The 72,089-nt window shown below is 42.3% G+C and overlaps 1 protein-coding gene across 4 annotated transcripts; it reads right to left on the bottom strand.

The window, feature by feature from the left end:
* Positions 1 to 15,941: 15,941 nt before the first annotated feature.
* On the bottom strand, positions 15,942 to 64,605 carry SMAP2 (small ArfGAP2). 4 transcript variants are annotated; one of them, XM_032160409.2, is made up of 10 exons: positions 64,085 to 64,605; positions 32,398 to 32,531; positions 30,518 to 30,603; positions 29,419 to 29,497; positions 26,144 to 26,230; positions 25,015 to 25,096; positions 23,878 to 23,987; positions 22,916 to 23,081; positions 22,161 to 22,477; positions 15,942 to 17,299 (listed from the first exon to the last, which is right to left on the bottom strand). In XM_032160409.2, the coding sequence occupies exons 1-10, from the start codon at positions 64,185 to 64,187 to the stop codon at positions 17,174 to 17,176; spliced, it is 1,290 nt and encodes a 429-aa protein (XP_032016300.1). In that variant the 5' UTR covers positions 64,188 to 64,605; the 3' UTR covers positions 15,942 to 17,173. The 4 variants fall into 4 exon arrangements, with proteins under 4 accessions (XP_032016300.1, XP_058299165.1, XP_032016302.1 ...); XM_058443182.1 differs by lacking the exon at positions 64,085 to 64,605 and adding an exon at positions 62,500 to 62,520; XM_032160411.2 differs by lacking the exon at positions 64,085 to 64,605 and adding an exon at positions 52,657 to 54,807.
* Between the last annotated feature and the right edge of the window lie 7,484 nt (positions 64,606 to 72,089).

Below are 72,089 nucleotides of genomic sequence, written 5' to 3'. Positions count from 1 at the left end.
TGTTGGGATTACAGGCGTGAGCCACCATGCCCAGCCCAATGAAGACATTTTATCAAGTCATTTAAGTGTCTCATCATAATCTTCAAAAATACAGTTTCAGGGAGTTAATAACCATATCATTTCAGTTCGGATGAGTTAATAATCATATCATTCAAGCAAAAGGAACCTGACTCACCATTATAAAGAGGCATGCCCCACAACTCCAGTTACACAACACTGTAATTTAAGGCAGTTGATCTCTCAAGTGGAAAACTGGTTTAAACCTCGCCTTGCAGGACTGAATTTAGATTGTTCACGTGATATAGCCAGTGCCAGTTAGGCATGCGCTGTTACAAAGGGTATGTAATTCGGAAAGATGAAGATGTTTTAGCGTCTTGAAGAGATAAATAGGGATTCTTCTGAGGGAAAACCAACGAGCTTCTGAACAAAATGAGAAGCTGCTTGAAATCACTGCCCATCTCTTCATAGAACTGAGAAACAGAGAATTCAGTGACCCACTCTTATATGATTGGCAATTTTAACAGCTTTGTTAGGTATTTGTCTTAAACCTTCATGCCCAGTTTCTTCCTGTGCGTAATCAGTAAACTTTATTCAAATCACCACCACTGTTCACATTTCCATTGCAATCTCCAGCCCTATCGTTTAGAAATACCATTTTCATCACTGATTCATGATAGAATCAAAAGGAAATTAACATTATCAATACTGACAGTGAGGTCCAGTTCCAATTTGCAATTATATATCCTCCTACATATTTTCCATAACTAATGATTGTCAACTTCCGGCAGAAAAATGCTGAAAACAACGCAGGAGGGATTCACACTAGCACTCGGCATCATCTATACTATCCATACTTCTGAGCATGTATCATGGAAGGTTTAGTTAGAGTAGCCAATGCTGTTTCTGTCCTGTGCATGTCCTTGAGACCTTCCAGTGCCTCCAGCAAATGCCAGAGGCCAGTATCTGCATCTCTCTGCCAGAAGCTGGGCTGCCCCAAATATCTGAGAATTATTACTGACCATTCCACCGTAGTCTCACCAACAGCCCTCAACCAATGACATTTGGTACTTGGTATGAGAATGCCTGGTCTGCTCACCACTAGGTGGCATAATTCTGAATATTGTATTTTGCAGTTTCCCAGTTTCACTGAGATTAAGCTCCAGTCTCCTGAGACGGTAGCTAACTTCAAAGTGTGTCCTTTATTGGTTATCTTCCTTTTCCTATCTCATTTCCCCCTCTCCCTATTGGTATTTCCTGTGTTTCCTAAATAAACTATTTGCACTGCAATCCTTGTCTTAGGGTCTGCTTCTGAGATAACATAAACCAGGCAGTCACTGAATGCATGAACAATAAGCCTGTAAGTTATGGGGTTCTTGTAAGGTGAGTTATCGTGTCTTACCAGCCTACACTACCCTCATCCCAAGGAATGACATCCTCGAAATTTCATCTTTAATGTGCCAGTTACATTTCTCTCAGTACACATTAAAAATGAATAAACAGACAATTCATCAAAGTATGCATTTATAATTTCTATACTTTCCTATATGTAGAATACACTTCAATTACAAGTTAAAGACATAAATGCACAATAACTGAAATCATCTTTCAGAGTCACAGTCTCCTCTGGTTCTGAGCTTCTGCTTGCAGTGAGTTCATTCAGTTTATCGATCATCTTGCCACCCCACTTTATCTAGAATTTTGCTGGAATCTTTTCTCTTCAAAGAACAACCTTCACTAACACATGAGGGTAAACAGAAAGTGATTGCTCTTCTCTTGTCCTCGTCTCTGGAACAATCCTCCAGGATCTTGGGTCACTTTTCAGCTACTGGTTTCGCTTGGAATGGGCACTCAAAGCTAATACCCCTTCTCTCTCCTGGGAGACAATGGGACAGATCAAGGCCACACTCATCTTTCTTGCCTTAAGCTCCCACAAAATTAATAAACCAGACTGCAGTTTTTATGCTAATTTTAGGAGAGAATCAGGGAAATTCAGAATTAAAGCTGAGTTAACTTGGACTTTCCTAAAGCGAAAGTACGCAACGATGTAGGGCTTCACAAGGATGACAGTCCCCACCCTCATCCCACAGGTGCCCTTTTCTTTGAGAGACTTTCAGTCTACAATTCCCTTCCCTGGAAAACTGAATTCCTTGGCAAAAGAAGGGCCTCCTTCCCTGGACTTTATTCCTCCCTAGTCTCTGTCTTAAATTCTATTTAAAGGGAGTAGTTGGAACATATGCATTTAGCTCCCTCATCAAAAATCATTACAATAGAAAGAGAGATTTAAAGCCAGAGGCATGAACCCACAGGGACACATCGAATGGAAGAGAAGAAAAATAACAAAAACTTTTGGAAACTGGAAAACAGGTGAATGGTGATGGACTTATGAGTCCTGAAAAGGCTGAATCCTAAGTGGGCAGAGGGGAAGGCCAAGAGGAACCCAACTTCCCTTACAGAATCCTGAAAAGCAGAGAAATAGGCTGCCTGGAGTACCCCCTAAAAATGCGGGGTGAAAGCAATGCTAAAAATAGAATACAGGCCAGGCGCCCCCAGTGGCTCATGCCTGTAATCCTAGCACTTTGGGAGGCTGAGGCGGGCAGATTGCCTGAGCTCAGGAGTTTGAGACCAGCCTGGGCAACATGGCAAAACCCCATCTCAACCAAAAACACAAAAAATGGCTGGGCGCGGTGGCTCACGCCTGTAATCCCAGAACTTTGGGAGGCCGAGGCAGGCGGATCACGAGGTCAGGAGATCAAGACCATCCTGGCTAACATGGTAAAACCCCATCTCTACTAAAAACACACAAAAAATTAGCCGGGCGTGGTGGCGGGCACCTGTAGTCCCAGCTACTCGGGAGGCTGAGGCAGGAGAATCGCTTGAACCCGGGAGGCGGAGGCTGCAGTGAGCCAAGATCGTGCCACTGCACTCCAGCATGGGCGACAGAGCGACACTCTGTCTCCAAATAAATGAATAAACAAAATAAAATAAAATAAAAATTGAATGCTGGTGGCAAATCTGCTGAAGAAGCAGTTATATTCCCAGCGTCCCTCCACTACTCTGTAGGTAACTGTTGTTCTTTTACCTCTGCAGAAGACTGAACCAGTAGTTCCAGGAGACGATAACACAGAGGAATCTCTGAACAGCAGGACACCAGGCACAGCTGAGGACAGGTTACTATGCTGAAAATGGCGGATGGGATGGGGTGAGGATAAATGAAAATTTACACACTTAAGACTCCCAACCTCCTTTCCAGAACTCCCACTCAGGTCTACACTCTCTGGGCAGCAAATTTGAAGAAACATCTCCAGTGACTCCAGGTGGCCCAAGAGAAAAGACCTAAGCACACTGACACTGGGGTTTCCCCAGGAACGTGCAGATCACCACCCAATTCCTATGGGCAGCTCTGGTCCCAGGGCACCAAGAGTGTCATGATCTGCAGTTCAATCTCCCCAGGGCCAGATGGGGAAGTAGTTACTTGCCAAAGAGGGCATAATTTCAGAAAACATAGTTGCCTCCTTTGTGATTCTTTCTTTGGGGCTTGTAAGAGTCTCTACAGCGTCCAAATCTGCAACTAACTTACTGAATCATAAGGGCTGGGGCACAGCTGCCTGTTGCCTAAATAAGAAGAGACTTCCACTATTCTGTGCTCCACTTGAAGTAGGCCAGTTGTCCAAAAAAATTGTTTGAGTCAACACACTCGAATATGACACATGTACTTCACACACAAAAAAGACTCACCACGTACTGTACTTCTTTTTTAACGGAGAGGGATAAAAATTCAGCAACTTGTCCCTCACTGTAAAGGAGTTATCCTAACATGCCTAAAATCAGTCATTGATGTGACAGGACTCCTTATAGATTACGATATGTCATAGATTGCCCATTACTTCCTGCTTAAAATAATAATCATTTATTATCTCTCCCAGTTTCCATGAGTCAGGAATTAGACAGGGTACAGTGCAGACAGCTTGTCTTTGCTCCGTGATGTTGGAAGCCTAGCTGGAAGACTCGAAGGCAAAGAGCTGGAATAATCTGAAAGCTTATTCATTACCATCTTGGCCTTACTAGAGCTGTTGGCCAGAACACCCACACATGACCTCTCCCTGTGGTCTGGGCTCTCTTAGAATCTGGTGGCTGGGTTCAAAGGCAAGAGTCAGGCTGGGTGCGGTGGCTCACGCTGTAATTCCAGCACTTTGGGAGGCGCAGGTGAGTGGATCACCTGAGGTCAGGAGTTCGAGACCAGCCTGGTGAAACCTCATCTCTGCTAAAAAATAAAAAAAGAAAAAGAAAAAATCAGCTGGGTGTGGTGGCAGGTGCCTGTAGTCCCAGCTACTTAGGAGGCTGAGGCAGGAGAATGGCTTGAAGTCTGGAGGCAGAGGTTGCAGTGAGCTGAGATTGTGCCATTGCAGTTCAGCCTGGGCGACAAGAGCGAAACTCTGTCTCAAAAAAAAAAGAAAAAAGAAAAAGGCAAGAGTCCCGGGACAGAGAGAGGCAGGAAGAAGCCATACTGCCCTTTTATAGCCTAGCCTCAGAAGTCATGCAGTGTCATAGTTGCTGCATTCTATTGACCAAGGCAGTTACAAAGGTCTACTCACCCTTGGGGGAGAGAAAATAGACCCCACGTTTCAGTGGAAGAATGCCAATGTCACATTATGAGTATGAAGGATGGGACATATATTGATGTGGCCATCTATGGAAAATACAGTGTACCATAGTGAGACAACCAGAGCCTCCATAGACTGAATTATGGCATAGATCCAAGAGCTGACATATTCCCCAGAGGGGATGGAAATCACACTGCTTTTCTACCAAGTGGAAGCAAAGCTTCTGATATTTTTATCAGGATAGACTGTCCCCCACCCAAACTGTCATGTTAATCGCTGTATAGCAGGTGTCCCACACTATCCTGATTTGATTAAATAGGAAATGACTTCTGGAACAGCAATGGCAATGGGTATCTTCTCTTCATGAAGTTAAGGATAATTTACTGTTATTCTCCCAAACCCCCCCATCTTCTGCACCAGCTAGACTGACAAGTTAAAAGGCCATGTGATAGCAATCACCACTACATCTGTGAAGTCTTTTAATCCCTGCAATTCCCCTAGAGATGCAGTACCAGATCCATTTACTGTTTTGATGTGGAAGAGCTCCAGGAGCTTCCTCATCTCCATTGCTTTCTTTTTTTATTTTTTCTTTCTACCAACTATAGAAGACTCACTGAACCCATTCCTTTCTTAACAGGCTTTACTTCACAGGTGAGCAAGCCAATGTGGCGATTCTGTCACGTGCTAAGAACATCTTTTCCAACTAGATGTTCAGGAATTTGGGGAACTATGTTAGGAGAGGTTTAGGTTTCCACTGGACCAATGGTGCAGCTGACTTAGGTAAAAACTCCATCACGGCCAGGTGCAGAGGCTAATACCTGTAATCCCGGCACTTCGGGAGGCCAAGGCAGGTGGGTCACCTAAGGTCAGGGGTTCGATACCAACCTGGCCAACATGGCAAAACCTGTTCTCTACTAAAACTATAAAAATCAGCCAGGCGTGGTGGCACACACCTGTAATCCTAGCTACTGGGGAGGTTGAGGCAGGAGAATCACTTGAACCTGGGAGGCAGAGACTGCAGTGAGCCGAGAATGCACCACTGCACTCTAGCTTGGGCGACAGTGCGAGACTCCGTCTCAAACAAACAAACAGACAGACAAACAAAACAAAACTCCATCATTACCTGGTCCCCATATGAACTCTGAGAAGGGGACAATGACACCGTGGGTATCTGGGAATTAGTAATAGCTAACAGCTAGTGTCCACTTGTTGCCCAAGTGTTTGTGTAGTTTCCCTAGTGTACAGTTATCCAGACAAAATGGTAATACACATTTATCCATAAAACGGTAATGATACACATTCTGTACTGGCAGCACTTTTACAAGCTCCCTCCTCAGGATACATGGCCTCTCCATTATTGAATAGGCTCTGAATCTGTAAACTAGCTTAAGTCTAGCAAGAGAATCCGGAGCTGCATTTCTGTCTTGATATCTGCCTCCAAACCTGGAGAAATTTTTGGCTATACAGATCAAGTAGGGCTTCAGTGATCTGCCATTTATCTAGGACCCTATCTCCAATTAACCACCTCCAAAGATCTCCGTATCCATTTTGAATACCATAAATTCCATGGGGGGTCATCATTAAAGGCTACTGTTGGAATCATTACAATTACACTGAAAATAGGAAATACATGGGCATGGGCGTGTAGTCCCACACCTGTAGTCCCAGCTACTTGGGAGACTGAGGTGGGAGGATCCCTTAAGCCTCAGGAGTTGGAGGGTGCAGTGAGTTACTGCACTTCAGTCTGGGTGACAGACTGAGACAGAGTGAGGCTCCGTCTCAAAAAAAAAAAGAAGAAAATACACTTCACCAACATTTTATGAACTCCTACTAAATCATGTTGTAATGATCCCAGTACTCTTGTGAACAGAGTATGCTTCAAGACTTTGGTAAAGGGAATGTCTTCAGCCGGGTGCGGTGGCTCACACTTGTAATCCCAGCACTTTGGGAGGCCGAGGCGGGCGGATCACGAGGTCAGGAGATCGAGACCACGGTGAAACCCTGTCTCTACTAAAAATACAAAAAATTAGCCGGGCGTGGTGGCGGGCGCCTGTAGTCCCAGCTACTCGGAGAGGCTGAGGCAGGAGAATGGCATGAACCCAGGAGGCGGAGCTTGCAGTGAGCCGAGATCGCGCCACTGCACTCCAGCCTGGGTGACAGAGCGAGACTCCGTCTCAAAAAAAAAAAAAAAAAAAAAGGGAATGTCTTCAGGATCCTGCCAGGCAGGGATAGGTTGGGAAAAGGGATAACATATTTGGTAATTTGTTCCAGAATTCTTCTTAAATTCCTTTCTCCACATTATACAAAGGCATTTCTGTCATCTCAGCTTTTAGGATAGGCCAATATTATGTTCAGCTTCCTCTATGAAAAACATGCCCAGCTGCTAAACATAGGACATGAAATCCAAAATCTGTGGTAGGTGCATTAGTATCAATAAATACAGCCAGACCTTAAATGACACCTTTCTCTTCTTGATTGAACACTCAGTATTTTCCTAAGAATTCCTCATGTTTTTTCTGATGACTGTATAAGTCTCCTCCTCTGTGTGCTTCCTGTTTGCTTCCTAGTGTGATATGATGTACCCAAAATAAACTGATACATTCTTGAGAAAAATATTTAACTTCAACCTAATCAAGTTTCTAGACCTAACTTCCAGCTTCTAGGAAGACTAAAAAACATAGAACTTTCTACCAACTAATTGGCTTGAGCCCTTCAAAAAGTCATTCTCATGAGGAAAAAAAAAAAAAAAAAAGTGAGAGGCACTGTTCCAAACTAAAGGAAACCAAATAGACATAATAACCAAATGCAATGCATAAAGCTAGACTGTATCTTGGTTTAAAAAGAAAAGCATCAAAAGACATTCTTGGGATAAATGGCAAAATTGAAAATGGACAGATTTTAGGTGATATAAAATTTAAGGATGCAGGCTGGGTGCGGTGGCTTGTGCCTGTAATCCCAGCACTTTGGAAGGCTGAAGTGGGCGGACTGCTTGAGGTCAGGAGTTTGAGACCAGCCTGGCCAACATGGTGAAACCTGGTCTCTACTAAAAATACAAAAATTAGCTAGGTGTGGTGGCGCAAGCCTGTAATGCCATCTACTCAGGAGGCTGAGGCAGGAGAATTGCTTGAACCCGGGAGGCAGAGGTTGCAATGAACTGAGATCATCCCACTGCACTCCAGCCTGGGCCACAGAGCAAGGCTCTGTCTAAAAAGAAAAAAAGAAAAATGTTTTTTAATCTTCCTAGAAGCTGGAAGCTACGTCTAGAAACTTGATTAGGTTGAGGTTAAATATTTTTGTTAAGAATGTCTCCGTTTATTTTGGGTATAACATATCACACTAGGAAGCACACAGGAAGCACACAGAGGAGGAGACTTAAACAGTCATCGGAAAAAACATGAGGAATTCTTAGGAAAATATTGAGTGTTCATTCAAGAAGGGAAAGATGTCACTTAAGGTCTGGTGGTATTTACTGATATGAATGCACCTACCACAGATTTTGGATTTAATGTCCTATGTTTAGCCACCGCACTCGGCCAACTGTAGTTTGATCATTCCCATTGCTGTATAGTATTCTATTGTAGGAATATACTATAATCTATCCATTTTCCTGCAGATGGGCGTTTGGATTGTTTCCAGTTTGGAGCTATTATGAATGCTTCCAGAACATTCTTGTGCATGTCTTTTAATGCTCAAATACATATATTTCCATTTGGTATATACCTAGGAGTAGAATTGTTGGGTCCTAGGTTTGTCTATCTAGCAAATGATACTATTAAACCATTCTCCAAGTAGTCATGTCAATTTACACTCCTACTAGTTTCTGTTGCTCCACATTCTTGTCAACACTTAGAATGATCTTTTATTTTAGCCATTCTGGTAGGTATTTCATGATGTCTCGTGTTTTGTTTTGTTTTGTTTTAATTTCCCCAACTACTAATGAGATTCAGCATTTCTTCAATGTTAGTCATTCTTCAAAGTTAGTCTTCATTGTTAGTCTTCTCGAAGTGCCTATTCTGGTCTCCATTGCATATTTTTCTAATATGTCTTTTTCTTATTTTGCTGGCATTCTTCATATATTCTGGATACAATGCCTTTATCATATGCATTTCAAATATCTTATCTTACTCTGTGGCAAGCCTTTCTGCTCTCTTAATGGAATCATAAATAGTTCTTAATTTTAATCTAATCAACTTTATCAATCTTTCTTTTATGATTAGTGCTTTTTAACTCCTAAGGCTTCTTCACACGGACATGAAGATATTCTCTACTATTATCTTTTAGGAGCTTAATTTTTTTAAGCTTCACACTAGATCTTCAATCTATGTAGAATTTATTTATTTATGTATTTTATTGATTTACTGAGATGGAGTCTCGCTCTCTTGCCCAGGCTGGAGTGCAGTGGCATGATCTCAGCTCACTGCAACCTCTGCTTCCTGGGTACAAACGATCCTCTCGCCTCAGCTTCCTGAGTAGCCGGGATAACAGGCGCATGCCACAACTCCTGGCTAATTTTTGTATTTTTAGTAGAGACGTGGGTTCACCATGTTGGCCAGGCTGGTCTCAAATTCCTGGCTTCAACTGATCCACCCTCCTTGGACTCCCAAAGTGCTGGGATTACAGGCGTGAGCCACTGTGCCTGGCCTAGAATTAATTTATTGTAATGGTATGAGGTAGGGGTCAACTTTCACTTTTTCTCTATGCTTATCTAATGTCCTAGTGTCCATTCTTTAAAAGACTATCCTTAATCCACTGCATTGCATTGCCACCTTCATAAATCAATATGTGCCTGGGTCTGTTTCTGGGTCCTGTATTATATTCCAGTGGTTTATATGTCTATCCTGCACTGATTCCACACTGTCTTAATTACTGTAGTTTCATAAGAAATCTTAAAATCTGGTAGTATAATCCCTTCACATTTATTCTTTTTTTTTTTTTGAGACGGAGTTTCGCTGTTGTTGCCCAGGCTGGAATGCAACGGCACCATCTTGGCTCACCACAACCTCCACCTCCTGGGTTCAAGCGAATCTCCTGCCTCAGCCTCCCGAGTAGCTGGGATTACAGGCATGTACCACCACGCCCAGCTAATTTTGTATTTTTAGTAGAGACGGGGTTTCTCCATGTTGGTCAGGCTGGTCTTGAACTCCCAACCTCAGGTGATCCACCCGCCTCAGCCTCCCAAAGTGCTGGGATTACAGGTGTGAGCCACCATGCCCGGCCCAAATTTTTTCTTTCTTTTTCCAAGATTTTCATGGCTAGTCTAGATCCTTTGCATTTCCATATACATTTTAGAATCAGCTTTTCTTTTCTCTTTTTCTTTTTTTTTTGAGACAGAGTCTCGTTCTGTTGTCCAGGCTGGAGTGCAGTGGCACTATCTCAGCTCACTGCAACCTCCACCTCCCTGGTTCACGCAATTCTCCTGCCTCAGCCTCCCGAGTAGCTGGGATTACAGGCACACACCACCACACCTGGCTAATTTTTTGTATTTTTAGTAGAGATGGGGTTTCACTATGTTGGCCAGACTGGTCTCGAACTCCTGACCTCACGATCTGCCCGCCTCGGCCTCCCAAAGTGCTGGGATTACAGGTGTGAGCCACCGCGCCCGGCAAGGAATCAGCTTTTCAATTTCCATGCACACACACACACACACACACAAACTGGTGCAGAATTTTCACACACTGATGATGGATTCTTTTTCCATGAAGTTCTATAAATTTGTACTTTGAGGCTTTAAGAATGCATACTGGTTTAGAACTGTAATATTTTCCTTGTGAATTGAACCTTTTATTACTACATAGAGTTCTTTTCTCTTTCTAATACAGGATGAGTACCCCTTATCCAAAATGCTTGGAACCAGAAGTGTTTCAGATTTTGGATTTTTTCATATTTAGGAATATTTACATATACATAATGAGATATCTTGGGAACAGGACTCAAGTCTAAATATAAAATTCATTTGATATCTTGGGAACAGGACTCAAGTCTAAATATAAAATTCATTTGTTTCATATACACCCTATACTAATAGACTGAAGGTAATTTTATACAATGTTTTAAATAATTTTGTGCCTGAAACAAAACTTTGACTGTGACCCCACCACATGAGGTCAATTGTGGTATTTTTCACTTGTGGTGTCGTGTCAGTGCTGATATTTTGAGCATTTCAGATTTTGCGTTTTCAGGCTAGGATGCTCAACTGTAATGCTTTTTGTCTGAAAGTCTATTTTGAAAATATAAATATAAATGATATAAACGATCCCCATTTACTTTTGGTTAGCATTTGCCTGATCTTGCTTGTTATATTCCTTTATTTTAAACATTTTCCTATCCTTATGCTTCAGGAATGACTCAAAGAGACCTTCACTAAAGAAACCTCCAAAGGATATACTTCAGGTGAAGGAAAGTGATCTTAAGGAAAGGTCTGAGATGCCAGAAGGAATGGATTCTATTCCTATTCTATTCTATTCTATTCTTTCTATTCTAGAGATAGGGTCTCACTCTGCCACTCAGGCTGGAATGCAGTGGGGAGATCTCGGCTCACTGCAGCCTCGACCTCTGGGCTCAAGCAATCCTCCCACCTTAGCCTCCCAAGGAGCTGGGACCACAGGCACACGCTACCACACTCAACTAATTTTCTGTGGAGAATGGTTTTCGCCACGATGCCCAGGCTGGTCTCATACTCCTAAGACTGAAGTGATCGGCCTGCCTCAGCCCCCCAAAGTCCTGGGATTACAGGTGTGAACCACTGCACCTGGCTAGGAATGGATTTTGTTTTATTTTATTTTATTATTGTATTTTATTTTGAGACAGAGTCTTGCTCTGTCACCTAGGCTGGAGTGCAGTGGTGAGATCTTGGCTCACTGCAACCTCTGCTTCCCAGATTCAAGCGATTCTCCTGCCTCAGCCTCCCGAGTAACTGGGACTACAGGCACACGCCACCCCGCCCAGCTAATTTTTGTGTTTTTATTAGAGACAGGGTTTCACCATGCTGGCCAGCATGGTCTGGATCTCTTGACCTCATGATCTGCCCGCCTCTGCCTCCCAAAGTTCTGGGATTACGGGTATCAGCCACCGTGCCCGGCTTTTTTTTTTTCACCAGGCCGGAGTGCAGTGGGGTGATATCGGCTCACTGCAAGCTCCGCCTCCCAGGTTCAAGCTATTCTCCTGCTTCAGCATCCTGAGTAGCTGGGACTACAGGCACGCACCATCGTGCCCAGCTAATTTTCGTAATTTTAGTAGAGATGGGGTTTCACCATGTTGGCCATAGCCAGGGTGTTCTCCATCTCTTGACCTCGTGATCTGCCCGCCTCGGCCTCCCAAAGTGCTGGGATTACAGACCCGGCCTTTTTTATCTGTTTACATTTATTTATTTATTTATTTAAGACGGAGTTTTGCTCTTGTTGCCCAGGCTGGAGTGCAATGGCGCGATCTCGGCTCACTGCAACCTCTGTCTCCTGGGTTCCAGCGATTCTCCTGTCTCAGCCTCCCGAGTAGCTGGGACGACAGGTACTTGCCACCACGCCCGGCTAATTTTTGTATTTTTAGTAGAGACGAGGTTTCACCATCTTGGCCAGGATGGTCTCAAACCTCTGACTTCATGATCACCCGCCTTGGTCTCCCAAAATGCTGCGATTACAGACATGACCACCGCACACGGCAATCTGACAATGTCAGTAATCCGACTGTATTTATTCCATCTACATTGTAGTTTTTGTATTTAGACTTGTTTCAATCATCTTACTTTTCAGTTCAGTTTGGTCCACTTTTCTGAGCTTTTTAAAAAAAAAAAAAAAAATTCTTACCCTGGCTTTTTCTTGGCGGATAGGAGGATGGTTGATATTTTTGCTTATTTGCATTTTCTTATTCTCATTTTTCCCTCTTTATTGGCTTGGAATTTACATACTCTATTTCTACTCTTTTTTTAAAATTTTTATTTATTTATTTTTTGAGACAGAGTCTCGCTGTCTCCTTAGCTTCTATTAAAAATAAATATTTCCCCACAAATTGTCCCAGCCCACTGCTGTTATTTTACAAATCCACCGTATGTGATTCCCGTCCATCTCCTGTGGTATCAATTACCACCCCATGGGCTAACTCACAAATTAATTTCTCCAGCCTGACCTCTTCCTTGAACTTCAGATTCTTAAATCCAATTTCCAGCTGGTCAACCAGACCTGGATATAGCACAGGCAATCCAATTTCAACAAGCCTAAAACCAAACTCCTAATTATCTACTTCTCCCCTCCTAGAGAGAAAAGCCAGCTTCTCTTCCTTCTGTAAATTCTTTCACATAATCTAGAAACAGGGGAGATTAGACTGCTTCCTCCCTCTCCATCCCACATCTTGTCCAATACTGACATCTCCCAACTCTACCTCCTAAAGCACCTTGTCTAGCCCTCGGTCACAGTCCACATTCGGCCCAGGATGGCTTTGAATGAGGACCAACACAAATTCGTAAAACATTATGAGGGCCAGGCGCGGTGGCTCACACCTGTAATCCTAGCACTTTGGGAGGCTGAGGTGGGCGGATTGCCTGAGCTCAGGAGTTCAAGATCAGCCTGGGCAACATGGTGAAACCCCGTCTCTACTAAAATACAAAAGAAATTAGCCGGGTGTGGCGGTGTGCACCTGTAGTCTCAGCTACTCAGGAGGCTGAGGCAGAAGAATTGCTTGAACCCGGGAGGCAGAGGTTGCAGTGAGCCGAGAGCCAGCCTGGGTGACAGAGCGAGACTCCATCTCTACAAAACAGACAAACGAAACGAACAACAACAAAAATTATGATTTTTTTTTTTTTTAGCTCATCAGATATCACATTTTATCAGTATTTTACATGTGGCCCAAGACACTTCTTCTTCCAATGTGGCCGAGGGAAGCCAAAAGATAGGACACTCCTGTCCTAAAGTATTCTTCTGGTTTCTTTTCCCACAAATAGTATTCTATGGTTATTAGATATACCAGAAAAATTGACTCCATGGTAACATAAGTGTGGGTAAGTGCTAGAAAACTACGAACAAAGTCTACTACAAGACTTTTCAAAGAGATTACTCTGTAGATATTATAGATATGAGGTGATATAACAGTCTTTTCCACGCTTATTTTAGCATTTCTGTGGAACACCTTTTAGCATCTCACATGCCTCATGATCAATCATTAACTGCTATTCTAAGCCCCTCCATTCTCCCCTACCCCCGCCACCACGGCCCTAGGTCAGCTCTTCCCATCTGGTTCCCTAGCTCCGGTCTTGCTTCCTCAAACGTGCTGTTCACAGTGATGCAAGAGTGAGCAACCTAAAACTCAAACCTCCTAAGTCTCTCCACCACTCACACGTCAGGCTAAACCCCTTCATAGGGTGTGGAAAGGCCCCCGACCTGGTCCAGCTCCACCTCTCCCACAGCACACCACACTCACATCATACCCTAGAAATAGGTTTGTGCCTCCCAAAATGTTCCATGCTCTTGTAGGGTTCTGTATCTTTAGTCACATGACACTATGTGTCTGCAATATTCTTCTCCACACCAATTCACTGGTTAACTGCTACTTCTCCCTTTGAGACTCAGCTCTAGTGCCACTCTCTTCAGGAAGTTTTCCTGACTGGGCTAAGTCCCCCCTCACCTCAGCTCCCATAATCCACCTGTATAGGAAATTACAGGCCCGGCACAGTGGCTCACGCCTGTAATCCCAGCACTATGGGAGGACAATGTGGGAGGATCACTTGAGCCCCAGAGCTTGAGACCAGCTTGGGCAACATAGAGAGACCGTGTCTCTCCAAAAAAAATAAAATTAGCCCAGTGTGGTGGTGCACGCCTTTGGCCCCAGCTACTTGGGGAGGCTGAAGTTGGAGGACTGCTTAAGCCCAGGAGGTCAAGGCTGCAGTGAGCCGTGATCGCACCACCGCACTCCAGCTTGGGCGACAGAGCGAGTCCCTGTCTCAAAAACAAAAACGAAAAAAAGAAATTATAAATTTGCTGCCCCATGAGACCATGAGCTTCTTAAAAGCAGAAACTATCTCAGATTCATCTATTTACCCTTCCCAAACTCTAAATGCTGATGGGTTCCAAGACTCAGTTCTCTTCTACTTTCTCAAGTGACTTCAACCGGTCTCATGGCTTTACATAACACCCGTAACCTCATGACTCCCAAACTGATGTCCCCAAACTATTTCCAACTCTTTCCAGATCTCTACGGACTGGCTGCTTATTCAGGTCTCAGTCCAAATGTAACTTTCTCCTGACCACTCCATCCAAATGGCCCCGTACCCACTCTCTCCCTTTGTCTTATACTGTCTGAATTAAATCTATTTATTATGCACTTCTCCTACCACACTATCCGATGAGATTGGAGAGTTTTTATTCACTGCTTTGCCTCCAGAGCCCAAAACAGTGTTTGGCACATTACTGACACTTATTAAATGTTTGTCAAATGAGCTACTGCCTAACACAGATCTGGCACGTAATACCTGCTAATATCTGAGTGCTCACTCAGTGCCCAATAGTGTGCTAAATATACCACAGGAACTGCTGCTTCTTCTCCTGAGTATTACCATTGTCCCCGTTTTACCTGGACACTGGAGTTTAGTAGTTTGCTCAGCTCCCAGCATAGGAAGGGATAGGAACACTGGCAGCCTGACCCAGAGCCAACTTTCCTAGACACTGTGCTGTCCTCCACTTACATCTGCAAGGACTCAAAAAGGTGTACTCAAAGGAAGGAAGGGAGGAAGGGTCCAATGATCACATTTGTTGAGAGCAGAAAAGGAGTCAAAGGGAGAAGGAAACAGACTAAAGACGGTCTTCTGCCTTTTGAATTTCGTACTGCCCCCAGGATTGAGTGGCCTGTTTCTAATTCCTGACACTGATACGGAAGGTCCAGTTCTGATAGCTCAGAGAGGGGTGAGTTACCTTTACCAGCCAAAGCTACTGCTTTCTTGGCAGAGATGAATTTCAACTCACTACTTAATTGCCACGGTATAGGGAAAGAACAAGGGGCTGGAAATCCAGACACTTGGAGGCTACTGCTGGCTCTGCCCAGGGTTCTCTAGTGGACATTTGCCAACCATGTCCCTTCTCCATGTCTCAGTTTCTCCACCGGTGGGGGGAAAGCATGCCGCTCTGATGTTCTGTGGCTCTAGCAGGTGCTGATCTCCGGAGTTCCCTCAGCTCACAGCTCTAGATGCCAGGGGAGAGAGGCCCCCTTTCTGAATGCTGGAGCCTGGGCCTCACCCTTGGGTATGAGAAGTACAGAATTTTCTACAATACAGGAAGTGAAAGAATTGCCTTTGGAAAACAGAAAACCTAAGTGTAACGCACCCTCCTCCAAGAGTGACGCACAGTAATGGCCAAGCAAACAGTCCTTCCCTGCAATATTTATTAAGGAATTTACACATACACAGGAGAAAGGCAGCCAGGAACTGTGGTTCCCACACATGAAATCTTTTAAGCAAAGTTTTCTTGTCTGAATTTTCAAGTGGGGTGAACAATGACTGAGAGGAAAGCTGTCCCGGCCCTCTGCCTCGTACACCTGGGAACGGTGGGGAAACAGAGCACCCTGGATACACAGGCATGAAAGAGTGATCAGCAGACTGGGAGAAGGGAAGGGAGAAAGGGAGTTATCAATGACATGGCGTTTTTTAAACCATAAGAAAAACACAAGAGTTTTAGGCTGCTGATAAATTAACTCCTCTCTGTTGTAAACCTAAAACTAAACAAAAACAAAAATACCCAGAGCAGATGGGGAGAGGGTGGGAGGCGGAACACACACCCATACACACACACACACACACTCACGCGAACACACAAGCAGTACACGTTAAGCTCTGCATTCCCACTATAGGGGTTGGTCCTCCAGCCATGGAGCCAGATCCTACTGAAGGCAGGTGGGAGGCGGGAAGGGATGTGTGTCTGTGTGTGGGATCTTCATAAAGTCTTTGGTGCTAATAAAAGCTGACCCAAGCAGCAAGTCCTGAAGCCCCAGACCCGGAAAGCAACTCAGGGCAAAGAGAGTAGTATTTTTGCTCATCCTCATAGGAGGGGGCTTGCCTCACCCCAAGGCTAGGGTCAAACTGACCCAGGACCCAGGGAGTATTTAATTTGATTTCAGTACTTGCTTCATTCCCATAAATCATGAGAACATGATGCTTCCTCTTAAAATTTAAACACTTAGAAACAGCTTATTAACACATATAGAAGGACCTCTAAGCTTTCCCCTGCTGCCTAATACACAACACCTACAGACCTTTCTGAGAGTCTCACAGGAGCTTTAACCTTGAGGGAAGGGACTGAAGGGTGTGCACATTTCTCCCACAGTCTAAGTGCCTTCTGCCAACAACTTCTAAGGTGCTGGTGCCAAGAGAGGACTGGGGAGGACATTGGGATGGCTATGGGGCATGTACAACATAAAGCAACAGAGAGGTCTTCATGTTTGGGAAGTGGCTGGGCAGGATGCCAAATCCCAAATGACTTATTGAGCAATTTCTAAACCAAACAGAGAGGTAGGAAAAGAGGATGGGGGTCAGGGGTGGAGGCTGTGGAAAGGGGAGAGCCAGGGCTGAAGAGAATGGCAGCCATACAGGTGTTTTGTTTTTATTTCCACATCTGAGGACTGAGAGTCTGATTTGCTGCCTGTCCATTGCCGCCGCTCATTGACTGTCCATAGTTCATCATGCCATTGGCTCCATAGAAGTTCATCCCAGCCATCTGCTGGGTCATCTGAAAGGGAGAGAGGAGACTTTCAGACCAGGCTGTGGGCATTCTGCCAATTAGTGCAAAAGGCAGGGTGGAAGTCCCTTTTTCTGCCAGGATGGGGAGAATGAGACAAAGGGAAACTCTGTTATGGATAGTAAACCCTGGACCTTAGCAGTCAGATCATTTCAAGGCCATGTACATGAATGACTTTTTGGCAGTGCAATGCTGACAGAGACTAAAACTCAGGGAGGGAAAGAAGGCATCCTGGCATCTGGATCTAGTCGACAGAAAGTCAGCATGAGTTCCTCTCTTTTTCCTTTCCAGTCCCTCATCCTAAATAGAAGGGGCCTATTGTTAACTTGCCTGGCCAATCCTAAAAGCTGAAAGGAAAGCCCCTCCCCAGTGCTCCTGCCTCATCTCCAGCACAGCTATTACTGTCAGTGTCAGGGACAGCAGGCTTGCTCGTTTGCAGAAGGGGGGAGAAAAGGAACTGGACTGTTCAGAATGAACAAAGGCGGGGGGGAAAAAGACTAATGTGTCTTCAGTGTTTGAGAAGGGAAGGAGCTGGGAGAAAACAGTCAGTGGAGAGAAAACAGTGGAATAAGGCCTGGGGCAGGATGGGGCGGGGGTCCTTCATGAACCTGATGGAAAGACTGGCCCCTAACAGTAAACAGAAAAATACCTTATGGAGAAAAATGCCTTGAATTTCCTGAGCCTAGTACATTTTCTATATAAGTTCTTTTTCTTTAGGAGAAAGTATTATTTTCTTGTACCAACTTTTAAAGTAAATTTCAAACTTACATAAAAGTTGAAAGAATAGTACAATAAAACCTATATATCTTCTTCCTTAAATTTACCAACTGTTAACATTTGCCATATTTTCTCTCCCTCCCTATAAAAAAACTTACATTTTTTTGATGAGCATCAAAAGTTGCAGATTAAAAAAAAAAAAAGCTGCAGCTATCACAACATTTCACTCCTAAGTTAGGAGGCACCTCATAAGAATGAACACTTTAACAGAACCACAAAACAATGAACACGCTCAAGAATTTTAACATTAACACAATATTCTAATGTACATGGCATTTCATTTTCAGATCTCTGTAGTCTCCTTTAATCCAGAACAGTTTCCCTAACACTTCCTTCCATTTCTTCCTGACACTGACATTTTTAAGAACCCAGGACAGTTATTTTGTAGCATATCCCTCAATTTGGATTCATCTCATGTTTTCTCATAATTGGATCCAGGTTCAATATTTTTGGCAAGATTCTATGGAGGTGATACATGTCTTTCTTAGTACAAAATATCAGGAAGCACATGATATTACTTTGTTCCACTGTCAGTAATTTTATGTTTGATCACTTGGCTGAGGTAGTGGCTATATTTCTTTCATTATAATTAATAAATAATCTGAAGGGCATTTCTTTGCAAATGTGTCAATCCTTTGCCCTTTTTACAATTACTATCATTCTTCTGTAAAGAAGGCTTTTCCTCCCTCCATTCCACACCTAATTTTTTAAAAATATCACCATGGACTCATGGTTTTCTTTTTTTTTTTTTCATTCAATGTGTCATAATCCATTACTGTTGTTACTCTTTTTGATGTTCAAATTGTCTCACATTTGGCCAGTCAGAGCCACTGTAAGTTGGCTCATGTGTCCCTCTGACATATTCCCATCAGACTTATAGCATTCCATTACTTATATAAATAAAAATGAAACAATGAAAATAAGTGAATTAAAATGTCTACTATGAAAGCTAGAAAATAACAAAGTAAACCCATAGAAAGCATGTGGAAATTGAGGTAGAAAACAGAAAAATGTAGCACCAATAAATCGAAATCCTGGTTCTTTGAAAAAAATTAATGAGACTGCTTGGCATAACTTTTGATAAATTTGAAAACCTTGGTGAAATGGAAAATCTAGGTAAATACAGTTTTCCAAAATTGACTTCCATAGAAGAAACAGAGAAAAGTACCAAAGATTTGCTACAAAAGAAAACAACAGGGCCCACAAACTTCACATGGGAATTCCACAAAACCTTCAAAGACCAGTACTACATAAATTATTCCGGACCACAGAGAAACAAAAACATAAAAATACTTTTTATAAATAAGTATAACCCTGATAAAGATAGCATACACATGCACCATACCACCTCTCTGGGATTCTTTTGCCTGTCTCTTGGTTTTCACATTAAATCACTTTGTATTTCTTTGTACCTAGTACAAAACTAGTGTTGCTTTGTGAGCCAATTTGAACATCATTTTCTTTTGATAGAAGAGTTGCCTACTGATATGACTGGTATGTTTGGTCTCAATTCCATCATATTAGATTTTTACTGTGTTTATTGTATTTGCTGCACTTTGTAGTCTGTTTTTAAAAATTCTCAGCTGGGCGCAGTGGCTCATGCCTGTAATCCCAGCACTTTGGGAGGCCAAGGTGGGTGGGTCACCTGAGGTCAGGAGTTTGAGACTAGCCTGGCCAACATGGTGAAACCCCGTCTCTACTAAAAAATACAAAAAAAATTAACCAGGTGTGGTGGTGGGTGCCTGTAATCCCAGCTACTCGGGAGGCTGAGGCAGGAGAATCACTTGAACTCAGGAGGTGGAGGTTGCAGTGAGCCGAGATTGTGCCACTGTACTCCAGCCTGGGCGACAGAGTGAGACTCTGTCTCAAAAAAAAAAAAAAGAAAGGAAGAAAATTATCTTGGTATTCAGAACATTTCACATGTTTGTTCTAGTGATTACCTTTATAGTAATACTTTTTAGCAATGTCCTTGGTCTCCTTTTCCCTTATTCAAGCTTCCATGATTTGGTTTGTCAGCTTATTACATCCTTTGATTTCTACTTATTTCCCATACAATATTTATTATTCAACTTTTCTCCCTCCTCCTTCCATTTTTAGTTGTATTTGTTTGTCAGAATATAACGTATATTTTGCAACCCTTGTCACCACCTTTGTTTTAGTTTAGATTTCTCAATTAAACATTCAATTCTCACCATCAGTTCTTTTGCCAAAAATGAAAAGGACCCCAGTCATCTCTTGGGTGGATGAAGCTTATCTTCTGTTAGATTCCCCAGGAAAGTCTTGTAAGTGTGATATTCCCTGAGTTCTTGCTTATTTATTTTTTACAGCCTTGATACTGAAGTATAGCTTGGCTGGCGTGGCTGTAAAATGCTTGTCTTGTCTTGCACACACTTGAGTGTCTTTAAGATACTACTCTCCTTGTTATTCTTTTTGTATTTTGCTATTAGGAAGTCTGATGTCAACCTGGGTATTTTGTGTTTGTTCTAAGTGACAGATTTTTGCGGGCAGGAGGTATGGAAAAGGTTGGAGCCCTAAACATTTTGAATGTTCTTTAAAGTCTGTAGGTTTGCTGGGATATGTTTTAGAGTTGACTGTTCTGGGTCAATTTTCCCAGACACACAGTGGGCTCTTTCCATATTATATCCAAGTCTTTTATTTCTAGAATGTTTTCTGGTGTTATAGTTTTAAACACATTAATCCTGTCCCATATTTTATTTATTTTGTCTTTATTTCTTTGGGCATCTCCAAATATATGTAAGTTTTCTTTGCCTAACTTCCATATTAATTTCCATCTGATTCTTTTTACTCCTTTCTATATTTAGTTTTCATTCTCTCAGCTGTTTCATGCCTTTCCTCAATGCTGAATATATTTTCAGCTCAATCTACTGTTCTTTAGCTAACTTGTAGTTGAGTCTTTATACGAAAATTTTGGCTTTTTCTTCAATTTCTTTTCTGAGTTTTGTAAACTTTCATTTCACAACATTCAGTTTTTCATCCATTTTGGCTTTAAGTCTTTGAATTTCTGATTTAAGGTGTTTTGTCTCATCTACAAATGTTTGTTTTAGGACATTTAATTCAGATTGTTGGTAGATTGTGTAACAATTTTCTTCTGCTTCATGACTGTTTTTTGAGGGAGAATATTCATTACATGAAATGTTTTGATTTTCATTTTCCATTTTCTTCTTGTAGTAGTTTGGTACAAATGTCAGCTGCCATGTTGGTTTATTTTGTAAGGTCTCATTTTTTTCTCAGTCAGCAATAATAGGTGTGAAGGTCTGGGGAGGCTTACTAAATTTCTTAGATTAAGAGCACCATCTTTTATTAGTGAAGTGGTTATTTTGGAAGAGGGAAGAAGGTGTGTATTTGATTTTGTGATTCTCATTTCCATTTCTTGCGTCTTTCTTTCCCTTCACCAACAGTCCTCCAAAGGGTACCTCCTCCTTTTAGGCCATGCCCATCTCCCCGAGAAGCAATGCTTTCCCAAGGTTACTACCTATACTCCTATATATCTCAAGTCTCTGATTTTTGATCCTCCAAGTCAACAGAGTTCTAATCTACCATATCTCAGACCTGTTCTCAGTACGTCTTTGATGAGGGTAGGTCCTTCTCCTTCTGGGGGGTTACTTTATCTGTGGTGTTATTGCTAGGCCCCTGCTCCATCTTCTCTTTTTACAGTCTCCTCTGTGATGCTGGCTCTGCTAGATTTGGTGTTTATATGCCCATTGCCATGCCATTTGAACCTTGTAGTATTCTGTCTACCAAATGAGATTGTTGTGAGAATATCTGCATTAATTGTTTGTATAGGGTTTTTTTGTGTGTGTCTGTTTTTGCTTTAGAGAATGTGTGGAGAGATTCAGATTTAGGCAGTTGGGCTTATTCTACAGGAGCCCAGAACTCTTCAGAAAGTCTGACTTTAGACAGACCTCCTAGGAAAAAAAAAAAAGCAAACCTAACAATGTCTCTGGCATTACCTCATCTACATGGAAAGGATTCAAAGGATAGTGGAGAGGTACAAAGTGAGAAAAACTTGAGGAAGGCTCAAAACTCTTGCTGCAAGTAAAATGGGGTAGCTTACCTGAGTAAGGTTCCACTGCAGCTGCTGAGCTGGCTGGACCCCATACACAGTCTGGGGCATAGCTGCCATGCCTGCCATGTAGCCAGCCTGCTGGGTGGTCATCATTCCATTCGGCACACCCATCATTGATGCCTGCATGCTACCCATATAGCCTGCAGGCATGGCCATGGGGGCAACCATCCCAGAAGCTCCTGGCTGAGCAACCATGCCTACTGGTGGAGGCATCATGCTCCCCATTATGCTGTTAGGAGGTGTAACCCCGGGGAAACTGGGGTAGGCTGTGGGATATGCCATCTGAGCGGGAGCCATGAACATTGCTGCCAAGAAAACACACATACAGGTCTGTTAAAGAGGGAAAACCATAAAGTCAGCCCAAACTCTCCCTGGCTACCCCTATCCAGCTGGAATTTCTCAGGATTACTCTACTCACAATGCTCTTTACACAGCAAAGTAGTTAGAGTCCCTACAAGGCCTGCTATGGCTTACCAATGGGCTGCTGACCGAGCCATTTTCCCTTTAGGGTCCAGATCCAGACCTTGAGCTAGACTTCACCAAAGTGTGAAGTATGACTCCACAGAAGTTTGACTCTGAGTTATATTAATTTCAAACTGCTGATACGTTGGTCATGTTCAGATTTGTTTGGTGTATGACATCCTGGCCCCCAAAGCAACTGTCCTCTGTCACAATAAATAATTCCTGCACGGAAGCCCTCATGTCTCTATCTGGCACACGGCCATGACACCCAGGAACTCTACCTTGAGTAGGCATTTGAGGCGTCTGGGATCCATACAGTGAAAGAATGGAGTCTTTAGAGAGCTGTTTCTTGCCTATGTCTTCTGATTTGCTCCCTGGCTCTGGAAACAGGTTCAGGTTTTCAGGAACAGAGCCGGCACTCCCTGCAGTTGGCATGGAACCTACAACCTTAGGACAAAGAGGGCAGGGGGAGAATTGAAATGGTTCTCATGGGAGTCTCTTTAAGGGTCTCCCTTCCCTCTCTGCTGCTCCTAACACCTGCAATAAGAATTCATGGCTCAAGTTAATAGCTTCCTGACATTTTTACCATTCAAATATCTGAACACACCTGATAATTAAACTCTGTTACAATTCTTTCCTTTCATCAAAACATGTGATTTGGTAGGAAGAAACAAACAAAACAGCCCACAACAAATGATGCAGCAGAGGGAACTAAGTTTAGATTCCAGTGTAGCCATTTACTAGTATAACCAGAGGCTAGTCACATAACTTTTACGAACTAATGTCTCCACATCTGTAAAATTTCCACTTTGTAGGTTTGTGGTGAAGGAGTGAAATTATTAATGAAATATACAAAATGATATACAAAAACCACCTCGCACTGTGCCTGAGACACAGCAGCCATTTCACGAACGGTAGCCATAAAGGTTTCAAGTCTTTCCTACCTACAATTTTCTGGCAGTAACTCAGGCCGAGGAGCTAGCCTCAAGTATCAGCCTTCACAGTATCACACACTTTCCAGTGAGGCAACTCAAAGGGCCCACCCTTTTTGAGCAGGAGAAAAAATGGCATGAACAGCAATCTTAGACTGTGACACAAATGACACAATGTTAAGGGAAGAATGAAGAATCAAGAAAACCAAAGTCCAACTCCACCAAGGAAGCATGACGTGGTACCATGATTAAGATATCAAAATCACCCATTTCAGAATGTTCTTTAATCCCGAGGAGCCCACAAGACTCACCTTTCTGGATCCTGAAGGAGAAGGGGATGGAACAGAGGCCAACAGATCTAAATCCTTCTCTAGGGTATTGCTGGTCTTACTGTTTGCAATGGAGCAGGCCACAGGAGCATCTAGAAAGAGAGATCGAAGTTAAGATGCAGCACTGCTTATTAAGCCCATGCCTTCCTTCTATTCTAGACAAAAAGCAAACGTGGCCCATAAGCTCATGGACCTAGAAATCTAGACTTCTGGAACCATCTAGCATGGACAGGGCTTCTCAAAGAGCCTTCACCCCACATTCCCAGAGTGCTCTGGGGAAGCCTGTAGCCCAGCTATCAGGCACAGGGCAGCAGACGCCCAGGCCTGAAGGGTATTTCAGCACCACAGTTGGGAGCTGGCTGGCTCCCTTCTGGCTATTTGAAGGGCAAGGTATGGAGGGTTCATTTTCAGAGAGCAAGGAAAGGTACAGAAATTAGAAGCCTAAGTAGCCAATAACCTCAATCAGCAGAAGCGGATGGAAACAAAGTGCAACCATCAGTGCTGTGAAAGGCAGACAATAGGCTTTCTTTCTGAAAGGGCAGAATCACTAGTTCAGGATTTCAAAGGTTTGGAGAAAAATGACCACAGGCCATCTCAGAAACAGGTTGCATCTGAAAAATGAAAGGAATGGGGGCAGGGAGTGGAGTACAGGGAAGTGACATGAGGCTCAAAGGTGCTGTTTCGCAAAACTGCTAACATTTATGGAGGGCTCAGTATGTGCCAGGCACGGGGCTAAGACCTTTAGAGGCATTATCTCATTTAATCCTTCCAACAACACCTTTGAAGTAGAGACTCATTCTCACTGCACAGATTAGGAAAGCAACATTCAGAGGTTAAGTAAACTACCCAAGGTCACACAGACAGTAAGTAACACAGAGGGACACTGGCTCCAAAGGCCATGCTCTTAACCACTACATCACACTGTCGCTCTGAAAAGTGTCACAGTAAACACTTCCTTAGAGCAACTGCTCAGATGTAAAACAGATCAGGAAGAATGTGAGAGAACAGTCTTAGCAATGAAGACAAAACTGGAGAATCCCATCTCTACCTATCTTCCAGGGTCACTGAGAATTTATCAAAATTTCTAAGAACATGGAAGCTGAAAAGTCCAACTCTTACCAAGGCCCAACAAATCCATGACAGGCGCTGTGGATTTCGGGGAGCTTTTCCGAGGTAGCTGTGGGTCTTCTTTTTTCTGTGGCTAAGGTGAAAATATGTTACAGAAAGAAATAAGCAGGTGGTTTTGAACTCTTTTCCCATCTCCACTGTAAAGCCACGGTGTTCTTGTGGGTAGGGCTGCTGTTATTCAAAGACAGTTACCAAAGAAACGAAACTCAGGAAGTATTAGGTGAAAGAATCAAGTCAGGAGGCAGAAGTGCATAAACCAAACCTAAAATGAAAAACAAAGATATTGCCTGTGATTGTCTGGCGTCCTAAAGAGACAGATCTTTCTGAAACCAAGACAATCACAGAACAGGGGATCCAACAGAAGCAGCAGTTTTTGGTCCCAGGAAAAGCCAAGAATAAAGGTAGGTATCTGATGGTACAAGAGCCAGCAAATCTCCCAGTGGTTAGAAAACCTTTTACTTTAACACCAAAAGGGAGGTCGGTTTAAAGATTACCTAATTCACTCTGCCAATATCACTAGTGATTGTGTCCACAGACAATGTGATTCAGAACGATGATAAAAGACTCTTCCTTAAGCAATAGTAAGTAAAGTCCTCTCTCCCAAGATTCCAAGCTTTTATATTAGAGATTCTACTACTACAGCCACAATATGTCCTGTGGAAAAAGAAGGGTGTCTGTTTCAACATGACAAAGCAAGAATATAAGAAGGGATCATTTAAAATGGACTAGTATGGCCTCACTTCTGGACTGTTCCTCATTGAAATCGGAAAGTGGGGCACAGAAGGTCTAACAAGGGAAGGACTAATGTGGAAATAGCATCTGCTCAGAAGGTGTCCCCCAGCCTCGGCATTCTGGCTTGGAATGTGCCTCTTGCTTAGATGGAACAGAAGCATTTCTTGAGTTCTCATCTGGCCCCAAAGAGAAGCTCTTACAGAGCAGATTTAGGCAGCAACTGGTAATAAGAGCAGAAATGATAGCAGGCAATCCACGCCAGATGCAGAACCCTTTAGCCCCAGCTGTGATGGTGCAATGGTACTCACCATGAGGCCTCCTACTCTCCCTTTCACAAATATACACATACCTGAGGCTGTCCATACAGTGCAAATACTTCCCAACTTACCATTTTCACCTTCTCGAAAACAACAGGTTCCAATTTTTTTTCTGGAACTGGTTCGCTTCCCCTTTTCCACTTGTCATCTTTTTCTTTCTATAATGATTTAACGAGACAAAGAACACAGGGCCCAAGGTGACTAATAGTTCGATAAATCCTAATTCCAAGTGTCTGAAAAGGACACCTCCAATCCCCATTGATTCTGACATAAGTGACTGACAAGCTTGGGGGGCGGTGTCTTGGTGTGCAGCATGAGAGGTGACCTCTTCCACATTAGCCTCAATGCTGTACGAGGCGTCTTCCAAACACCTTAGGCGCCCGCCCTCCTAACCCACTCATGACTGTTGACATTTGCAGTCGAGGCTATGTACAGACGCTAAAACATTTTACCAGTATGCTGCCCATCTGTGCCCCAAATTTAATTTGCGCATGCTTTGAGAGGTCTCCCCTCATGTTGGTATACTAGTGAATAAGTTCATCTTACTCAGCTTACGTCCTTTGTGATATCATAAATTCAATCATAGGTCCTGCCAATATTCATTTTTTTAATAGTCAGAAAATAAACCTTAATTTCAAGTTTATAGATTAGAAGAACAAAAATTAAGTTTTAAAATCAAATAAACATCTAAATGTAAAACAAAACCACAAAGTAACCTTAAGAATACAGAGTATAGCATATATATGAAAAACATGTTTGGTCTTGCCAGTGATAAAAAATGCAATTTAAAATGCACTTTATGCAGGGAGAAAGATCTTTCTATAATGGTGGGAGGGATGAAGTGAAACCAGTACTCTTATACAATGCTGAGAAGAGACAGTAAAATGGTACAAATTCTGGAAAGTATATTGGCAAAACTAGGAAGAGACAAATGTTGAAATCCTTTGACCTAGATAATACCATATCTTGTAATGTATCTTACGAAAATAGTCCAAAATATGAAAAAGGTTAAATGCACCAAGTTCACCCCAGAATTATTTGTGCTAAAAAAAATTAAATAACATTTATGCCACATAAGGGGAATGGTAAAATAAATGATTACTTTTAGTGATTTAGCTACTCACTGGAGGATGATGCAACAATTAAAAATTATAAACACTACATAAGCAACATAGAAATGTATGTTAAGTGGAATGAAGGCAGAAGTCTACATAACTGTATTATAATTATGCCTCCAAAAAGAAACTATACAGAAAAAAAGGGGAACACACCAAGAAGATAATTATTAGCAAAGATGGTGAGAGTATGCATGGATATTTCACTTTAATTTTCATTTTCTCTAAAATAATTTTATAATCAATACATGCAGCTGTCTTTTTCATACAGAGTGTATGTATTTAACACAGACATTTCATTTAAGTTAAAAATGTTTTATCTGTCCATTATAAAAAGAAGTTTTTAACAAAGCCAGTTTCTTTTCATTTGATACTAAACGTCTTCACTTAGCAAATACTAATTATTGGCATAAAGATCTTCACAAAATATGAAAAAAATCTAAGTACATTAAATAACAAATTCTGAAATAGCTTTTTGGTAAATGGGAGGTTATTTCCTTCCTAAGAAAAACATCCAGTAACCAGGCTTGCTTTCATGGGTACAGTATACCAGCAACGTAATCATGAATACCCTGAGGGCAGAGCTGCTGCTTCTACAATAGCTGTGTACAAATAGCAACTCTACTCCTTCATCATCTGAATTATCTCAGATACCCTTTGCTGACCTCATCTGAGTTCATATCCTTAGGCACAATGAACAGAGCTGGGCAGACAGACCACGGTTTTCTACAAATAAAAGGAAATGTGTATGCTTGGGTTCTAAACTGTTATTGATGATGCCATCCAAGCTGTAGCTGCACACTGGATTCTTTCTTGGCACAGATATGATACTGACAAGTCCCTTTTCTGGATGACTGCAAGGTAAGAGTCCTTCATACACAGTTGAGAAGGAATCATTTTTACCTAACTACATGTATTACCTTACACTTACTTGCCTGTGTTGAAATTCACCTACCAGTTAATACTCCTTTCACACAGCTTCATAAGATCAGTCTGAAGTGGATTCCAATTAGCTTAACTTTTAATTACCCAGAAGGGCTTGGAGCTCGGTGCAAGCAGTGATTTCACTGGCTATTATATCATGATTACATAACTAGAATAGATGATAGATAGGTAGGACCTGCGCGGGAAGTAGAGAATCCCTTACTCTCAATACTTCTGTGACTAGATAAATAGCCAATTATTCCCAAGAGAATTTTCTGTAGAATCTTGTCAAAGGTTATTTAAAGGTCTAAATAGTCATATCTATTGGTTCTCCATTAGTTGTCATTAGTTAGGCATATTTTCCTCTTTCAGAAACCATGCTGTCTGTCCCCCTGTGTTACATTTGTCCTAGTTATCATACACTGTATTGCAGATTCTAAACATGCCTAGGAAGGAATGTGTTCTTGGCAACTGGTAGTCAGTCTGCCTCTGAAACCCTTCTCAGAAACAAGGGTCCCATTGGCAATCAGTCCACCAACACACTGGTTATCAGCAGGTAATGCTGGAAATATACATTGGTCAAACTGAAGGAAACTCTGGTGATTTAATTACACCTACTTTTGCTGATTTCATTTACAGGAAAAACAGTATATATGTGTGTATATATCTATGTAGATAGATATATCTGCAGTACATATACACATATACTGTTTTATTTGATCTAGTATATGCAACATGTCCATCCCAAGAACTAATGCAAAATTGGGAATCATCACTAACACCTTCTAACGACAGATTAAGGCAAGAATTCACTGATAGGCAGAAGTTTGTTTCATGATATCTCATGGTCTTGACTCAGTAACTGGCACTTTTTACTTTTGCTTAAAAATTTATTTTGAGACAGGGTCAAACTCCGTTGCCTAGGCTGGAGTGAAGTGGTGCAATCACAGCTCACTGCAGCCTCAACCTCCCTGGCTCACGTGATCCTCCCACCTCAGCCTCCCAAGTAGCTGGTTACTACAGGCATGTATACCACCATGCCTGGCTAATTTTTAAATTTTTTGTAGAGATGGGGGTCTTGCTTTGTTGCCCAGGCTGGTCTTAAACTTCTAGGTTCAAGTGATCCTCCCACCTCAGCCTCCCAAAGTGATGGGATTAGGTGATGAGCCACCACACCTGGTCTACTTATGCATTTTTTAAAAGATGGTTTTGGAGTGTTTTGGTAGCAGTTCTTCAACGTGTTCTCTGGCCTGATTTAATAAGCACATTACTTATTATGGACAAAACTTGAAAGATGTATAACCAACCCTAAAGGCATTGATGTCCAGACTTCGGTCCATGTATTTCTTCTTCTCATATTTGTCTCGAATAAATCCTTCGACGGCTCTGCAAAAAGCTTATTAAGGATGAATCCAACAAGCCTCTCAAACGGCAAGAAGACAGAAGGTCAATTGTGTTCCAGGAAGCATTGTTCTCCTCCTTCCCTCTTGCCTGGTTTCCCCACGTGGCTCCTGCCTCTTCATATGCAATTTCTCTGACCAAAACCTTGAAATGCCTCCTTCACAGTTAGAGCAGGGAATCATTACTTCCTATGCTTTCCCTTCAGTGTGATGATAGCAGCAAGTGGAATTAACCTTCAAATTGACATTAGAGGTGGCTATACATCTGTGGCTGTTCTAGAATATAGGTAAAGCAGTCAAATGTCTATTTTAAAGCACTTAGGTCAATAGGCCTCAAACAAAGGCACGTAAGTGCCCCTTAAAAACATAAACTCTTGTGCCCCACTGCCAAATTCTGACCAGTGGGTCTTCTGCAAGTCCCCAAATCTGCATTTAACAGCTTCCACCTGAACTCATTAAAAAAAAGAACCTTAACAAGATGATCTACAAACTACATTTTGAGAAGCACTGCCATTAAGGGATTTGGTTTTGTGTCCTAGGTGCTATCCTCTGTTGAACAGATGGTGGAAGAAAGTTATTGGTTACTGATAAACTGGTAAACAACAGTTAATTCTTTCACCCAAGACATAAAAAGATGATAAAAATGAATGGCAATTTTGCTGACTGCCAGGGTTAACAGAGCACAATGAACTACTCTTTTTAATCAAACAATAGTTTCAGAGATCCAAAATAAACTAGTGGAGATATAACTTTATGGAAGAATTCACAGTGAAATCACTGCAGTCTTAATTCCAGTGAGTCTTCTTCAAGTGACACCATATGACAATTCTGACATTCACAAATACATATGCTTTTTGTGCACCTTGGTTGCAGGACAGAGGACAAGCAAGGACACTGACTAATCCACTAGAGACGACCCAGTCACATTACAGGACTGGAGTCTTGTCTGACTCTCCCCGAACATCAAAATACCACTCAGCCTTCTAAGTTGCTCCAGAAAAGATACGGGTCTATCTGAGGTCGCCGAAAGGTCTCAGGAAGATAGGCTTCATAAAGTCGGTTTGCCTTTCCATTTCCCATCTCTTGCATGCACTGTGACCAAAGAGAACGTAGAAACATGGAACGTCAGATCAAGAAAGAACTGAAAAACTTCTCGCCCAATTCCACTACTATACAATTGAAGAACCAACCTAGAGAGTGTCAGAAGCAACATTTAAACTTGTGTATTCTGATTTCCAATTCATGATTCTCTCTGCCTTACTAGGATTTCCCAGTCATTTGCCCCAAGCTGTCTTTCCCCCTACTCCATAGGTTCCTTTTACTGAAATATTTGTGTACCAAGATAGATGTAATTCAGTAATAAATCAAGATCTCATTTGAAAGTCTTAGATACACAGCTGCCAATTAAAATGTCTACTTGGCAGGCAATGATCAGTGTTATCATTCTGAGTTTATACTATTAATCAATTCCAATAAATGTGTTTCCCACTAGGCTTTTAAGTAGACTCCTTAACACTTGGGAGGGATAAATCCCAAGAGCTTTTTAAATCTCCAAATTCCCAAATATCTCCACGGCATATAATTTCCTTCATAAAACAGAGTAAAGTGTAACTGAAAAATGTAACTCACCTTTTTAGACCTTTAATACATCTATAAATACAGTCTAAAGCAATTTCTAAAGCCATTTTCTGGTTAAGAGTAACCTCTTATTTCCATTACCAACTTTAGCAATTGGACTTGGGGGGCGGGGGGGCTTCCCTTTTACTCCCAAGAAAGAAAAAATTAAAATTAAAGCATTTCAATGTAGGAAGAGAATAAAAAATAATGAAGCTATATCAAGGTACAGCTCTTAGGCCAGCCAGACTCATTAACTTAGGAGTCTCACTCCAAGCCCACCAAGCTAACAGCATGCAAGATTCATGTATGCATTCCAGCTGTTACAGCTTTTTAAAGATGATAACAATAAATATAATATATACATTGTCTTATTTAATATACTTTTAAGGTTAATTATGTTTAAATTTATTTAAAATTTTTGAAATTTCAAATGTTATCTAATTCCACGTTTGTATGTGTCTAAAGATATATTAACAATCAGAAATGATGAGTTTACAAAAATGGATATTATCTTAATATTATGTACCATTAAAATATTTTCCCTGTCTAAAAAAAAAAGATTCATGTATGCATTTTGGCAATAAATATTTCTGTAAGTCTATGATTTGGAGGTTTTTTTAAAAAGTGAATTTTTATTATTTTTTTTTTTGAGACAGGGTCTCACTCTATTGCTCAGGCTAGAGTGCAATGGCATGATCATGGCTAACTGCAGTTTCAACTTCTGGGCTCAAGCAATCCTCCCACCTCAGCTTCCCAAACTGCTGGGATTACAGGTACGTACCACCAGGCCCAGCTAATTTTTTAATTCTTTATTTTGTAGAGACATGTGTCTCACTCTGTTGCCCAGGCTGGTCTTGAACTCCTGGACTCAAGCGATCCACCCACCTCAGCCTTACAAAGTGCTGGGATTACAGGCATGAGCCACTGTGCCCGACCAAAAGTGAATATTTGAAACTATAAATTTTAGACCTGCAAATGCTAAGAGTCTTAGAAAATCACCCAAAGATCCCTCTTAATACTTTCGTGGACCCATGGAATCCTAGACCATAGACTATTTCTGTTTTTAAGGAAGTAAAATAAAGGTAGAATAACTGGTATCTTAAATAGAAAGAATAAAAACTTCTGTTAAGGGACAAGAATTTGACATTAAGTGTTTAACAACTAAATTTTCCTTTGACTTCACCTTTGTGCCAGGTTTGACTGAAATTCATCTGGAATTCCTTTTACACAGATATATGGGAGCAGCTGACTCACTCTCGGGCTAAGTACCTGAATCTGTTCTTGAGTCCACTGGTCGAGGTTAACTGACTTTACCCTGGATATGTGCACCCCCAGATTCCTGTGGATTCCAGCACATCGAATGCAGATGAACACACCAATGTTCCATGAGGCCCATCGCGGCCCTGTGAAAGTCAGGAACAGGGCAATAAAGTACAAATTACAACGTTGAAGGCCTAAACTACAATATTAGATTATCAGACATTTCTGCTAGAACGTAAGTGAAAGAATTTTTACCATAACCACCTGTTTTTGACTCTGCTCATTCCTCAATGTGTCAGCTTTTCTTTAGTTTAAATTTAAGTGTACAATACAGTGGTTTTTAGTATATTCACATAGTTGTGCAATGATTACTACTATCTAATTCCAGAGCATTTTCATTAGTCCAAAAGAAATCACAAACCCATTAGCACTACCCAGTTTCTCCCACCTCTTCCTCCCAGCCCCTGGCAACTATGAATCTACTTTTTATCTCTATGGATTGCCAATTCTGGACATTTACTATAAACAGAATTATATAATACGTGGGCATCTGTGCATGGTACAATTTCTTTACAGTGTCTGCTAATATGAGTGTTGAAACGCAGATGTTATAAGACTGTCACTTATATTAAGAAAAATCCCAGGAGTGCAAAGCCATGTCATATTCTATTTGGCCGAGCACCTTGCATAAACGGTCCTCTCCCAAGAGACGTTTTAGTGGTGATGGGCCTGTATTCACCACTTTTTAGTGGTGGCCTGTATTCGGTTTTCCTACCAGGAAAAAAGATAGATATGGCATGCTTGTCCGTGGCTCAACCTGTAACTGAAACTGTTTATCCTTCCCCCAACCCCAGGCCTATAAAATATGCATGCGCATTAACTAAATAGGATCCTTTCCCCTTAGGCTGATGTTCCTACTTTACCCAACTACTGAAGTATCTTGTTTCAAGATTGCCAAATAATAAAGATGCTTATAGCAACAAAAAAGGGATCTCAAATATGAATTTTAATTCAAAACTGTTACAGAATCTCCCATCCCCTGCCAGTGTTACTCATCCTAATAATCACTCTGAAAACTTATCACACTCCTCTTCATAATTTTCACCCAGGAAAAAAAAATGACTCATAAGAAACCTGCCAAAAACTTACTAAAAAATCAGAAATACTTCCTTCTCCATATCCCACTTGGCAGAAATTTACCACATAAAATAAGTGTGACATAAAAATTAGAGGATGCAATAAAGAGGTGAAAAGACACTGATCTTCTACAGAGATAAACAGGGCCTATGCTTGGAACGACAACGAGCACAAGACTTCAGTTCTTTGGGACACAGACAATTATTTGGTTAGCTAGCAGGTTTTTAATTTTTTAATTTTTATTTTTAGAGGCAGTCTCGCTGTCACCCAGACAGGGAGTGCTGTGGCACGATCATAGCTCACTGCAGCCTCGTCTTCCCGGGCTCAAGCGATCCTCCCGCCTCAGCCTCTGGAGTAGCTGGGACTATAGGCGTGTGCCACCCTGCCTGGTTAATATTTTTATTTACTGTAGAGACTAGGTCTCACTATGTTGCCCAGGCTGGTCCTGAACTCCTGTCCTCAAACAATTCTCCCACTTCAGCCTCCCGAAGTGCTGGGATTACAGGTGTGAGCTACTGTGCCTGGCCAGCCTGAAGGTTTTGACAGCAGTTTTAATGAAGGAATGCTAGAATCGTGTGGCAGAAAATTAGTTTTAGAAATTTGAATTCATGATTATTACAAATAAGAATGTAATTTTTTGACAAAGATATCACTTCTTTACTATGGCAAATACTGCAACAGAAGGCTCACATTCTCCTTATTACCACCAGGCGGTGCTCTCTGCCTGAAATTTTATCCCAATACCTTATTGTTATCACAAGCTCAGATTTACCTTCTAAAAAGATATTTAGTCCCTTCACATTCCTAGATGGATTTACATAGTTGGTCCGCCATGTATCTAATAAACACAAAAACGATTTGCACACTTGTTTCAGGCGGGAGAGTGTCACGTCAAACACAAAATGAAAACCCTAAACTGATGTAAACGGGGTTTCTTAGCATGCTGTATATCCATTTTAGGTTACAGTTTTCATAAAGGAACTCCAATAAGATCTAAGTTATATAAGATTTAAAATGGCACCAAGTTAATATTTCATGTTTCTTAAAGCATTTTTCCTTTGCTCTAGATTCCAGAGTCTGGAATTCATAAGACAAGTTAAGATGTATTTGTTTGCTAACAAAGTCAGAAGCCAAACACATTCATTAAAAATTAAAAGTCAGCTGTGAAATGTTACACTGTTTGCTTCCTGGCCTTAAGATGGGAAAAGGCAATTCCCAATCATCTAAGCCACTGTCACAGCTCCCACTCCAGAGTACTTAAAGTCTTTTTGCTTCTGAGGAATGCAAGGCTAAGACTTGGAGCCTTGGGGTGACTCTGAAGCCACTGACAAGGCCTCAGTACAGAAACACAGGCAACTATATTTTCATGAAAAGCCAGAGAAGAGCCTCTTCTCCCCGCCAAATCCCTACCTGACATCCCTTCTGAAACCTTTTCCCAGTGAATATAGTGACAGTTATATCCCAGATACTCAGTCTCTTTTAGTTTTGAGCCACTAGATTAGTGAATAACTACATGTTTCATAAAAGATTCTGAAATTAGAGAAAAGAAAAATAAAAGAGACGTTACTTATATGGCTGAAAACATGGGGAAATGGTGTAGTTACTTTTATTTCATTTTATTTTTTATAGACAGGGTCTCTCACTCTGTTGCCCAGGCTAGAATGCAGAGGCAAGATCATGGCTCACTGCAACCTCCGCCTCCTGGGTTCAAGCAACTCTCCTGCCTCAGCTTCCCGAGTAGGTGGGACTATAGGCGCGTGCCACCACGCCCTACTAATTTTTGTATTTTAGTAGAGACAGGGTTTCGCCATGTTGGCCAGGCTGGTCTCAAACTCCAGACCTCTCTGGTGATCCACCCGCCTTGGCCTCTCAAAGATCTGAGATTACAGGCATTAGCCACCACGCTCAGCCAGAGTGCTTCTTTTTAGAAAGGAATATGAGTTCTGGTCCCAAAATATCAGAACTAAAATGAACTGAATATCAGAGAGAAGAAATTTACCCTAGACCCAATTTCAAAGTCTTCTGGAAAACATGAAATTTTAAGCAGCTTCCTTTATTTCTCTTAAAATATTTCTTGAAAAGGCACTTTTTAAACCCTCACCTGTTCCCTTTCTCTGCTACACACCCCCACCCTGCCCTTGTGCTTGCATATGCCCCCATTATACAGGCAAAGAAAGAAGGCTCAAGGCTGTCAGCCTAAGTGGTGGGTACTTGGATTCCACAGTACCTGGTATTGCTGCTACAATGCCAGCCTACTTTAATCTGGTAAACTTGCAAAAATGCAAGTGAAACCAATTGTTTCAGTTCCATCCATGTTGCTGCAAATGTCAGCGAGTTAAAAAAAAGTGGATCTCATGAAGAGAGAGTAAATTGGTGTTCTAGAAGCTAGGAAGGGTAGGCGGATGGAGGAATAAATGAGGTTGATTAATGGGTACAAAAATACAGTTAGCCAGCCTGGCCAACATGGTGAAACCCCATCTCTACTAAAAATACAAAAAATTAGCCAGGCATGGTGGCACGCGCCTGTAATCCCAGCTACTGTGGAGGCTGAGGCAGGAGAATTGCTTGAATCCAGGAGTCAGAGGTTGCAATGAGCCAAGATCACACCACTGCACTCCAGCCTGGGCGATACAGCGAGACCCTGTCTCAAAAAAAAAAAAAAAAATACAAAAATACAGTTAGAAGAAATAAGACTTAGTGTTCAATAAATCAGTACAGTGACTATAGTAAATAATAATCTACCATATATCTCAAAATAGGTAGAAGAGAATAATTCAAATGTTCCCAACATAAAGAAAAGATAAATGTTTAAGGTGATGGATATAGCATTATCGTGATTTGGTTATTACACATTATGTGAATGTATCAAAATATCACTTGCACCCTGAAAACATGTACATCTAATTATGTATCAATAAAAAGAGATAAACCAATTGTTTAATACACATTGGTCATGGCAGTCAAGGAAAAAAATATAAAAGATGCCATTTTGAAATTTAAATTGAAAAGAGATGCTAAGAGGCAATATGCCAAACAATTTTGAAAGCAAAGAGGATAGACAAGTGATGTAAACTGGTAGTGATTGGCACAAGAACAAGGTCACACATAAGTGAACATATTCAAAAGGAGCCTAAGAGTAGGCTTGGGCAGCATTAAGCAATACTAAAACTAATATAGAATCACTCTGCAATAAGGGATCAGGGAAAATGAGAAAAGTAGATGGAGATGGATTTGGTTAATCACTCAAGAAATCAACTGTCCTAAGTACCAGCTCAGTATCGGAAAAACCTGGGTTTACATGGACCTGTTGCCTGTATTTTGACAAGTTTCTCTAGGGCTTATGTCTCCATTTGTAAAATGAAAAGCATATACGTAATATCCAACTTATATTCAACGTCTGGACAGCTTCTACATACCGAGTAACTACTGCTGCAAATTCCTCTTGCTGCTGAAACTTCCTCCACCACCAAAGCTGCCAGGATTAGAGGGGCTCTGGGATTGACAACTCAGCAGACAGAAAAGCGGAACTAGCATGATGGACGACTTCAAGCTACTATTAATATTATAATAATTACATCATTGAGTTATAATCTATGGAGTTCCAAACAAATAAATATTGAGGAGGAAAAAACATTGATAAATTGATGGCCACCTATATTTAGACCTGCTGGCATAATGGACCTGTCAAAAAGTTCAACGGGCAGGCTAAGCGAAGGGAGAGAACTTTCCCATCTTCCACCCACATCCTGTGGAATCTATCTTGGAAACTTTTCCAGAATCTATCCATTTCTACCTAGACTTCCTCATGTCTCACCTATAAGCATACGTTCTTTTGTTTGTTTGTTTGTTTGTTTTGAGACAGAGTCTCGCTCTGTCGCCCAGGCTGGAGTGCAGTGGCGCGATCTCTGCTCACTGCAAGCTCCGCCTCCCGGCTTCACACCATTCTCCTGCCTCAGCCTCCCGAGTAGCTGAGACTACAGGCGCCCGCGACCATGCCCGGCTAATTTTGTTTTTGTATTTTTAGTAGAGACGGGGTTTCACCGTGTTAGCCAGGATGGTCTCGATCTCCTGACCTCGTGATCCGCCCGCCTCGGCCTCCCAAAGTGCTGGGATTACAGGTGTGAGCCACCGTGCCCGACCAGCATTGGTTCTCTTAACATTATTTACTGTGTACCTATGTGCAAAGCAATTTGCCTGCTAAGTACTGGGGATACAAAGGCAGAGAAAATAAAGATGAGATTCCTCAATTCAAAAAGCTCACAGACTAACAAGCAATTAGTCTTCAGAATCCCACCAGAATAATCTTTCTAAAACACAAATCTGTACAGATCACACCTCTACATATAAACCTTCCATGTAGTCTCATACACAAAGGTAGATACGTAAATTGGTGCACATTTTCTGAATAGCATATTCCAAACTAAGCTCTCAATCTCTTGCTACAAAATCTCCTCTTCCTTTTTTCTTCATCTTAGTCAACTACACCTCCATCCATTCCATTGCGTCAGTCAGAAAATTATGCATCATGAAACCTCTCTCCTTCAGCCCCCACATCACCAAGACAAAAATATCTGTCAAATCAGTATCTCTTCTCTCCATCTGTATCACTATTTCTGTAATCTAAAGCCACCAGACTCTTTTGGACCACTGCAATAACCTCCTAATAGCTCTCTCTCCACTTTTACATTCTCTTCTCCCTTGGGCCCAAACCAAAACCATTCTCCACCAAACAGCCAACTTGAGCTCTTAAAGAAGCAAAGCCACATTGTGCTGCTTAAAATTCTTCTATTACTATTGGATTAAACAACAAAATCCTTAACATAGTTTCCAAGGTCTTAAAGGTCTAGCCCATGCCTCCTTCCGCAGCCTCTCAGTTCCTGTGATAGCAGCCTTCTTTCATTTCCTCAAGGCACCAACATGTTCCTTCCTCAGGGCTTGCTGGCCTTTGTACATGCTGCTCCTGCTGCCTAAAAAAAATTATTTCCCTAACTGCCAAATGCCACTTGCAGCCTGGCCAACTCCTATACATCACGAGGTCTCAGCTGAAATGTTTCTTCCTCAAAGGAGTCTTTCCTTGGCTCCCCAGTCTAAACCCGACTGTAAAGTCTCTTCTACCCTTTCTTTTGGTTTTTACCTTACAGAAAATTTCAAACAAACAAAAGCAGAGCATAATTAACCATGAACTTCAGCAATTATCAACTCCTAGCCAATTTTGTTTCAGCTATACTCCCACCCACTGCCCCTCAACTCCAACCTTGGATTATTCTGAAGCAAATCCTAAATATCATACCATTTCATCTGTATATACTTCAACATGTATCTCTAAAAGATAAGGACTTTTTTTTAAAGGTTATGAACTTTCATTTACCTTTTACTCTTTCCTTCATTCTTTTTTTTTTTTTTTTTGAGACAGGGTCTTGCTCTCTCACCCAGGCTGGAGTGCAGTGGCGCGGTCATAGCTCACAGCAGCCTTGGGCTGTCAGGCTCAGGCAGTCCTCCCACCTCAGTCTCCCAAGTAGCTGGGACTAGATGCATGAGCCACCATGCTGAGCTGATTTTTATTTTTGTAGAGATGGGTCATTGAGTGGTGTTAAGAGTCAGGAAAAAAAAAAAAGAAAGAAAAGAAAAAAAAAAGAAATGGGCCAGGCACGGTGGCTCACGCCTGCAATCCCAACACTTTGGGAGGCAGAGGCGGGCAGATGACCTGAGGTCAGGAGTTTGAGACAAGCCTGGCCAACATGGTGAAACCCCATCTCTACTAAAAATACAAAAAAAAAAAAAAATTAGCCACACGTAGTGGCACGTGCCTGTAGTCCCAGCTACTTGGGAGGCTAAAGCAGGAGAATCACATGAGCCCAGGAGGTGGAGGTTGCAGTGAGCCGAGATCCCGCCACTGCACTCCAGCCTGGGCAACAGAGCAAGGGTCTGTCTGAAAAAAATAAAAATAAAAATAAATAAATGAAATAAAAAAGAGACAGGGTCTCACTATGTTGCCCAGGCTGGTCTTGAACTCCTGGCCTCAAGTAATTTTCCTACTTTGGCCTCCCAAAGCACTGAGATTACAGGAGTGAGCCACTGTGCCTGGCCACCCTTTACTTTTTCTAAATCATACCACATTTTGTTACTATCTAATTATTTGATTGTTTAAGATTTCTTTCCCACTAAACTATGCGTGCCACAAGAGCTGACACCAGACCTGTGACATTCACTATCATATACTCATGGCATAGCATGGTTCCTTGAACATAGCAGGGAAGCAACATTTGTTTAAAGATTAATTAAAACTAAGTATTCTAGGTGCAGTGGCACATGTCTGTAGTCCCAGCTATTCAGGAGGCTGAGGTTGGAGGATCACTTGAGCCCAGGAGTTTGAGGCCAGCCTGGGCAACATATTGACACCGTATCTCAAAAAAACAAAAGAACTAAGTAAATCCTTTGACCCCACTTGTAAGAATTCATCAGGGAAAAAACAGGTCAAGTACACAAAGAAATACGTTAAGAATGTTCATTATTACATCTTTATGAAAATTAGAATCATCAATAGGTTACATCAAGGACTTACGGTATCACCATTTAACGGGGAAAAATTTTGGAGCCTCTATTTCATACAAAAGTATCTCCATGATATAGTAATTTTAAAAATCCAGTATTAAAAGAGTATACATGAAACAATTCCATTTTTGTTTAAAATATGAATAAATGAGCTGGGTGTGATGGCATGCCTCTGTAGTCCTAGCTACTTGGGAGGCTGAGGTGGGAGTATGGCTTGAGCCCAAGGATTCAAGGTTGCAATGAGCTATGATTGCACCATGGCACTCCATCCTAGGGAACAGAGCGAGACCTTGTCAAAAACAAACAAACAAAAAAAAGAATAAATATACAGGTATGCACAGAAAAAAAATCTAGAAGAATATATGTAAATTATTACTATATCTGGATAATGGGGTTGTGAAACATTTATTTTCTTCTCTATATATCCTCTCTGAATTGTTTGCAATGAGCTTTCTATTAATTTTGCAATGGGAAAAACCAGTACAGATATCGTAAAAACAAAACAACGTAAGCATCCAGGGCTCCTTACTGGCTGCAGGATACGTTGAAACTCCTTAACATGATATATAAAGTCTGTTGAGAGCCTTGTACTTTACACATGCTGAGGAAGTCATAATTCTGAAATACGCAGCACACTCAAATCTCTTTGACTACTCCATTCTTTCTACCTGGAATGGCTTTCTCCCTCATTCCCTGCTTGACAAACTTAAAAATCCAGTTCAGGCCGGGCGCAGTGGCTCACGCTTGTAATCCCAGCACTTTGGGAGGCCGAGGCGGGCGGATCACGAGGTCAGGAGATCGAGACCACGGTGAAACCCCGTCTCTACTAAAAAATACAAAAAATTAGCCGGGCGTGGTGGCGGGCGCCTGTAGTCCCAGCTACTCGGAGAGGCTGAGGCAGGAGAATGGCGTGAACCCGGGAGGCGGAGCTTGCAGTGAGCCGAGATTGAGCCACTGCACTCCAGCCTGGGTGAAAAAGCGAGACTCCGTCTCAAAAAAAAAAAATCCAGTTCATCTGTGACGCCCTCCAATGGAATAAACCCTAACTTTCTCTATCGCTAATAGGCCAGGGTATGCTTTGTTCTTCTAATACTTAATATCTTGTTCGAGTTGCTCACAGGTCTCTCTTGTCCTAAATAGACTATGAGCTCTGGAAGGCAATGACCATGTTCCTTCATCACTTATCCCAAACACTTGACACAATGCTAGCAAACAGAAGATGGTACACAATAAATGTGTGTTAAATGAATTCATCAATAAGCAACATAAATGTATATATTTTTCCTGTTTTGCAGAAAGAAGGGAGAAGTTTTCAAATGCCTTAAAGGATAGCTATAACACAGAAAACGGATTAGGTTACTTTGGAAAGGCTTCAAAAGCAGAACTGGCACCAAGGAGTAGAAGTTGATTTTAGCACCCTCTGGGGAAAAATTTTCTAACAATTAAGGTTGTGTAAAAACCAATGCAGCATATCCAGAAATTGTAAAATCTCAGTTAGTGCAGTGTTCAGACAGAGGCTTGGTAATCAGTTCTCAGGGATGGTAGAGAAATGATCCCCATGTGGTGAATTGGGTGAACAATGAGCCCTACAGTTCTTTCTACTACTACAGTCCTACTACTACGGTAGATAATTTGCAGTAATTTTTAGGTCCCTTTCTGCTTACTGTTCAATGGTCCTGAAAACGTAAAATGAAATAAACAATCTATGAAGATGTTAGGCCTAGAGGAACCTAAAACACGGAATCAAATTCGGTTCATGGAGCCTACACTAGGCACTGAAAACTGGTTAAATGCAACATACACATAAGGAAAAACCTAAATCAACAAACTCGGATTTTATAAGAGATTAATTCTACGTGACAGAGCTTGTCATTAACTCTGACCCAAAATTTGGAAGTCAAAGTAAAAAAAGCAGCAGTATTTGTTTTAAGAACAAATCTAGTGCCAGTTACCTCAGTTCCACTCATTATATCCCTCCATTCTCTGATTCACTGAAAAGGAAGAATACACAGGAACACCAGTGGGATCTTGGAAAAATTATTTTGGGCTGCTGAGAGGTATGTTTACCTCTATGTTTTCATCTACACAAAAGAGAGTTCATCAAGTTCCTTATTCCAAAATAACAATAACAGTAACTTTGAACTTCTGTAAGTATAAACATTTTAAGGAACCATGAGACCAAAATAAAGGCTTACGCAATCAACCTCTGCTTTCAGAACACTTGCAGGAGAAGTCGCTTTCCATCTGGGCCATCTTGCAATAACGTTGTTTCCGTTTGTCAAAAAGAAACACTGTCCACATTTGTACAGTTGAAAAAAGAGCATAAGTTAAGCTTAAAAATGTCTGAGACAAAGAAAATTAAAACATGTCTGAGACTGGTTAGAGAATAAAGGTAAATCCTACACCAAGAAATTTAAAATTAGAAAATCAGAGGTGGAAAGGACTTTAGAAGTCCTCTTGGGTCCAGCCTCCCACTGAATGCAGCCTCCTTCTAGGGGTGATCACTTGGCTTGTCCAATGCTAAGTCAGTTATGTACCATTTCAAAAGGGAGTCGGTTTGTCTATTAGACGGCACCGACTATTAGAGAGGCCTTCCTTATACGGAGTCCCATGAATCTGTCTTCCTACCATTTTGATATCCTGGTGCTGCTTTTTACTCCCCTCATACTTATATAATATATCAAAGTATGCAAGATAAAGATGGAGGTTTGGAGATTCTAGCAGAAGAGAGCAGCCACTTATATACTCAACCAAAATACAAGCCCGCTGAACCAACTTAATCCAGGAGCTCAATGATAGAACAGACATAGCAATTAGACAGACTGCTGTGATTATCAACGGAGATGAAGCAAAGCAACATTATCTTCCTACCGGGTAACCAGAAAAAGGACGTTAAGGGAAGTAGAACACTGCTAAGTACTCACTAATGAAATGATTAGTCAATCTATGTCTAAAACTAATTCAGCAGTTAACTTAAAATGGCTTTTCTCAAAAAACATTAAAGCCTGTAACACAAAGAAATCAACAGGAAAGCAGACTGAGGTCTACTAGGAGACAGGAAGGAGGCACTCTTCATCTTTCTCATGTTATTTAACTGGCCTTTCTTATCTACAGAGCTAAAGATACGGATTATCTAAACTACAGCACTAATTTCCTGTGTGACTTTAGACAAGTCAATATACCTCTCTGACAAGTCAATATACCTTAACCAGATTATCTCAAATCTACCTCTTCTAAAAGATAGTAACTGTATCTCAAAAATTCATTAAACTACTCCGAAAAGGTTGAAGGGAAGGCAATTAACTTTCAGTAAATTTGGCTCCACATTAATCTTACTTTCTTGGTTTTTATTATTATTATTATTATTATTATTATTATTATTATTATTATTTTGTAGAGGTGAGGTCTTGCTATGTTGCCCAGACTGGTTTTGAACTCTTGGGCTCAAGTGATCTTCCCATCTTGGCCTCCCAAAGTACTGGGATTACAGGCATGAGCCACTGGGCCTGGCCATTGGTTTATTATTAACAGGTAGGGATTTACTGTGACTCTTCCTTGTTGTCTCTCCCAGCAGTGGAAGGTACCTAGTGTATACTTAGGTGATGTTTCTGGGAATAAAGAACTATCAATCAGTCATCCTGTATCATTATTATCAACTCAATTCCCCAGGTGACTTCAGGAGGGAAAGAATGAGATCCTAGTTTGGACTTCGTTGGCTTTGAAAAGGACATTCTGCCAACATATGTTCTGATAATGTCATTACCCCATTCAAAGCTATGTCACTGGACTCCCCACCATCATCTGAACTCCAAACTTCTAAGTATGGCTTAAATTCTCCCGTGATCTGGGTCTTTAATTCTCATTACTCCTCTTCTCACTTCTATACACCAACAATGACATCACTTCCTCTTAAAACTGTGTATAGATGCCACTTGTCATGTTCCTGACTCACAGAGAAATCTGAGAGAGTGAATACTACCCGCAGAGACCCACAGGCCTTTTTCTGATTTGGGGATGGGATACAGACAGAAGGACTCTTGGGTGTGGTGAGTCCCTGTTCCAACTAGAGGACCTCCTGACTGCCACAAAAATCAATGTACACGTATATCAAAACACCACATTGTATACTGTAAACATATACAATTTTCATCTGTCAATTATATTGTCATAAAAAAGAATTCTTTCCAGTAGGTCCTGGGGAAGCTACGCAGTTCTCTTGGTGGTAATGTCTGAGAGCTGAGACAAGGCCCAAGTCTTTGGGGGTTTCCCTAGGAGATTCTGGTATGTGCTGCTATGATTGTGCCTGGGCAACAGAGCGAGACTCTGTTGCCCAGGCTGGAGTGCAGTGGCGCAATCTCGGCTCACTGCAAGCTCCGCCTCCCGGGTTCACGCCATTCTCCTGCCTCAGCCTCTCCGAGTAGCTGCGACTACAGGCACCCGCCACCACGCCCGGCTAATTTTTTGTATTTTTTTTTTTTTAGTAGAGACGGGGTTTCACCGTGGTCTCGATCTTCTGACCTCGTGATCCGCCCGCCTCGGCCTCCCAAAGTGCTGGGATTACAAGCGTGAGCCACCACGCCCAGCCTGATTGTTTTTATAGTAAAGAGCCAACACATTTTAAGGAGGGAGAAAGAGCTAGCCAAGAGATTTTCTGCCAGTATTGAAGAACCTTGTAAAGTCAGTGAGATGAGACTGATTGCATAAGCCAATGAAGTCCCCAGTTGCTTCCGTTAGAGGCCAGTCCCTTGATGTTACAAACACTGAATAAGACAAAACTTAAAAATCTGAACAGGTCCACCTCTTCCTTTGAGGACAATAGACTTCTTCCAAAAAGAGCAAAAGTGGACCCCCTTAAGTTTTCATTTCATGGAGTGAACTGATGATGGCTAACCTTCAAGACATGGTTACTTGAAGATTCATCAAAATCCTTCCAATCCCTAGTGATTGGTGTCCCAAACACCTAAACACACTGCACAAGAGGAGAACAACTTCTGAGGCAAATGGTAGATGGTGTGATTGAAACACTTATCTTAAGAAAGCTTAGAACTGTGCTCCCAAGAAACCACAGGATGGAAGCAAAGAGTTCTGGAACTGAAGGAAAAAATTCTTGAAAATGAACATATGAATGAACTCAGTTACAAATGATAAAGAGAGCCAGCTAAAAATCTATGACTGAAACTGCTGGAGAAGATAGATTTGCTTGCTCTCTTTAGAGCCAATTACATGGATAATGGCAACTTGGAATTGGAAAAAAGGGCGAATCAGAAAATGGAGACCGCTTAGACTATTGTCAGAAGTTAATTTGAAGAAACTCATTGATTCTGTTCACGCAAATACTCCTTAGAAAGGTTAGAACAGGCCGGGCACAGTGCCTCACGCCTGTAATCCCAGCACTTTGGGATGCTAAGGCCAGTGGATCACCTGTGGTCGGGGGATCAAGACGAGCCTGGCCAACATGCTGAAACCCCATTTCTACTAAAAATACAAAAATGAGCCAGGCATTGTGGCTCACGCCTGTAATTCTAACTATCCGGGAGGTTGAGGCGGAGAATCGCTTGAACCTGGGAGGCGGAGGTTGCAGTGAGCCAAGATTGAGCCACTGCACTCCAGCCTGGGTGACAGAGCAAGACTCTCTCAAAAAAAAAAAAAAAAAAAAGTTAGAAGAACTACTTACACTTTGTTGATCAACTTACAGTCTCTCACAAATAGCTTTACAGGGCCTATTTCCTCTATTTGCAAAACATCTTTTTGTGCAAATCTTGCTCTGCCCACTTTCCCCATGAAGCCTTTTCTCCTTCCTATTCCAACTCCCACAGCACTCTGCTGCCTCTCTTGCTGCACTCACTCATTTGTGGTTGTTCTATTGTTGGATTTGTTTGTTCTTCTAAGATAGGGTCTTGCTTTGTTGCCCAAGCTAGAGTGCAGTGCAGCCTCAATCTCCTACGCTCAAGCAATCCTTCCACCTCAGCTTCTCGAGTAGCTGGGACTAGAGGCATGTGCTGCCACACCTGGCCAGCTTTTATTTTTGAGAGCTCCTTTAGGTAACAACAACAATAAAAGTATACTAATTTAGTATACTTTTTTTTTTTTTGAGATGGATTCACGCTCTGTCACCCAGGCTAGAGTGCAGTGGTGTGATCTCGGCTCACTGCAACCTCTGCCTCCCGGGTTCAAGCTATTCTCTTGCTTCAGTCTCCCGAGTATCTGGGACTACAGGTGCATGCCACCATACCCAGCTAATTTTTTGTATTTTTAGTAGAGACGGCAGGGTTTCACTCGATCTCCTGACCTAGTGATGCACCCGCCTCGGCCTCGCAACGTGCTGGGATTACAGGTATGAGCCACTGTGCCCGGCCTAATTTAGTATACTTTTTAAAAACCTAGTATGAGTATTTTGCTTATGTGGATTTAAGTTTTAGATCACTTATTACAGAAAATCACACAAAGGTAATTTAAATACCCTAAATAGAAAGTCAAGGGAAAGGGTGTCCTTAATGCTCCTTGTCTCCTGGTTAGCCTATGATATTTCAGCTCTAGCCAATTTCCTTTGCACAAAGACCCTGCTTAAAGCATTTATGAATAAGCTGGAAGAGTGGTGGATGAGACATGGCTTCTCTGAATAGGGGAGGGAGGACACAAAAAATAGCTGCTTTCATTGAGGGCAGGAAAGAGATTATTTCATTAGGAGCCAAACAGTGAGACTATCTCAGTACAAACAATTGTTTGGCTTGAAGACTCCATGTGGGTAATTACTCCAGCAAAGGCTCAGCTGGAATGGAACACGGAGCCTGCCAGGACCTAAGGATAGGGACTGACACAGGCTCAAGTGTCTGAATCATGGCTTTGGAATCCCAGAGCATCCTAGCAAAGATGTTCACAGAACACACTCTACCCCAATCAGCGAGAAGCACCATTCTGCACCCAACCAAGTGAAGAATGTGAATTTGAAACAGATGAGAAAATCTGGGGGTACTGGAAGCAAATTCAAAGTTATTAAACCTAAACTGATATTTTATAGCAAATGCAGCAAGTCCAAAGATTAGATTTCTCGGGCAATCTAATGCATTTCAATCACCACTTCAACGGCTAACAACAGGCTGGGTGGAGTTGGTGTGCAGGGAGGGACTGCTGAGCTAACAGCTGGGGAAATCATTTCAAAGTCAGCCAGGTGGACCTGATATTTCAAAACTTGATATTATAATTAAACCAATTTCCTAGTGACCTCACTTCAGGTAATATATGCAAACTTGGTTCTCAAGTTACTGTCTTCATTTCCTAGGGACATTCAGTTCTTTACATTTTTAGGTTACTTCAGGTTAACTTCCTCTTTGCAACAACCAGTATCTACTCATATATTTAAAAACAAAAACAAAACAAAAAACTAAAGGTGCAAAGTGAGCCTGCCTACTGCAGGAGGGAAGGGGCCTATGTTTAGAAGAAGCTACTAAAAAGGGGGATATGGTCATTGTCCAATGAGATTGCTCTTCATCCTCCATCCCTAGGATAGATTCCTCACTCCACCACATTGACGAGGGATTTTTTTCCCTCAGGAAGCTGAAGGGATAACTATCATAACACTAGATTCTGGATGCACAAGACCCAGTCCTGATCCATAACTCACAATCCCAGGGCCTTCCTAAGTTGCTGCCTGATAGCCTTTGCCAGTGAATGCTTTCATACATTTCAATCATTAACCTGACCAAGGCTAACGGCAGGCTGGTGGGTGTAGGCGTGTGGGGTCTGCTGAGCTAACAGCTGGGCAATCATTTCAAAGTTGGCCAGGTGGACTCAACATTTAAAAACTTGACACGGTCATTAAAGTCCCTCATAATCAAGTGTCGGCATTCATCTGTGTATAATATACACTTAATGCATGCTTACTGATTAAACAGGTAATAAGCAATAGTGTAACAATATGAAAACTGATATTAAAAACAGCCCATATTCAAATAGTCCCATCTTTGTCCCTCTAGACCAATGGCTCCCAACAGAAACAATTTCCCCTCAAGGGGCAATGCTGATGTCTGGAGACATTTTTGGTTGTCACAACTGGCAGAGGGGTGGGGAAGGGCTTCTGGCATCTAGTGGGCAGAGGACAGGAATGCTGGCTTCTAAACATTCTAAAATGCCCTGGACAGTGCCCACAACAAGGAATCACCCAAAATGTCAATAGTCTGAGGTTGAGAAATCCTGCTCTAGAGGAACCATTTTTAAGCCATTTAGTTTGAAGTGAGACATAAGAATATGTCAATTTTGTGGAAAAGCCTCTTCTCTTGTTCTGTAACAAACAGATACACGTTTAGAGTACAACATTCTAAAATTGTAACCAACCTTAGGAATGATGTAGTGTAAGCACAGTTGGAGAAACTAAGGCCTAGAGAGGTCAAGTCATTTGCCCAAGTTCACAGAAGAAAGGATCAGCTGGACTGAAATTAGAATCACCTTTACACACCCAAATGTGTGTTATACATAGTCGATGCTCAATAATGGTCACTAAATTGATATCTTGTTCTTTAGGTGTTCTTTTTTTTATTATTACAACATACAATTCACTCTCTGCTGCTGGGAATCTGAGACTGATTGTGAAGACTTCTTCCCAGCCACACTCCCCTTCCTCAAAAAGAAGCCCAGAAGGGAAAAACAGCGTAACCTACTAGAGTTCAAGACTGCGTGGCCAGGCAGAAAATGTTTTTCAATTGTTTCCAGGGAAGCTCATGTCTTTCACCCAGGCAGAGGCTTTACACAAAACCTTCTAAGTGAGCAAATGAGCCCTTGTGCAAGACCACGGACACGTGAATTTCTCTTCACAACTCAGCACAGCAGCTTTCCTAACACATTGGAGAAGTCCCAACCAATGGCAAACAGATGGAAAATCAGTGCCAGTTTCACTGAATCACAACCACATCCAAACAAGCTAGAAAGTTTTCAGTTCTAAACAAACAGCAGAATCAAAATGAATTCTGGGATCAAAGTACAGATGGTTGGTTAGTCCAGTGGTGTGCGGAATAGCAGTCATCAAAACAGCCCTGGCTTAAGGGAGGAGAGCAAAAGATGGAGATTTGCCCTTTGAAAAAGAAAACATTCACCACGATGTTTCAAAACCCAGGCGTTTCAGAATAGAACACAATGAGGTAGAGGTCAAAAGATACAGCACAAGGGGGTGGGGCAAACATACCAGCCATGTGAATAGAAAGATCCTGCAAAGGGAACATTAGGCAGATGAACCCAGGGCAGGTCTGGGGGCGGGGGGGGGGGGGGGGGGGGGGGGGGGGGGGGGCGCATCACAATTTCAAAAAAGCCCAAGTAAGATTCTTTAAAGTAAACAAACCTGTTCCAGTGGGCACAAGGAGAGTTTCTAAAACTGCTGCAAGGTTATTAAATTCTACAGCACCTGAGAACAATGTCTAAATATTTACTCCTATGCCACAAAAGGGCTAAAGGACTGCTATTTCAGCCTCCTGTTTCACACTTCATGCTACATTTTTCCCAAGATGATGTGTCACACCAAAACCTCCTACTGAGAGGGCAGAGGATTCGCTTCATGTCTAGCTCCAGCGTTCAAAGCAGCACAGGTGGCAGAAGCACAGAAATGAAATGGCACAAAGAAGCAATTACCACAAAGCAACCATGAGATTCACCTGCTCAGCTTCCTGGAGTGTCACAGATCTTCAGCTATCTGGGCTAATAGTATGAGGGTGACTATCAAAAAATAAAGCATATGACCTGAACACACATTAATAGAATAATGCTGCTCATAACAGGGACATAGACACTATGTGCCAGACACTGTGCATTAGGTATGCAGATAGACATGAAAACACAGTCCCTGTCCTCATCTCCAGTCTAAGGAGGGCCCTTCTTCAAAAAAAATAATAATGCAGTAGCTGTTACCTCCTTTCTACTAATGTAGGACCTCTAATCCACCTTCCTAGAGGACTAAGTTTAAGTGAATGAGGACCGTATGAACAACATAAGATGCTAGTCAATGGCCCAAGGGTATTTCCGCACATCAGGTATATAATGTCAAAGTGCCGGCCCATCTTGCTGTGATATGACCCATAAAGCTGTTCCTTATGTCCCTTATGGGGAAACCAGGGTTCTCCCGAATTCTCCATTCCTTGCCTCAGCAGACATCTACTGCAATGAAGCAGTTCAGAACGATAACGCCCATAGCAAAGCTACCTCCATGTGGGCTCAACCCAGAGAATCCCCTTGGTAACTTTTTAAATTAGAGGGCCCACTTGACTACTCAAATCTGAACACATAAATAACCCATCACTCTAACAACAACACAAAAATTTATACTTCCTTATTTGTATTGTTAAAAAATTGAAAACTCAAATATTAACAATTGGGCAAGTGATAATAATGACATATTCCAATGATGGGATACAATAAAGGTATTTAAATGTTTTTAATGTCATGAAATAAGCTTATAATAAATGTTAAGCAAAAAAGAATGATATAAAATCATTATGGTATAAGCTCAAGTAAATGGGTGATAAGAATTATGAAAAATAAGGCTGGGCACGGTGGTTGATGCCTGTAATCCCGGCACTCCGGCAGGCTGAGGCAGGCAGATGATGTGAGCTCAGGAGTTCGAGACTAGCCTGGGAAACATGGCAAATCCCTGTCTGTATTAAAAATGCAAAAATTAGCTGGGTGTGGTGGTGTGCACCTGTAGTCCCAGCTACTATGAAGGCTGAGACAGAAGAACTGCTTAAGCCTGATAGACAGAGGCTGCAGTGAGCTGAGATCGTGCCACTGTACTCCAGCTTGGGCGATGCAGCGAGAGACCTTGTCTCCAAAAAAAAAAAAAAATTATGAAAAATACCTTCAGCATCATTATATTTTTCATACTTTCCAATGATTTTTATCATGGATAGGTTTCAAAATCATAAAAGATAAAGTTGTTGTTGTTGTTGTTGTTTTAAAAAAAACCAGCATTTACTGATGTTTAGATTATAAGCACAGGGATCCTCCCATCTCCCCAGCTCCTAAAATCCCACAAGACAGAAAACAACTGGTCTGTTCCTATGGCAACAAATCTTTTTTTCCTTAAATGTATGAGAAGTCTAATGAAACTGGGACCTATTTTTACTCTGCCCGTAATATGGACCCTTGATCTGAGCCGCTTGTGTCAGGCTACTTCTGTTGAGACTAGGCTCAGAACAAGTTAGAATGCTCAGAGGAGCCAAGCCGGAGTCTTCCTGATTCCAATGTTTCATTTAATGAAGCTTCCTTTCTCTTTCATATAATCTGGGAATGTTAATACTGTAGTCACACTACAGGAAAGACCTTTCCTTAAGTTTCTCCTCCATCTGTAACGGTTTCTCTAACCGAACTCTTCATGCCTACTTTCAGAGAGACAAAGTCAATCCCTGTTCCAAACAGCTAATCTTTCAGTAAAAATGATTTCAACATAGCAGAAGAGCCTGAATCTCTTAATTCATTCTTTCTCAAATCAGCTGTCACACTCAAATTGGTTTCCGTCAGCTCTGCTGTTTTCAGCTATTTTGAACAAAAGCATCATGGTAAGAACGGGGAGTTTCCTTCCTGTTTCTCTTCTCAGGGTTTGTGTCAGTTATAAGGAGTGATAAAGTGTCAACAACAACAAAAAGACACCAATGCCCCCTTCTCTACAAGCTTTACACTACAGCATATGATGTCACCAGTTCACACAGAAAATTCTGTAAGAAATTATTTTTGAAGGTATAGAACAAAAACAACCACCTAAATAATATTAAGACAAAATTTCCTTAACTCAAAACTAGAAACACTAGAGAACTCATTTCTAAATCCACACATTTGGGGACTTCCAGTTAGACAAGAAAAGAGGAAGTTAAACAACAAAATGTACTGTGTGTGCACTTCAGACCACTGAGGTGAAGTAACATTGTAGGATTAACATGTAAACCCACATCTAAAGATGTAAGCTCTGTGGTAGAGGCCTGGGGATTTATGGTCTTCCCTCACCAGCAACTGCTGTAAAAGACAGCATGGCTATCTGAAGAAAAGGAAAAGAAAAGGTGCTGTATTTGCTCAAATCACCATGCTAGGACACACTTGTCAGCTACAGCTGAGGGTAGGTCTCTCTCCCTCTCACATTTGCTTCACTGTTTCAATACATCATAAAATGAGAGCATTACACATTTGGTTTGTGGGTGAGGGGAAATGACATGAGGCCTGAGGAACCCAGTTCTCATTGTTTCAGATTAAGAAATTTCTTTTTGGAAGCTTTGACCTGAAATGTTCTTTTAAAAAAGTATTTTCCAAGTAAGCTTATGGAATCCAGAACTTAAATAAACTGTATTCTATATGTATTTAAAAGCAAACCAGAATCCCTATAGGAAATCTATAAACTGAGGGGAAAAGAGGGCTATGGTCAACAAAATTTGTCAGAGAATCACTTAACATTAATTGAAAATGAAAAAAAGCAACAATAATAAAATTCTACTACTACCCAGTGACATGCTACAAAGGTGGGATTCCAGGGCAAGCTTCAGCCACACATGAGGGAGGATGGGGGATAAGGGGAAGAGCTGCACAAACTGAAGACGACCACCAGAGCAACCTTACGCTGACGGATGGCCACAGCTGAGGCAGATCTGGCTCATCTCTGGGGCTTTCCACTGGGGATAGACCTGCAGTTCAGCCATCAGTGGACCGGCATTCACAAAGCCTGTGGGGAAACACAGGATCCAGAAGAGTAGGGTAGGGAAGGAGAAAGTGTGGGAAATGGAATAGTCAAACACAGCAGTGAAATATTATATTTATTAAATATGAAGCTTCAAAAATGCATAGATGGACCTCTTAAGTTGAAATGGACCAGTTGAAAAGAACCAGTACTCTGGGAAGCAGTCTGATGGCTTTTTCAAATCCCAAATTACATTTTCATTACACCTGTGAATTACAGTAACACCTGCCAAGAGGAAATGAGTTTTTTGGAGAAAAGAAAGAAACAAGGAAACCTATGCAATTGTTACAGTTGGTAACTTCACTCAAACAACGAGAGTCCTTTATCTGTGGCCTCTGTGGGAAGTAACAGCCTAAAAGCAAACATACTCACACTGCACTGAAAACTCTGCTGGCCTAGTTCCACCAATTCCATTAATATAGCAAGGGCCCAAATGCAGGTGACCTGATTGACAAAAAAAGCACTTCTAGAAAGGGCTGAACTTGTCTCATATAACTCATTAGACACTTTTATAATCAAGTAGAAAACAAGTAGCCATGACTTGGAAAGCTCTGCCCTTAAATGGAGCAGCAGCAACATTCCTTACAAGACAAAATATTTTTTCAGGTCAGGGTAGAGGAAAACAGACCCAGTGATCTTGCCTCCCTCACCCAGTGCAAACTTATCTGAAGTTGTGGGGTAAAACAAACAAATCAATAAGACTAGTTAAACTGACATGCAGCACAAGATAAAACAGCCACACTGCAGTTACCTTAACTATAAAGAAAACACTGAGCTGAGGCCCGGGCTTGGTGGCTCACGTCTGCAATCCCAGCACTTTGGGAGGCCAAGGAGGGTAGCTCACTTGAGGCCAGGAGTTTGAGACCAGCCTGGCCAATGTGGTGAGACCCTGTCTCTACTAAAAATACAAATAATTAGCTGGGCATGGAGGCACACACCTATAATGCCAGCTACTTGGAAGGCTGAGGCATGAGAATCACTTGAACCCGGGAGCCAGAGGTGGCAGTGAGCTGAGATCGCATCAAAGCACTCCAGCCTGGGCAACAGAGCAAGACTCTGTCTCCAAAAAAATGAAAGAAAAAAAAAAAAGAGTGAGCTATACCATGTTTTAAGGCTGCAATCCTCAACATTCTCTGTGTATGGCTTCTGTGTTACTAACTCAAGCTGTCCAGTTGTAGATATACTCAATGTGGATACACCATACCTAGGACTTCCCAGAATTGACAGGGTGGGAACTTATTTTCTGAGTAACCAAACGATAAGTTGCTCCTGGCAGCAGCCAACAGTCAAATACATATTCAATACAGGAGCCAATTTGCCTAGTCATACCCCCTAAGTATATAAACTATGACTGAGTTGTTACATTACTTCCTGGGACTAATAATTGTTTCAGCAACAGTTGAGATCCTTTAGAAGCGTGCAATGTTGTATCTGCCGGAAAACCCTTCTGTTCTCTTGTCCAAAATAATTCAAATACTATAAGGGGAAAGAAATTACATCTTGGAGAATTCAGTGCCTTTGTGTCTTTACCTGTTTGCGCTGGGATCCCTCCCTTGCTCCGCTTGATCACAGGGAACTACATTTCCCAGGCTCCCTTTGCCAACTGATTTCGGGATAAGTTCCATCAATGGGAGGCACTGATGAGGATAAGAGGCAGGAGCAGGGAGCAGCCAGGGGTAATACGCTCTCTCACTCAGCCTACTTCCAGCTGCCACCAGACAGCTCCTCTTTCCATGCTTCCGCTCACACCAGACCACTCGGACTTCCAGCCCTTGGTGACACCAGTGCACCGTCTATTTTCCTTGCGGGCATAGTAGTTCCCAGGCATTGCTAATCGATTGGGTGCCTCACCAGCCCCTGTTCAGCTTCTTGGCTCTTCTAGCAGCCTTGTAACCCACTCTCTATTTTAAATTCCCTCTGCTTATAAGACCAACAGTGGCTTCTGTTCCTCTGACTGGTCCTTGACTGACATAGGGCCTTCCAAACATATTTTAAAACTTATTTTTCAGAAAATTAATAGCTTTCCTAAGAATTAAAAAATTATTCAGATAACCTAGAAAAGATCTCTTTTAATATGAAACAAAACATTTACAGATGACAAAATCAATTCATGCATTCAAACAAATATTTACTGAGAGCCTGGTCTGTGCCAAGCACTGTTCTAGGTGCTGGGAACACTACAGTGAACAAAACAGGCACAGGCCCCTGCCCTCTAGCTTACATTCTAGGGATGTATAAAGTGTGGCACATTATGATTTTAAAAATTAGCCAATACAGGACTGTTGCTTTAACAATAGAGGAATTTGGTAAAAGTGGATTAACTTTAAGGTGTTCTACTCTACAAAGGCTTGGTTCTTACCTTTTCAATGTGGTATGAACTGTCACATTCCAGGGGCCAATACAGAACTTCTTCAAAGCTAGTATCTAGTTAAACTGGCCACTTGATCAAACAGGAGTACAACTGTGATAAGGATTTAAGCAGACACAATAACAACAGATAGGCACTGTATGCTTACAGTGTAAAGCATATGCATGTTTTCTGCAGATTCTTGCTTGGCATCATTTTTACAGGAAATACCATTTGGAGGAACTGAGTCTGACTCAATTTAATAAGTCACTTTATCCCTTCTCTGTAGCACAGGTAGAGTCCATCAACGTAACATACAAAGCCAGTGGCAGTGTACATAACAAGTAGAATGTCGCAGTCACCGACTGCATGACACGATTTCCAAGATGGAATTTTCAGGCAGAAGAACAGAAACAGACAATGACTCATGTGATGAACAGTTATATAGACAACTGTGCCCAAGAAAGCTGCCACCTACATACCATAATGACATCAGATGAAAAATGCAGAAAAAAGGTAGTTTTCCGATTTATCTAGAAAAAAAAGATTTGCTGAAAAGTATATATACTGAGAGATGAGACTGCAGCTGCCTGTTTATGCATCCTAAGCACTGAGCAACCAGGAGCACACATCAGGTATTCCAAATATGACCTGCTTGAGGCTAAGAGCATGTTCAGCCTCAAAAATCAACATCAAGAGCTCCAGAAATAACATAATATCTACTGCTGGCACTTCACTAGACTTATGCTAAAATAATTTAATGTACCCACAAAGGTACATTTCAATGGAGAATTTAATGGGCACCATGCTCAGACCCTTCTTACTATTCAGCGATCAGGAAGCGTTTCATGCCTGCAATATTTATAACCCCATGTGAATAGCAGGTGGACCTACAATACTCTGGGCTTCTTACACAACAGGAAGTCTAAAGCATAGTGCATATTCAAAATCTCAATGCCACGAAGCAAGTCAACCACAGAGCTCAGGTTTTAACCTTACAGGATCCTGACTACCTGTCAAACTCTAGTCCTCATCACTCCTCAACATGCAGTCAAAATATACTAAAGAATCCCCACACGCACACACACAAAACAGTGCACCTTCGAGGCTTTGCACATTCTGTTCCCTCTTCCTAGAATGCAAAGTTCCCTAAATTCGCTTGGCAAAGTCATGCTTATCCTTTAAGACACAGCCTACTTTTCTCTTTGAAGCCATGACTTCCTGAGGAAGACTTCTTTGCCTTTTTCAATGCTTTCATTTCTCCCTGTATACCATGCCACAATAATTTCCATATTGCATCATTTATATTTGTACACATCTGCTTCCCCATTAGACTGTAAAATCCTTGAGACCAAAGACCCTTTCTTTTAATCTATATGTCCCGGTACAATGTCTGAGAAAAAGTAGGTAGTAAGTGCTTAAGAAACATTTTCTGAATGACTATATGTAGTGGGGGATCTCAGGCTTGCAAAGTTCCCCTAAAAGATACTACATTTTCTATTCTTCATCTCACTGGCACCAAATGATATTTAAAGGGCAAGGAGAACAAATAGGAAAGTACCTCTCAGGGAACAAGTTTAATATGTTGACATTAAAAGACAATCTAATGGGGATTTTGATAAATCACTTTCAGTGAAACTATCAATCTAACCATGACTGTCAGAGTTATAGTGCACTAGCTGTAAACACCCAGAAATGTATGTGATCTTGGCAAGAGAAAGGCATTTAACAACTAGAAAAGGAAGCAGAACTCCTTCTGTTGTTTAGCGCCACTGAAATTTTTACTTTTTAAAAGGTGCCACAGGCTGGGCGTGGTGGCTCACACCTATAATCCCAGCACTTTGGGAGGCTAAGGTGGGCGATCACCTGAGGTCAGGAGTTCGAGACCAGCCTGGCCAACATGATGAAACCCCATCTCTACTAAAAATACAAAATATTAGCCGGGTGTGGTGGCAGGTGTCTCTAATCCCAGCTACTCGGGAGGCTGAGGCAGGAGAATCGCTTGAACCCAGGAAGCGGAGGTTGCAGTGAGCCAAGACCACGCCACTGCACTCCAGCCTGGGCAACAGAGCGAGACTCCATCTCAAAAGAGAAATAAAAAGTGCCACAGATTCAGCTAAAATAATTTAAAATTGATAGGAAAGTTCATTTCTAAGGAATATTTAACAAGCAATGACTTGGCTATCAACAGAAAACAAATGTAAAGCAAAGCTAAAGATTAATGTACATGAGTTAAAATTTAAGAGAACTATGAGAAAATTTCTACACAAAGAAATTCCCAGGCCGGACGCGGTGGCTCACGCCTGTAATCCCAGCACTTTGGGAGGCCGAGGCGGGCGGATCACAAGGTCAGGAGATCGAGACCATCCTGGCTAACACGGTGAAACCCCGTCTCTACTAAAAATACAAAAAATTAGCTGGGCGAGGTGGCAGGCGCCTGTAGTCCCAGCTACTCGGGAGGCTGAGGCAGGAGAAAGGCATGAACCCGGGAGGCGGAGCTTGCAGTGAGCCGAGATCGCGCCACTGCACTCCAGCCTGGGCGACAGCGAGACTCCATCTCAAAAAAAAAAAAAAAAAGAAAGAAAGAAAAAAAGAAATTCCCTGGTCTAATCTTTCATACAAGTTTGAAATCAGGAAACATCCAGAGACCATCCTCAAGGGTACCATAAAGCACATTTGCAAAAATGCCAGAACTCCATATATAGGAAATGGTTTTGGCTTAAAGACTAGGGAATTACTGGGTGAGTCATTCTAACTGTGGCTTCCAGTAACCAGATTATCTTAAAAGGGAATAAAGTCAAAAGTAAAACTAATAAAATCAAGATTAAAAAATTTATGATCAGCAATGGTAAAAATAAATAATGCAGACATTTGTGTAACACATTAGTTTACAAGGCACTTTCATTTTTCAAACTAGGAAAATTAAGCTGAGAAAGTTAGGTGGTATGTGGAATCAGGTCACCAAGCTGCAATAAGCAAAGTAAAGGAATTTAACTGGCTGTTCCAATACCAGGTCTACAGACTCTTCCATTACTCTGCCTCTCTGCCATCTTAACGGTAGGCTTATATGTGTCTATGGGCCTAGGACACTTTCTAAGATGCCTTCAAAGACAGCAGTGTCCGCTGGGCATGGTGGCTCATGCCTGTAATCCCAGCATTTTGGGAGGCCAAGGTGGGCAGATCACTTGAGGTCAGGAGTTCCAGACCAGCCTGGACAACATGGTGAAACCTTGTCTCTGCTAAAAATATAAAAATTAGTCAGGTGCCTGTAATCCCCGCTACTCAGGAGGCTGAGGCAGGAGAACTTGAACCCGGGAGGTAGAGTTTGCAGTGAGCCAAGATTGCGCCACTGCACATAGCAAGACTCCGCCTCAAAAAAAAAAAAAAAAAAGAGAGAGAGAGACAGCAGTGTCTTCCAAATCATTTAAGAATATCTTTCAACTTAGTCAAGATAACTTGGTCATAGCCTTAGCAAATACCTTCAAAGAACAAAGCACTCCTCAGTGTGCATGGAAAGTGAATGCTCTCCATGTTCTGTTGATTGAAAAATGCAGATGCCAAGAGCTGTGGGTAATATTCTACCATTTGCATAAAAGCACTGCAAAGGAATATATTTAAATGTAGTTGTTTGTCTATGCATACATTATCTCTTAAAAGTCATGTAAGAAATTGCCAGCAATGGACTAGGTGCGGTGGCTCACACCTGTAATCCCAGCACTTTGGGAGGCTGAGGCTGGTGGATCACCCGAGGCCAGGAGTTCGAGGCCAGCCTGACCAACATGGTGAAACCCCATCTCTACTAAAAATACAAAAATTAGCTGGGCGTGGTGGTGGGCGCCCAGCTACTTGGGAGGCTGAGGCAGGAGAATCACTTGAACCCAGGACGGAGAGGTTGCAGTGAACCAAGATCTCACCATTGCACTCCAACCTGGGCGACAAGAGCAAAACTCTGTCTCAAAAAAAAAAGAAAAGAAAAGAAAAGAAATTGCCAACAATTGTTACTTCCACGGAGTGAAAATGGTGGCTCAGAGATGAGGGACAGCAGAATGATTTTATACCGTACATATTCCCCTTTGGACCTTTTGGATTTTGAACTACATGAAAGTGCTACCTTTTTCAAAAAGTACATTTAAATGTAAATTTAAAAATATATAATAGGAGTTGGAACAGAGGCAGTGGTTGGGTGGGGTGAAACATTTCAGAGATAGGATGTAGCAGAAGAAGGGAAAAACAAAAAATTACTATACTTTCTGCCGGACTCTAGAATTTCATGTGGTGCTTCAGTCTGAAGTAAATACTCCTCAAGATGATCAAATGTCTTGTACTACTAACTCTTTGCTCTGCCGGGTATGGTGTGTCACACCTGTAATCCCAGCACTCTGGGAGGCTGAGATGGGAGGACTGCTTCAGCCCAGGAGTTAGAACTAGCCTGAGAAACATAGTGAGACCCTGTCTCAATTGGCCTCTCAAAGTGCTGGGATTACAGATTTGAGCCACCGCACCCAGCTTCTATTCTGAAGTTTAAATCACATACCTTAAAAGTCAACTAATAAATGTTCCTAAATAAGCAGAAGAATTTAAAAATAAAAGTCATTGCCAAAGAGTTATATTTTGGAACACTGCAAAAATACCTGCTCATAGGTCGGTAGTCTATGCCACATCATCTAACTGGATATTAATAGATGAGCAATCACTCACCATATCTTGTAAATGAACAAATAAATAAATCTTCGCCCATCAAACAGCTCTCAATTTCTCACAAACCTTGACACTAAGAAAGGAGTGTCCCAATAGTGGACACAAATATTTAGGTCATCAGAAAGGTATAGTCAGCCCTACGTTAGAAATGGGTTCTGCATCTGTGGATTCAACCAACTGCAGATTGAAAATATTCTAAAAAATGGCTGGGCCCCATGGCACATGCCTGTAGTCCCAGCACTTTGGGAGGCTAAGCGGGAGGACAGCTTGAGCCCAGGAGTCTGAGGCTACAGTGAGCTATAATCACACCATTGCACTCCAGCCGGGCGGCAGAGCAAGACCCTGTCTATAGAAAAAATAAAAAGGAAAGAAAATATTCAGTAAAAAATGGATGGTTGAGTCTGTACAGAACATGTGCAGACTTTTTTCCTTCTCATTATTCCCTAAATGATACAGAGTAACAACTACTGGCATAGCATTAACATTGTATTAGATATTATAAGTAATCTAGAGACGATTTAAAGTATAAGGGAGGATGTGTATAAGTTATAGGCAAGCACTACACCATTTGTATCAGGGACTTGAGCATCTGTGGATTTTAGTGCCCCAGAAGGTTCCTGGAACCAATCCCCCATGGATACCAAAGGACAACTGTAGATCCTTTCATGGTAAATAAGATAGTGTCCGGTTTAAAACACAGTCTCTGAAGGGGTGGCTTAGCAGTTGCTCCTGACACACTGATAAAATCTAGAACTGCTGAGCTAGAAGTTAAAACTTGGACCAGTATGACCCCAAGTACAAAGGAAGTATGATCCATACCCAAAAATGGAACCCAGCCTCAATCAGCCAGAGTTACCATTGACATAACCAGAATTTTCAGTAGTTTTGTCCTCTGTTCTATCACTACCTAAGTCAGTCCAAAAGTTCACCCTAAAAGTCACATTAACCCCAGGGTTTTGGGTAATGAAGAAAGCACATCTTGAGCCTAGAGCAAATCATAGCATTTCTTAAACAGGCAACCCCAAAGCAGTTTCCTTTCCCACAGTGAAATTACTGGAATGGCTTAGTGGTCCCAGAAACTGGTAAGACTCGTGCCCAGGAGAGTTAAAAACCCCAGGATCAACAAAACTTGTACGAAGTAAAAAGAACACATGCTTGTTCTCTGTTCTGATGTTTATTTGTTGTGTTTTGTTTTTGAGACAGGGTCTTGCTCTCTGACCCAGGCTGGAGTGCAGTGGCACTCGATCATGGCTCACTGCAGCTTCGACCTCCTGGGCTCAGGTGCCCAGGTGATCCTCCTGCCTCAGCCTCCTCAGTAGCTGGGACCACAGATGCACGCCACCACACCCAGCTATTTTTTCAATTATTTGTCGAGACAAGGTCACACTATGTTGCCCAGGCTGGTCTTGAACTCCTGGACTCAAGTGATCCTCCCTCCTTGGCCTCTCAAAGTGCTGGGATTACAGATTTGAGCCACCATAGCCAGCCTCTATTCTGAAGTTTAAATCACCTACCTTAAAAGTCATCTAATAAATGTTCCTAAATAAGTATAAGAATTTAAAAATAAAAGTCATTGCCAAAGAGTTATATTTTGGAACATTGCAAAAATACCTGCTCATAGGTCGATAGTCTATGCCACATCATCTAACTGGATATTAGTAGATGAGCAATCACTCACCATATCCTATACAGTTAACTTCCAATTTTTTAGGAAAGGACACAGGAATACAGGTAAATAAACTGAAACCCAATTCTCATTTTAGCCAACACTTTTTAAATTCCTCCTCCAATGAAATGTATTTTTTATCAGTGCTAACAGGTAACAATTTATTGATCCAAACATCTTTTCCTTCAACAATCTGATAGTTGTCCAAATGATCATTATGACAATCAAAATTAGAAAATAGTAGGGGAAAAATAGTGAGAGGGCTTGGAGGGGTGGAATGGGATAGATAATTCATAAATTGGATAAACAGAGGCCTCAACAAATGCCTATTTGTCATAATTGAAAGATGACTGACCCATTGTCATCTCATTTTTAATACAATGACCAAGTCCCTGAAGCCACCCGGTAAAATGTAAAACAAACTTTTGAAAAGAAATTGTTTGAGGATCCAGGATTCTACCATCAACAGTAGTTAATAAAGTTTACAAGCCAGCAGTTACTAGTTCTCATTAAGAATTAACTGACATTTCATAACCTGATCCCCAGTAAGCTTATTAATAAAAAGCAACGGAAATTTTGGGCTGGGCATGGTGGCTCACGCCTGTAATCCCAGCACTTTGGAAGGCCGAGGAGGGTGGATCACCTGAGGTCAGGAGTTCGAGACCAGCCTGGCCAACATGGTGAAACCTTGTCACTACTAAAAATGCAAAAATCATCTGGGCATGGTGGCGGGCGCCTGTAATCCCAGGTACTCGGGAGGCTGAGGCAGGAGAATCACTTGAACCCGGGAGGCGGACGTTGCAGTGAGCCGAGATTGCACCACTGCACTCTAGCCTGGGCGACAAAGCGAAACTCTGTCTCAAAAAATAAAAATAAAAAACAAAATAAATAAAAAGCAATGGAAATTTGGAGGAAGAAGTAGTGAATCAGCCTCTCTCTTCCATATACTGTATTTTATTGGAATATGAGTAAGTATAAGGGTAATATGAGAAATGGGGGGGGGGTTCTAGTCACCAAAATGGCATCTGACTCTCCAAATGCAGCAATGCTCACTCCAGTGGGTTGCTTCACTGTGACTCAAGATCTGTCAAATGAGGACATAAGGGAATTTGAATAAAGCCAAGATACACTCCTAAAATAAACCGAATCTTCCAATAGGCCTAACAGAAGATGTAACAAGAATCAGCAAACTAACCTACTCAACATAAATTGATTCTAAAATACTTTTTAAAATGAATTATCGCTAATGCAAAAACTCAGGAAAGAAGTCTAGGAATTTGTTTTCCTAATGGCACATTCCATTTATCTATTGGTAGAGGTCACTAAAATACATTACTAGGTGTCTATGTATCCCTCTCCTGTTCTCCTTTTATAACCTTATTCTTCAAAAATAAAAGGTAATTAAGTGAAAGCATCAATTAAATATGTCCTTCCTTTCTCAAAATAGATAAATACGAATATAACTGAATCTTTGTTTTATAGTATATGCCCACTACGCTGTACGGCAAACAACCATGGCAAATCCACTGCATTATGAACAAAAGTAAATTAATAGTCGCCCTCAAAAGATAACTATCCATTTCTCCCCAACCAAAGGGAAAATAATTTTCCCAATCCTCCCATTATATGCCAAAAGAATTAGAAAATACAGGAAAAAAAAGATTCATAGAAGCGTGTATAAATGTCAAGTGCCAACATTTCACTAATAACCAAGATTTCCTATTGTACTGACTTTTAATTGTATCAAATCATGAATCTTCTAGGGCACAGAAAACAGACTAAATGGCTCTGCCAATTTACAATGATCATATTTCACCTTTAGAAGTGTAATCACCATGGAAGCAATGAATTCATCGACTTCATCTTTCTCTCTCCACTGATTAAACGGATCCTGCACTACAGACATAATCGGCTAGTTTCTGCCACCACTCATACATAGGCCTCCAACGCACTCTACAAGCCAGGGCTACACTGCCTAGAAATCCGCACTGTGTCACTGCATAAGGCAGTTTCCCACTGCACACATCCGGGAAGAATAAAGTCACCTAAGCACTCTTGTCAGATCTTAGCAAGGCTGCAAAATGACAGGAGTTGCTAACCAAATAGCAGGAAGCAACAATCACCACCTTTAAAAATCATTTAAGCAGTTTTCGTCTCCGCCATCTCACTTCCCTCCTCCTCCTCGTCATTCTCTCTCTCTCTCTCTCTCTCTCGCTCTCTCTCTGTTACACACACACACACACACACACACGCACTGCAGTTCATCCCCAGCTGGGGACATGCTGGGAGCTCTGGACAGCCGGCCCAGAACTCATTCAGAGCCCTCAAATACAGACATTCTCACCTGAACGCGCCAGGCAACTTCCACCCGCACCATCACCTCCGCCCTCCCCGACACACACACACTCGCCCTCGCAAGCTCTCCCCATACCAATCCCCCAGCTGCAGAAAGCCCAGCAGGCTCATTGCAAGCGCAGCACGCGTTACCACTTATAAGCCGAGCTGGGCGGCCTAAGCTTCAGAAACCTCCTCTTCACGCAGCCCACCCCCACCACCCCGGCGCGGCTGGACCCCTGGCCCGCCAGGTGGGATGCGCTACCTTTAGACTGGCAATCCGCACAAAACTTGTTATCCTCCTCCAGCAGCAGGTTGGCCAGGACAGCCTGGTACCGATCCACGTCCTTCACCGACTTGCCTGTCATGGCCAGGGTGCCGGCGGGGGCAGAGGGCGACGCGCCCTCCTCGCCCCCAGAGACCCCTGCCTCAGTCCGGGGGTGAGGACTCCCGGTCCCCCGCCCAGGGGCACCTCCTGAGCGGGGAGAGCCCTCTCCTCCGGCCCCGCCGGACCCCCCTTCCCGGGTCGGGGGCGTCCGTCCCCCACTCCGCAGCCCCTCGGCGCGGCGCCCCTTGGCGGGCTTAGGGACAGGCCCGCGTCCAAGAGAGGCTGCGGGGCCAGAGACCCTCAGCCCAGGCAAAGGCAGACCACAAGCCTCCTGGGTACCGGACGCAGAAATGACCCTCTGGCCGGCCTGTCTGCTGGCCTTGCGTCCCGCGCCTCGGTTTCCCTGGCAGCTGCCGTCAGCTCCGCTACCACCTCCACCGCCTACTTCCGGCAGCTCTTCCTCCCCACCTCCACGCTGCCCAGCCCGCGCATGCGCCCCGCCCCCACCGCGCCGCACTGGGCTCTTCCTTCAGCTCCGCCTCTCGGGAACCAATCCGTGGAGAAGCGGGGGGCGGGGCTTGGGTGGGGGCGGAGGGAAGGGGTGGGCCCGCCCCCTGCGTGTCCTTGGAAGAGAATGAATGGAGCCTGGTAGAAAGGGAGTGGAGGGAATGGAAGAAAGTGAAGGAAGACAACAACTAACATTTACTGAGCTCTTACTATGCGCTAGGCACTGTGTTAAGCGCTTTGCATGAATTATCCCAACATAAGCCTCACAACAACCGTATGAATTACTTATCATCCTTATGTAATCTGAGGGTTGTTGATACCCCAAAGTCCTCCAGCTTGTTTTTTCCAGCAGCCAAATAGAAGTGTCCAAGCCCCTAACCCAGGATATAGGAAAGTCTCCCCCTCCGCAAATTTTCAGAGGACTCTGGTCACCTCTCACTTGGAATACCTGCTCCCACTGATATTCATTAGCCCTCCTCTGTCACTCCTGCCTTTTTGGATATTGTTTGGCCTGGTGCCCAGACAGTTTGTTTCTTCTTCCATTTCTTAAATTCTCACAAAACAGCGAGTTTTGCGTGGCAGACTTTTACTGAACGTTCTTTGGGAAGGGTGGGGGACAATGATTAAAGCATAGCACAGAACAGGCAACTCCTTAAAAATGATTGTTAAACATCATTGTCCAAAGCCACCCTTGCTACAGATAATTTATCATTGGCTGTCCTTTTCCTTAGGGATCCACCTGCCATCTGGCTTGTGTTTTCATTCACTCATTCATTCACTGAGCACGATGTTGCTGAGAAATTTCTAAGTATCAGGCACTGTACTAGGGGAGAGGGAAACAGCACGATCCGATTTGTGGTTTTAAAAGGTCACTCTGGCTGCCATGGAAATAATTAATCAGGGAAGATAGTAAGCAGATGCTAAGAGTTATCTAAACTCTAGTGAAACCCTCTCTTCCATTTCTTTACTTTCTTCCAAGACCAGGATCCCCTCAAAGCTTTCATCTCATCAGAGGAAAACTAAACATTTCTATTACTTTATTAATCACAACAATTGAATTTTCTCGCTAAGCCTCTTCCCTTCTAGCCATGCCTAGGGGACTTGACTTTTAAAAACACACAAGTTCATTGGGGTGTTTTTCCTGAGAAAACCCATCCAAATAGGTATTACAATAACCATTTTTCAGTTGAAACAGACAGTCAAGATTAACTAGTTACTGGGTGTGGTGGCACATACCTGTAGTCCTAGCTACTCAGGATGCCGGAGCCAGAGCATCACTTGAGCCCAGGAGTTGGAATCCAGCCTGGGCAACACAGTAAGAACCACCTCTCCAACCCCCAATGTACCCCATTACCCTGTCTCAAACAACAACAACAAAACCCAGTTAATTGCGGTGAGTGGTGATTGTACCTTAGTTCAAGCCCTCCCCATCTTCATCTCCTCACTCTGCAAATAGCCTTCCTGCCTTAGTCTAAATCTGGTTAAATTAATCCTTCACCGTGCTCTCTAGAGGGAGCTTTTAAATGCTGATTCTGATTGACTCACACTCTCCTGCTTAAAAAATCCTTTAGTGGCTCTCCATTGCCTATGGCAGTGTTTCTCAAATTTTTCCATCTAGTGAGAGATCTCATGGCTTTGTGGTTAAGCACACAGACTCTCGGGCAAGAATGCTTTAAGTTTAAATCCTCAGCTTTTACCACCTATTATCTGTGTGACTTTGAGCAGGTTACTTAGTCTCTCGGTGCCTCAGTTATTTCATCTATAAAATGGGAATGATGCTAACATTAATAGTACCTATTTCACCAGATTATTATGAGGCTTAGCTGAGATAATGCCTGTAATATAATTAGAACAGCCCTTGGCACATAGTGAATGATAGACAATTAGCATTCTTCACTAAATATTTCTGGCGTTTTGCCTTCTGAGCACGTGGTAGGATTTTATTTCCTGGCCTTCAAGTGACTGGGAAAGACCAATGAGTTTGAGCAGAAAGGATGGATTACTTTGTCTCTGAAGCATTTGTTGCTTTGAGACTCTTCTGCTTCTCTTTCCCTCTGGCATAGCAACTATTGACGCTGAAGATGTTGTTTGCTCTATTAGCCTGGATTTCTGTGTAGCTGATAAACAAGAGCTCTCTGCCAGCCCATAGAGGATAACTTAGCATAAGCAAGAAATAAGCATTGTGTTTCCATTGAGTTTTGTTTGTTTGTTTACCACTGTATAAGCTAGCCTATCCTAACAGATACATCAAGTATTAGCTCTTTTTATTATCTTTACTAATAGCAGAGTAAAGTGAGTGCATAGCCCAGGGTCTGAGGATATAAACAAAGCAAACTGCTCTTCCCAAGTACACATTTTTTTTTGAAGTCTTGAATTTTGCTTTGACAAGTCTTGCAAAAATGTTCACTCTGTTCCATCATGCACATGTTATCTTACCATAAAACTGTTTCCACATTAGTTATAGAATTTTTTTTTTTTTTTTTTTTTTTTTTTTTTTGAGACTGAGTTTCGCTCTGTCGCCAGGCTGGAGTGCAGTGGTGCGATCTCGGCTCACTGCAACCTCCACCTCCCAGGTTCAAGCAATTCTTCTGCTTCAGCCTCCCAAGTAGCTAGGACTACAGGCACGTGTCACCTATCCCACCTAATTTTTTGTATTTTAATAGAGACAGGGTTTCACCCTGTTAGCCAGGATGGTCTCAATCTCCTAACCTCGTGACCTGCCCACCTCAGCCTCCCAAAGTACTAGGATTACTGGCATGAGCCACCGCGCCCGGGCAGTTATAGAATTTTCTATCTGTCCCAGTGGCTACTGAGCATAGTTTGGTTGCACTGTATCTAATGGATTTCAGAAAATTGGAATGAATTGAAGAATCCTGATACCACATTTCATACTCAGCTTCCAGATAATTTCTCTTTATTGTTTTTATTTTGTTTTGTTTTGTTTGGTTTTGTTTGGTGGCAGTAGAATTTATTAGAATGTGCCTTTTACAAAATTATTTGAAATAGAGATGGAGTCTTGCTTTGTTGTTCAGGATGGTCTTGAATTCATAGCCTAAAGTGATCCTCACACCTTGGCCTCCCAAAGTGCTGAGGTTACAGGCATGAGCCTAGAATGTGGCTTAATACGGGTGCCTGGGCTTGCCCACAGTGCTCTCAATATACAAAGCTCGAATGTCTTGACAATTTTTCTTGAGTAATGACACTAAGAAGTTGACAGCCAGGTGAATGTTATTTACAAGCTCATCGTCTGTCAGCTTCACATGGCCAACAGCCACAGCCAGACATAGCACCTTCTTCATCTGAAACTTGGTTGTGGACTTCACCTCATCCACTTTGGCCACCATGTTTTTGTTGTGTGTCAGCAGGGAAGGGAACTTACCCACCTTATTTAGGCCTGGGCCAAGATTCATGGGATCTGCTTGATCAGATACTCTGAGGCTAAAAAGACATCATACTTCTTTGACAGCAGTTTGACCAATTATTATTCTTATTGAGCTTTTCAGCACCTTGATGTCCCTGTGGAGGATGTCCACAGCCTTGGACCATTTTTTTTTTTTTTTTTTTTTTTTTTTGGAGACAGGGTCTCACTTTGTCACCCAGGCTGGAGTGCAGAGGCTCGAACGTAGCTCACTGCAACCTCGACTTCCCAGACTCAAGCAGTCCTCCCACCTCAGCTTCCTGAGTAGCTGGGACTACAGGCATACGCCACCATGTCCAGTTAATTTTGTGTATTTTTTGTAGAGACAGGGTTTCACTATGTTGCCCAGGTCGGTCCTGAGCTCCTGGAATCAAGCGATCCTCCTGCCTTGGCATCCCAAAGTGCTGGGATTACAGGCATGAATCACTGTGCCTGGCCCATCTTATTTTTCTTTAATAAATTATTTTCTGTTTGTAGAACTAGGATCTGGCTATGTTGCCCAAGCTGTCTCAAACTCCTGGCCTCAAACAATCCTCCCCACTCAGCCTCTCAAAGTGCCGGGATTACAGGTGTGAGCCACCGTGCTTGGCCTCTTTTTTTTCTTTAAATCCGAGTATTTTGAAACCCTAACTCACATAAATAAGGACAAAATAAAAACCACTATACTAGAGAAGCCACAGTAGTAACATGCCCACATTACTACCAAGAAAGAGGCGTGGTGAACATTTCTGGACTATTGCCACAGGAAACTCTCATTAGTGTATCTTATAGCTAAGAGAACAAAATCGCTTAAGCCGTATGTTCATCAGTTTCTGATTCACTGGCCAGTCACTTTACCTATACCGGATAACACTCATAGAATGACTTGTTCATTTAGAAAGCTGAATAATTATGCTCCCTGTTTTACTATGAGCTCTGTGTTATTTGTCACGTGCAAATGAGCTTAGTGAGACTAAGCTTAGTGAGCTTCGTGATTCCCCTCTGGCCACAGCTGGTCTAAATGCTGCCTCTGGGGGCACCGGCTGAGTTCTGCCCAGGGTTGCTTTCCACTGTGACAAGGCAGCACTGAGTTCTAATGCAAAGTCCCACAATCATTGCACTCTCCTTCCCCCAAGTACACCAGTTCGCTCTCTGATCCACACAGCTGCTGGTGGGGAATGGGGGAGTACTGGCATCAGCAATTCAAGACTGTCTTTTGTACTCTCTTCAGTGTCTCTTTCTGTAATATGAAGTTAAAACCAGGTACTGTGATTACTCACTGTATTTTTGGTTCATATGAAGGTGATTTTTTGTGTGGATAGTTGTTCAATTTGGTGTTCCTGTGGGGAGGACAATTGGTGAGGTCTTCTATTTTTGGCCATCTTGCTCTGCCTTCCTATATATATATATTTTTTAAGTTTTAAATCAAAGTAAAACATGCACATAGTTTTAAAAGTCAAGTAATTATACAAGGGTTATAATGACAAACAGTAATCCTCTGCCTCATCTCTGCCCACACTGGTCCCTACTCCTCTGAGACAACCATTTTCAACTCTTATAGCTGTTTCTTCTACAATTTATGTATTGCCCAAATAACATGCTTATATCACCATGATTTACCTTCCCAGCTTTGTTTATTCACTTCCTGCTATGGAAGATGAGGATTTAGATTTCTTTATATATACTCTCCCAGACGTCCTTTCCCACATTTTCCTAGTATAGTTAAATGACAATATTTTGTTAAATTGATGCTCAATATTATGACTTAATATTATTGACAGTTATGACTTAATATAATATTATGACTTAATATTATTGACAGTTGTGCTTTGTATTCATTGATTGCAATTTTTTCCTGGTTAAACTTTTTGTTTTTCCTGGAGTCAATAATTGCTCCACTTTGGAGTGCTTAATTTTCTATGAATCTATGATTAATTCATCTCCTAATCCTCTGACAGAAGAGAATTTCCTCTTAGTGAGTTCTAACACATCAGCTAAGCTATAAATTTCATTATTCTTGGCACTGTCCATCCTGAAGCTTCTGCCCTGCTGCTCCAAACTGGAGAAGGCCTGCTGCTGTGTAATCATCACCCTGGAATTCCCCTTCACTATCATCCTGGGAATAGCCTTCCTCTTTTTCCTGTGTTGAATGCTCTATATTCTGGATTTGGTGCTTACGAGGGACAGAGCAAGTATAACTGACCAAGGCCTACTCCAAGAACTCTGTAGTATAATGATAGGAAACTGCCCCACACCAGAGCATGTCAATGTGAAATGGCAGAACACTGGGGGAAAAGGCAAGATCTGAAGTTTCCAGAGAGGAAAAACAAATCACATGAAAAAGAATCGGGAATGAGAATAGCATGGAGTTCTCAACAGTAGCACTGGAAGCCAGGAGACAATGAAACTTTGCCTCCAAAATTCTGAGAAAAAAAAGAGTTGCCAACCCAGAATTCTGTACCAGCCAAACTACTATTCTAGAGGCAGTGTTGAATAAAGACAGTTTCACATACCGTAGATTTCAAAATCTTGCCTCTTGCGCTGGCTGTGTTATATTGGCTTCCACATCCTCTCTCAGCCCTTCACCTGGCTCTGAGGTCTAAGAGACAACTTTGATAGATGTCATCAACCTGGCTCCTCTGCACACCAGCTTTTGGTTGTCTTCAACCAATGGGAAGAACAGTGGGAAATCAGAGGGCAAGAGGAGAGAGAAGTCGAGTTATTTATTTTCTCTGCTTTCTCCCTACTGGCAGAGCTACTGCCCCCCTCCAGTGACAGTCGAAGTGTCTGCGACAGTGGCCCTCGTGACTGTGATGGTGGCCCTCTCCTACAGCGAGGGCTCACATCACATTCTGGTCATACTCTCTCCCCTGGCCTCTTCAGGCTTTGAGAGCAACAGCCATCTGCACTTGCTCACCCCAAGGTACATCATGCCCTTCGTTGATTTTCTTTCACCCTTCCCACACTTTACAAAATGGTCCCTTCTTTAAACACTCCTCACCGGCCTCTTTTGCGTTGGCCACAGGCTTCCTATTGGAATCCTAACCAGTTTATCTCCCATGCACACTTTGTCAAAAATGACAGCATAATCAAGCTGGGAGTCAGAAGCCTTAGGAATCTACCTGGTGCTCTATTCTATAGCAGCTGAGCTGGCACCCAAGCCACAAGACAAAGTCTTTCCCCCTCTTCCTTTCCCTTTGCTCAAGCAGAGGAGTCTCTCCCTGTGGCCACCAGTGCCCCAGGCCCACAGCAAGTACTCCCTGGCTTCTGTTGATGTTCATTCAAGGTCTAAGGGCTCTTCAGTCAGCTTGTGGTGAATGCTGAGAGGTGTGGGACTCTCCCTTCAGGGCAGTGGGCTCCCCTCTGGCCCAGGGAAGGTCCAGAAATGCCATCTAACAGCGAAGTTCTGGAATTGGGGACCTCAAGGGCCCACTTGGTCAATCTGGTACCTAAGCTGCAGGGCAAAGTTCCCTTCACTCTTCCCTCTCCTTTTTCAAGCAGGAGTCCATTCCTGCAGCCACCACAGTTGGGAATGTGCTGGGTCACACATTAAGCCAGCACATCTCTGAGTCTCACCCAAGGCCTATGGTGAGTCCTGCCTGGGTACTGCTGCTGATTATTCGGGGCCCAAGTGCTCTTGAGTGAACAATTGAAGAATCCTGCCAGGACTGGGTTCTTCCCTTCAAGGCAGTGGGTTCCCTTCTGACCCAGGGTGTGTCTAGAAATGTCATCCAAAACCTAGGACCTGGAATAGGGGCCTCAGGACTCTGCCTGGTTCCCTGTCCTACTGTGGCCGAACTGGTATCCAAGTTGCAAGACAAAGCCCTCTTTTCTCTCTCCTCTCCTGTGGAAGAAAGGACTTTCTCCTGGAACTGCAAGCTATGCTGCCTGCAATTGGGGAAGGGATGGCACAAGCATTACCTTGGCAGCCCCAGCTGGTGTCTTATTAGGTCATGTGCCCCCCATGTCCACTGGCTTCAAGCCCAGCATAGCATCAGGTCTTTCCCCAGAATTGCAGTCCTCGTGGCCTTGACTGCC

Source organism: Hylobates moloch, unplaced genomic scaffold, assembly GCF_009828535.3.
Source record: "Hylobates moloch isolate HMO894 unplaced genomic scaffold, HMol_V3 SCAFFOLD_8, whole genome shotgun sequence".
In the NCBI taxonomy this organism is placed as follows: Eukaryota; Metazoa; Chordata; class Mammalia; order Primates; family Hylobatidae; genus Hylobates; species Hylobates moloch.
The sequence above is the reverse complement of the archived record's forward strand: the minus strand, read 5'-3'. Positions and strand labels throughout refer to the sequence as shown.

What these genes read in the sequence shown, in the direction of transcription:
- SMAP2 (XM_032160409.2), bottom strand. Translation starts at nt 64,187, where the DNA reads ATGACAGGCAAGTCGGTGAAGGACGTGGATCGGTACCAGGCTGTCCTG. An exon ending in CATGGATTTGTTGGGCCTTG is followed by an intron (nt 23,988 to 25,014) that starts GTAAGAGTTGGA and finishes CTCTCTTTCTAG; the next exon opens with ATGCTCCTGTGGCCTGCTCC. An exon ending in GCCTCAAATGCCTACTCAAG is followed by an intron (nt 22,478 to 22,915) that starts GTAGAGTTCCTG and finishes TTTTCTTGGCAG; the next exon opens with CAATGTTCATGGCTCCCGCT.